The sequence below is a fragment of the Oncorhynchus mykiss genome, chromosome 13 (assembly GCF_013265735.2).
Source record: "Oncorhynchus mykiss isolate Arlee chromosome 13, USDA_OmykA_1.1, whole genome shotgun sequence".
NCBI classification, from domain to species: domain Eukaryota; kingdom Metazoa; phylum Chordata; class Actinopteri; order Salmoniformes; family Salmonidae; genus Oncorhynchus; species Oncorhynchus mykiss.
Window position 1 is genome coordinate 7,033,909 of NC_048577.1, and position 65,821 is coordinate 7,099,729.

The 65,821-nt window shown below is 43.3% G+C and overlaps 1 protein-coding gene and 1 pseudogene across 1 annotated transcript; both read left to right on the forward strand.

Moving 5' to 3' along the window:
• The first annotated feature begins 30,362 nt into the window (after positions 1-30,362).
• LOC110515840 lies at positions 30,363-49,274 on the forward strand (annotated as a pseudogene).
• Positions 46,907-49,396, forward strand: LOC118938519 (myosin-7-like). The gene is made up of 4 exons (XM_036942564.1): positions 46,907-47,068; positions 48,481-48,585; positions 48,679-48,774; positions 49,247-49,396. The coding sequence occupies exons 1-4, from the start codon at positions 46,907-46,909 to the stop codon at positions 49,394-49,396; spliced, it is 513 nt and encodes a 170-aa protein (XP_036798459.1).
• Positions 49,397-65,821: the final 16,425 nt, after the last annotated feature.

A 65,821-nucleotide genomic window follows, 5' to 3' on the forward strand; every position in this document is an offset into this window, starting at 1 on the left:
AGTTTATCCATTTGTTTCTTGCACAGAGATTGAGATGCTCTGTCCTACATTCAACTCTCAAACTCTCCTGTTAAATTTGTCTATAGTTATGCACATTTATTTAAGCAATAAGGCAATTGGTATACGACCAATATACTGTAATGAAACAGGCAGGGAGCAGGCCTCGAACCCTCGACCTTCTAGCCCGAGGTCCGGCGCGCTATCGACTGTGCCGCAAAAGAATGCTCGCTCCTTTCAAAGAGCGCGTCCTGGCGGCTCTACGTCTTACAGGAACGTGCTCACCGGCCAAGCACACGCACTATCGTGGATGCAAGGTCCGATCACTTCCGACACCAGTGTAATGAAACATCAGGGAGCAGGTCTCGACCTCCTAGCCCGAGGTCCGGCGCGCTATCGAGCAAGCAAACATGGGCTTGGATCACGACATCACGACACGTCGTCGGTAATGGAATAATTATACGGACAGACAAAGTAGACGTACTAAACCAGGGTTTTCCAAACTCGGTCCTGGTAGACAGGCCGAGAAAAACATACATAAACGCTCAGCAAAGTCAATCAGGAAATAACTAGATTTAACAACATCTAGCTATGGATTCTGATTCATACACGATGTTTGGAGAGACTTTATAACCGTGAATGAAACAGAGCCGAGCGTGTGACTGGGGAAGGAGAGCAGAGGGAGAGCGGCTTGTTCTAATCCAATCGTTGCAGCAGGCTCAACCGATGCCCCGCCCCATTTCTTTTCAAACAGAAGAACTAGCCAATAGTTGTTAAGAGCACACAGCCCTTCACACTATTTGAGTTAAAGAGAGATACGTGCTGCACATCCCATCCCCTAGGGGGCAGTGGAGGCGGGGCCAAGCATTGAAGCTCTGGTCTGCATTAGAGGTCTGTGGTGTGCACAACTGGGAGGGATTACTGAGCTAATCTGCTGAACATTATGAACAGGTTCTGAAAGAGGAAACATTAACTACTGGAAGAAGGAAGATTATCTCGAATGTCAGTCTGTGTGACACATTATTGTATTAGAGAAGCTATTAGGGTGATTCCTGAAGGAACTAGAACAACAAAAAAATAATCATTATTTTGTGGATCCATAGAAGGGTCTGTTGAAGGAAGGATTGTTGACATATATTTTACATTTGTTTAACTTTTTTTCCGAGGGGGGTTAAATATTTTGTTTCACAAATGTTTTGTTCCACCAGCAGGACTTTTATTTTGTATCTTTATTTTGACATCCCCTTTTAGAGTTTTCTGTGTTGTTATTGACTATTACAAAAGATACTCGTATCATAATGATATTTGGAAAATTCTCCATATCCTAATAGATAACGTTTTGTCCGAGTACTCGGTACACCCTTATTCTACAGTATTAATTGAAGAATGGTTTAATCCACATGGAACTGTTAGAGTTGAAAGTTATCCGAACACTTTGTTTAGAATATCCACATGAATTCAGCAATCGCATGTTTCTCATATTACTCTGTAGGCTACTCAGTCTGAGAAGTGTTCCATCCTCCTGCATCTCATATTACTCTGTAGGCTACTCAGTCTGAGAAGTGTTCCATCCTCCTGCATCTCATACTACTCTGTAGGCTACTCAGTCTGAGAAGTGTTCCATCCTCCTGCATTTATTGTACTCTGCTTGTAGTTATTGTACTCTGCATGTAGTTATTGTACTCTGCATGTAGTTATTGTACTCTGCATGTAGTTATTGTACTCTGCTTGTAGTTATTGTACTCTGCATGTAGTTATTGTACTCTGCATGTAGTTATTGTACTCTGCATGTAGTTATTGTACTCTGCTTGTAGTTATTGTACTCTGCATGTAGTTATTGTACTCTGCATGTAGTTATTGTACTCTACTTGTAGTTATTGTACTCTGCATGTAGTTATTGTACTCTGCATGTAGTTATTGTACTCTGCATGTAGTTATTGTACTCTACTTGTAGTTATTGTACTCTGCTTGCTGGACCCATGAAGCAAACTGTGTCACATCCCAGATGGAATGTCATGTTGTCCATGTTCTCCACCCCTCCTGCCACCTGACTACACATGAGAGCAGCTCCTACATCTCAGCAACGCACTCGACATTCAACTCCTTCTATTCAACTCCTTCTATTCAACTCCTTCTATTCAACACCTTCTGTTCAACTCCTTCTGTTCAACTCCTTCTGTTCAACTCCTTCTGTTCAACTCCTTCTATTCAACTCCTTCTATTCAACTCCTTCTATTCAACTCCTTCTATTCAACTCCTTCTATTCAACACCTGTTCAACTCCTTCTATTCAACTCCTTCTATTCAACTCCTTCTATTCAACTCCTTCTGTTCAACTCCTTCTGTTCAACTCCTTCTATTCAACTCCTTCTATTCAACTCCTTCTATTCAACTCCTTCTATTCAACTCCTTCTATTCAACTCCTTCTGTTCAACACCTTCTATTCAACTCCTTCTGTTCAACTCCTTCTGTTCAACTCCTTCTATTCAACTCCTTCTATTCAACTCCTTCTATTCAACTCCTTCTATTCAACTCCTTCTATTCAACACCTGTTCAACTCCTTCTATTCAACTCCTTCTGTTCAACACCTTCTATTCAACACCTTCTATTCAACACCTTCTATTCAACACCTTCTATTCAACACCTTCTATTCAACTAATTTACAGGCAGACAGGAACACTTTCCATTTTTCAAATCGGTCTTACAATAGAGCGACTGGATGTGAAGTGCTAAACATTGATAATTGGTGGGCTTGGCTAGGAAGAGTCCCCTGCTCCCCCAGAGACACTTGTGTTCCAACAGGCTTGGCTAGGAAGAGTCCCCTGCTCCCCCAGAGACACTTGTGTCCCAACAGGCTTGGCTAGGAAGAGTCCCCTGCTCCCCCAGAGACACTTGTGTCCCAACAGGCTTGGCTAGGAAGAGTCCCCTGCTCCCCCAGAGACACTTGTGTTCCAACAGCTGCAGCTGAAGGGAGGGTGTGGGATTCCCAGTTTTATTGATGATCTCTGTTATGGACTTTACTTATATTGTCATTGACTGTGTCTTTCTGCGATCTCTGTTGTTTTTACAAAAAATACACACAAAAACAATACTAAAAATAAAGCTGTCCAAAAGAAGCAGGTATTTGACTGGTCCGTTTAATGACCATATCAGTTATAAGTCTGTTTCATATATGGTCACATCCCCTGGTGTACAGCTCAAATTGCAGCAGATCTGCCAATAAACCAATGCCAAAATACCTGAGATATATTGCTGTGGAAGCTGGATGTATTTCTGACACACCCACTTCTGAACATGGCCATGTTGGGATTGGAAATGATCTGTTGCTTTGGCACACTTCTTGTAAATTTACCATGGTCTGTATGGGATCAGATTGGAGTTTCAAGAACAGCTCAGCAGGTTTGATACCATCTCTATGAGGCAGGGTCATACAGTAATCCTAAACTACTTCAGGCTGCATGTATTTCTGACATCCATGTTAGGAGAAGGTCAATGACGGAGTAATAATATGGACTACTTGTTTGTCTAAAGATCTGTACAGCTGGTTGAAAAACACAACAACTCACCATTTAATCCAAGTGTTTCTCCTCGTAAATGTATTAGATTAATATTACATTCATCCCTCCATAGACTGTTCACTCTGCATGCTGAAAGGTGAAGACATCATACCTATACTGTGGACCACCCTAGTCATAGACTGTTCACTCTGCATGTTGAAAGGTGAAGACATCATACCTATACTGTGGACCACCCTAGTCATAGACTGGTCACTCTGCATGCTGAAAGGTGAAGACATCATACCTATACTGTGGACCACCCTAGTCATAGACTGTTCACTCTGCATGCTGAAAGGTGAAGACATCATACCTATACTGTGGACCATCCTAGTCATAGACTGTTCACTCTGCATGTTGAAAGGTGAAGACATCATACCTATACTGTGGACCACCCTAGTCATAGACTGTTCACTCTACATGCTGAAAGGTGAAGACATCATACCTATACTGTGGACCACCCTAGTCATAGACTGTTCACTCTGCATGTTGAAAGGTGAAGACATCATACCTATACTGTGGACCACCCTAGTCATAGACTGTTCACTCTACATGCTGAAAGGTGAAGACATCATACCTATACTGTGGACCACCCTAGTCATAGACTGTTCACTCTACATGCTGAAAGGTGAAGACATCATACCTATACTGTGGACCACCCTAGTCATAGACTGTTCACTCTGCATGTTGAAAGGTGAAGACATCATACCTATACTGTGGACCACCCTAGTCATAGACTGTTCACTCTACATGCTGAAAGGTGAAGACATCATACCTATACTGTGGACCACCCTAGTCATAGACTGTTCACTCTGCATGTTGAAAGGTGAAGACATCATACCTATACTGTGGACCACCCTAGTCATAGACTGTTCACTCTGCATGTTGAAAGGTGAAGACATCATACCTATACTGTGGACCACCCTAGTCATAGACTGTTCACTCTGCATGCTGAAAGGTGAAGACATCATACCTATACTGTGGACCACCCTAGTCATAGACTGTTCACTCTGCATGCTGAAAGGTGAAGACATCATACCTATACTGTGGACCACCCTAGTCATAGACTGTTCACTCTGCATGCTGAAAGGTGAAGACATCATACCTATACTGTGGACCATCCTAGTCATAGACTGTTCTTTCTGCTGCCGCAAGGCAAGCGGTACCGGAGCACCAAGTCTAGGTCCAAAAGGCTTCTTAATAGCTTCTAACCCCAGGCCATAAGACTCCTGAACAGGTAATTCAAGGGCTACCCAGATATCTCTTTTACGCTGCTGCTACTCTCTGTTTATTATCTATGCATAGTCACTTTAACTCTACCTACATGTAAATAATACCTCAATTACTTCGACTAACCGGTGACCCCGCACATTGACTCTGTACCGTAATACCCTGTATATAGCCTCCACATTGACTCTGTACCGGTAGCCCCCTGTATATAGCCTCCACATTGACTCTGTACCGGTACCCCCTGTATATAGTCTCCACATTGTCTCTGTACCGGTACCCCCTGTATATAGCCTCCACATTGACTCTGTACCGGTACCCCTTGTATATAGCCTCCACATTGACTCTGTACCGGTACCCCCTGTATATAGCCTCCACATTGTCTCTGTACCGGTACCCCCTGTATATAGCCTCCACATTGTCTCCGTACCGGTACCCCCTGTATATAGCCTCCACATTGACTCTGTACCGGTACCCCCTGTATATAGCCTCCACATTGACTCTGTACCGGTACCCCCTGTATATAGCCTCCACATTGACTCTGTACCGGTACCCCCTGTATATAGCCTCCACATTGACTCTGTACCGGTACCCCCTGTATATAGCCTCCACATTGTCTCTGTACCGGTACCCCCTGTATATAGCCTCCACATTGTCTCTGTACCGGTACCCCCTGTATATAGCCTCCACATTGACTCTGTACCGGTACCCCCTGTATATAGCCTCCACATTGACTCTGTACCAGTACCCCCTGTATATAGTCTCCACATTGACTCTGTACCGGCACCCCCTGTATATAGCCTCCACATTGACTCTGTACCGGTACCCCCTGTATATAGCCTCCACATTGACTCTGTACTGGTACCCCCTGTATATAGCCTCCACATTGACTCTGTACTGGTACCCCCTGTATATAGCCTCCACATTGACTCTGTACCGGTACCCCCTGTATATAGCCTCCACATTGTCTCTGTACCGGTACCACCTGTATATAGTCTCCACATTGACTCTGTACCGGTACCCCCTGTATATAGCCTCCACATTGACTCTGTACCTGTACCCTCTGTATATAGCCTCCACATTGACTCTGTACCGGTACCACCTGTATATAGCCTCCACATTGACTCTGTACCGGTACCACCTGTATATAGCCTCCACATTGACTCTGTACCAGTACGCCCTGTATATAACCTCCACATTGACTCTGTACCGGTACCACCTGTATATAGCCTCCACATTGACTCTGTACCAGTACCCCCTGTATATAACCTCCACATTGACTCTGTACCAGTACCCCCTGTATATAGCCTCCACATTGACTCTGTACCAGTACCCCCTGTATATAGCCTCCACATTGACTCTGTACCGGTACCCCCTGTATATAGTCTCCACATTGACTCTGTACCGGTACCCCCTGTATATAGCCTCCACATTGACTCTGTACCGGTACCCCCTGTATATAGCCTCCACATTGACTCTGTACCGGTACCACCTGTATATAGCCTCCACATTGACTCTATACCGGTACCCCCTGTATATAGTCTCCACATTGACTCTGTACCGGTACCCCCTGTATATAGCCTCCACATTGACTCTGTACCGGTACCACCTGTATATAGCCTCCACATTGACTCTGTACCGGTACCCCCTGTATATAGTCTCCACATTGACTCTGTACCGGTACCCCCTGTATATAGTCTCCACATTGACTCTGTACCGGTACCACCTGTATATAGCCTCCACATTGACTCTGTACCGGTACCACCTGTATATAGCCTCCACATTGACTCTATACCGGTACCCCCTGTATATAGCCTCCACATTGACTCTGTACCGGTACCACCTGTATATAGTCTCCACATTGACTCTGTACCGGTACCCCCTGTATATAGCCTCCACATTGACTCTGTACCGGTACCACCTGTATATAGCCTCCACATTGACTCTGTACCGGTACCCCCTGTATATAGTCTCCACATTGACTCTGTACCGGTACCCCCTGTATATAGTCTCCACATTGACTCTGTACCGGTACCACCTGTATATAGCCTCCACATTGACTCTGTACCGGTACCACCTGTATATAGTCTCCACATTGACTCTGTACCGGTACCCCCTGTATATAGCCTCCACATTGACTCTGTACCGGTACCCCCTGTATATAGCCTCCACATTGACTCTGTACCGGTACCACCTGTATATAGCCTCCACATTGACTCTATACCGGTACCCCCTGTATATAGTCTCCACATTGACTCTGTACCGGTACCCCCTGTATATAGCCTCCACATTGACTCTGTACCGGTACCACCTGTATATAGCCTCCACATTGACTCTGTACCGGTACCCCCTGTATATAGTCTCCACATTGACTCTGTACCGGTACCCCCTGTATATAGTCTCCACATTGACTCTGTACCGGTACCACCTGTATATAGCCTCCACATTGACTCTGTACCGGTACCACCTGTATATAGCCTCCACATTGACTCTATACCGGTACCCCCTGTATATAGCCTCCACATTGACTCTGTACCGGTACCACCTGTATATAGTCTCCACATTGACTCTGTACCGGTACCCCCTGTATATAGCCTCCACATTGACTCTGTACCGGTACCACCTGTATATAGCCTCCACATTGACTCTGTACCGGTACCCCCTGTATATAGTCTCCACATTGACTCTGTACCGGTACCCCCTGTATATAGTCTCCACATTGACTCTGTACCGGTACCACCTGTATATAGCCTCCACATTGACTCTGTACCGGTACCACCTGTATATAGTCTCCACATTGACTCTGTACCGGTACCACCTGTATATAACCTCCACATTGACTCTGTACTGGTAGCCCCCTGCATATAACCTCCACATTGACTCTATACCGGTACCCCCTGTATATAGTCTCCACATTGACTCTGTACCGGTACCCCCTGTATATAGCCTCCACATTGACTCTGTACCGGTACCACCTGTATATAGCCTCCACATTGACTCTGTACCGGTACCCCCTGTATATAGTCTCCACATTGACTCTGTACCGGTACCCCCTGTATATAGTCTCCACATTGACTCTGTACCGGTACCACCTGTATATAGCCTCCACATTGACTCTGTACCGGTACCACCTGTATATAGCCTCCACATTGACTCTATACCGGTACCCCCTGTATATAGCCTCCACATTGACTCTGTACCGGTACCACCTGTATATAGTCTCCACATTGACTCTGTACCGGTACCCCCTGTATATAGCCTCCACATTGACTCTGTACCGGTACCACCTGTATATAGCCTCCACATTGACTCTGTACCGGTACCCCCTGTATATAGTCTCCACATTGACTCTGTACCGGTACCCCCTGTATATAGTCTCCACATTGACTCTGTACCGGTACCACCTGTATATAGCCTCCACATTGACTCTGTACCGGTACCACCTGTATATAGTCTCCACATTGACTCTGTACCGGTACCACCTGTATATAACCTCCACATTGACTCTGTACTGGTAGCCCCCTGCATATAACCTCCACATTGACTCTGTACCGGTACCCCCTGTATACAGTCTCCACATTGACTCTGTACCGGTACCCTCTGTATATAGTCTCCACATTGACTCTGTACCGGTACCCCCTGTATACAGTCTCCACATTGACTCTGTACCGGTACCCTCTGTATATAGTCTCCACATTGACTCTGTACCGGTACCCCCTGTATATAGTCTCCACATTGACTCTGTACCTGTACCCTCTGTATATAACCTCCACATTGACTCTGTACTGGTAGCCCCCTGCATATAACCTCCACATTGACTCTGTACCGGTACCACCTGTATATAATCTCTACTATTGTTATTTTACTGCTGCTGTTTATTTTTTGTTATCTATTTTTTAGTTAACACACTTTTTCTTCTTAACTTCTTAAAACATTGTTGGTTAACGGCTTGTAAGCATTTCACTGTAAGGTCTACTACACCTGCTGTATTCGACGCATGTGACAAATACAATTTGATTTGATTAGTCGACCATGAGTTCCTGACATTGCTGACACCGTGATATATTTACAGAGAGACATGTGACCTGGAAAATAAGATCTGAATTAACCGAGCCAAGATTGGTGGTTTTGTGGGATCCATGCAACAGCATTTGACATTTCATGTCCAGATTTAGATTTTTACTGGCTGTGACATTTTAATGGATGAAAAAAAATGCTGACGTGGGCCAAAGGCTCTGGGGCGTCTCAGGCAAGGCTCTGGGGTGTCTCAGGCCAAGGCTCTGGGGCGTCTCAGGCAAGGCTCTGGGGCGTCTCAGGCAAGGCTCTGGGGTGTCTCAGGCAAGGCTCTGGGGTGTCTCAGGCAAGGCTCTGGGGTGTCTCAGGCAAGGCTCTGGGGCTTCTCAGGCAAGGCTCTGGGGCGTCTCAGGCAAGGCTCTGGGGCGTCTCAGGCAAGGCTCTGGGGCGTCTCAGGCAAGGCTCTGGGGCGTCTCAGGCAAGGCTCTGGGGCGTCTCAGGCAAGGCTCTGGGGCGTCTCAGGCAAGGCTCTGGGGCGTCTCAGCCAAGGCTCTGGGGTGTCTCAGGCAAGGCTCTGGGGCGTCTCAGGCAAGGCTCTGGGGCGTCGCAGGCAAGGCTCTGGGGTGTCTCAGGCAAGGCTCTGGGGCGTCTCAAGCAAGGCTCTGAGGCGTCTCAGGCAAGGCTCTGGGGCGTCTCAAGCAAAACTACTTTGTGAGCACAGACTGAGTCATTCTTACGGGACAAAATATATTGAATGAAGAGTTACTATCTGATCCTCCCAAGGCCCTGCTAAAATACTTCAAATATGTACAATAACAGTTTTATAATGACAGTTTACTCAACTGCTTAATGACATCTGTCAGTTAATACCAGTATATCAGGGGGCTTCAACTCCTGTTCTGGACGGCCCATCCACATGGTGTGTCAGTTAATAACAGTATATCAGGGGGCTTCAACTCCTGTTCTGGACGGCCCATCCACATGGTGTGTCAGTTAATAACAGTATATCAGGGGGCTGTAACTCCTGTTCTGGACAGCCCATCCAAATGGTGTGTCAGTTAATAACAGTATATCAGGGGGCTTCAACTCCTGTTCTGGACAGCCCATCCAAATGGTGTGTCAGTTAATAACAGTATATCAGGGGGCTGTAACTCCTGTTCTGGACGGCCCATCCACATGGTGTGTCAGTTAATAACAGTATATCAGGGGGCTGTAACTCCTGTTCTGGACGGCCCATCCACATGGTGTGTCAGTTAATAACAGTATATCAGGGGCCTGTAACTCCTGTTCTGGACGGCCTATCCACATGGTGTGTCAGTTAATAACAGTATATCAGGGGCCTTCAACTCCTGTTCTGGACGGCCCATCCACATGGTGTGTCAGTTAATAACAGTATATCAGGGGTCTGTAACTCCTGTTCTGGACGGCCCATCCACATGGTGTGTCAGTTAATAACAGTATATCAGGGGGCTGTAACTCCTGTTCTGGACGACCCATCCACATGGTGTGTCAGTTAATAACAGTATATCAGGGGCCTGTAACTCCTGTTCTGGACGGCCCATCCACATGGTGTGTCAGTTAATAACAGTATATCAGGGGCCTGTAACTCCTGTTCTGGACAGCCCATCCACATGGTGTGTCAGTTAATAACAGTATATCAGGGGCCTGTAACTCCTGTTCTGGACGGCCCATCCACATGGTGTGTCAGTTAATAACAGTATATCAGGGGCCTGTAACTCCTGTTCTGGACGGCCCATCCACATGGTGTGTCAGTTAATAACAGTATATCAGGGGCCTGTAACTCCTGTTCTGGACGGCCCATCCACATGGTGTGTCAGTTAATAACAGTATATCAGGGGTCTGTAACTCCTGTTCTGGACGGCCCATCCACATGGTGTGTCAGTTAATAACAGTATATCAGGGGTCTCTAACTCCTGTTCTGGACGGCCCATCCACATGGTGTGTCAGTTTCAAGTTTTAATGTCACGTGCACAAGTACAGTGAAATGCCTTTCTTGCAGCTCTAAACACAACGATACAGTAATCAATATAAAAATAATAAATAAGAACACGGCCAAGGAAGACATCATAACATATACAGGGTCAGTTCCAGTACCATATTTACAATGTGCAGAGATACTGGAGTGAAAGAGGTTGATATGGATAATGGTAAGTTGACAAGGCATCAGGATTCAGTATATGATAAAAAACACAGGAGCAGCAACGTATATGAGGATTGTATGTGAGTGTGTGTGTGTGTGTGTGAGTGTGTGTGTGTGTGTGTGTGTGTGTGTGTGTGTGTGTAGAGTCAGTATAAATGTATGTGTATATTATGTGTGTGTAGAGTCAATATAAATGTATGTGTATATTATGTGTGTGAAGGCAAATTATGGAGTGAGTGTTTGTGTGTGGGGCCCTGTGCCTGTGCATAAGGACAGTGCAACAAAAAATAATGTCAAGGGTCAACTCAGGTAGCTACTTAGCAGTCTTATGGTTTGTGGATAGAAGCTGTTCAGGAGCCTGTTGGTGTCAGACTTGATGCACCGGTACTGGTGGTCGTGCGGAAACAGAGAGAAAAGTCTGAACAGAGAGTACAGGAGGGGACTAAGCACACACCCATGTGGAGCCACCATGTTGAGGGTCAGTGTGGCAGAAGTGACATTGCCTACCCTGATCACCTGGGGTTGGCCCGTCAGGAAGTACAGGATCCAGTTGCAGAGGTAGGTGTTCAGTCCCAGGGTCCTAAACTTGGTGACGAGCTTGGATGGGACAATTGGAGTTGAACGCTGAGTTACAGTCAATGAACAGCATTCTCACATAGATACAGCGCGTTCAGAAAGTATCCTTCCCTTTTTCCACATTTTGTTACGTTACAGCCTTAGAAAACATATTAAATTACATTTTTTGCTCATCAATCTACACACAATACCCCATAATGACATCACAATACCCCATAATGACATCACAATACCCCATAATGACAAGGCAAAAACAGGTTTTTAGAAATTGTTGCACATTTATTACAAATAAAAACAGAAATACCTTATTTACATAAGTATTCAGACCCTTTGCTATGAGACTTGAAATTGAGCTCAGGTGCATCCTGTTTCCATTGATCGTCCTTGAGATGTTTCTACAACTTGATTGGAGTCTACCTGTGGTAAATTCAATTCATTGGACATGATTTGGAAAGAGACACACCTATCTATATAAGGTCCCACAGTTGACAGTGCATGTCAGAGCAAAAACCAAGCAATGAGGTCAAAGGAATTGTCCGTAGAGCTCTGAGACAGGATTATGTCGAAGGACAGATCTGGAGAATGGTTAAAATAAATCTGCAGCATTGAAGGTCCAAAAGAACACAGCTGCCTCCATCATTCTAAAAATGAAAGAATTTTGGAACCACCAAGATTCTTCCTAGAGCTGGCTGCCTGGCCAAACTGAGCAAGTGGGGAAGAAGAACAAGAACCCGATGGTCACTCTGACAGAGCTCCAGAGTTCCTCTGTGGAGATGGGAGAACCTTTCAGAAGGACAACCATCTCTGCAGCACTCCACCAATCAGGCCTTTGTGGTAGAATGGCCAGAAAGAAGTGACTCCTCAGTAAAAGACACATGACAGCTCGCTAGGAAGAACACCAAAAAGACTCAGACCATGAGAAACAAGATCTGGAGGAATCGTGGCACCATCAAGCATTGTGGTGGCATTCAGGACCGAGGGAAAGATGAACGGAGCAAATTACAGAGAAATTCTTTATGAAAACCTGCTCCAGAGCACTCAGGACCTAAGACTGATACAAGTCTCTGAATGTCCTTGAGTGGCCCAGCCAGAGCCCGGACTTGAACCCCATCGAACATCTCTGGAGAGACCTGAAAATAGCTGTGCAGCAATGCCCCCATCCAACCTGACAGAGCTTGAGAGGATCTGCAGAGAAGAATGGGAGAAACTCCCCAAATACAGGTGTGCCAAGCTTGTAGCTTCATACCCAAGAAGACTCGAGGCTGTAATCGCTGCCAAAGGTGCTTCAACAAGGTACTGACGAAAGGGTCTGAATACTTACGTAAATGTGATGTTTATGTTTGACATTTTTTGTACATTTGCAGAAAAAAATGTAAACCTGTTTTTGCTTTGTCATTATTAGGTATTGTGTGTAGATTGACGACGGGGAAAAAACATTGAATCCATTTTAGAATAAGGCTGTAATGTAACAAAATGTGAAAAAAGTCTGAATGCTCTGTATATCTCTTATCTAGGTGGGTGAGGACAGTGTGGAGTGCAATTGATATTGTGCCATCTATGGATCTGTTGGGGTGGTATGTGAATTGGGGTGGGTTTAGGGTGTCTGGGATGTTGAAGTTGATGTGCGCTATAACCAACCTCTCAAAGCACTTCATGACTACAGATGTGAGCGCTATAGGATGGTAGTCATGTGGCATAAAGCCTTGGAGTTTTTGTGAACAGGAATGATGATGATCATCTTAAAACACGTGGGGATGAAAAGAGGTTGAAAATGACCATGAATATGCCTGCCAGCTGTTCTGCGCACGCTCTGAGAATGCACCCTGGAATACCGTAGGGCCCGGGGGCTTTGCTCTGAGAATGCACCCTGGAATACCGTAGGGCCCTGTGGCTTTGCTCTGAGAATGCACCCTGGAATACCGTAGGGCCCCGGGGCTTTGCTCTGAGAATGCACCCTGGAATACCGTAGGGCCCGGGGGCTTTGCTCTGAGAATGCACCCTGGAATACCGTAGGGCCCCGTGGCTTTGCTCTGAGAATGCACCCTGGAATACCGTAGGGCCCCGTGGCTTTGCTCTGAGAATGCACCCTGGAATACCGTAGGGCCCCGGGGCTTTGCTCTGAGAATGCACCCTGGAATACCGTAGGGCCCCGTGGCTTTGCTCTGAGAATGCACCCTGGAATACCGTAGGGCCCGGGGCTTTGCTCTGAGAATGCACCCTGGAATACCGTAGGGCCCCGGGGCTTTGCGGGTGTTGACCTGATTGAAGACCTTGTAGAGAGAGATCACCCTATCCTCTGGGACGGTGGCTGCCCCCACACCCGGCACCATGTTGTTTATGTCGAAGCGTGCATAAAATGCATTGAGTCTGTATGGTCACATCCTCTGGTGTCTAGTGGAGTCTGTATGGTCACATCCTCTGGTGTCTAGTGGAGTCTGTATGGTCATATCCTCTGGTGTCTAGTGGAGTCTGTATGGTCACATCCTCTGGTGTCTAGTGGAGTCTGTATGGTCATATCCTCTGGTGTCTAGTGGAGTCTGTATGGTCATATCCTCTGGTGTCTAGTGGAGTCTGTATGGTCACATCCTCTGGTGTCTAGTGGAGTCTGTATGGTCATATCCTCTGGTGTCTAGTGGAGTCTGTATGGTCACATCCTCTGGTGTCTAGTGGAGTCTGTATGGTCATATCCTCTGGTGTCTAGTGGAGTCTTTATGGTCACATCCTCTGGTGTCTAGTGGAGTCTGTATGGTCACATCCTCTGGTGTCTAGTGGAGTCTGTATGGTCATATCCTCTGGTGTCTAGTGGAATCTGTATGGTCACATCCTCTGGTGTCTAGTGGAGTCTGTATGGTCATATCCTCTGGTGTCTAGTGGAGTCTGTATGGTCACATCCTCTGGTGTCTAGTGGAGTCTGTATGGTCACATACTCTGGTGTCTAGTGGAGTCTGTATGGTCATATCCTCTGGTGTCTAGTGGAGTCTGTATGGTCACATCCTCTGGTGTCTAGTGGAGTCTGTATGGTCATATCCTCTGGTGTCTAGTGGAGTCTGTATGGTCATATCCTCTGGTGTCTAGTGAAGTCTGTATGGTCATATCCTCTGGTGTCTAGTGGAGTCTGTATGGTCATATCCTCTGGTGTCTAGTGGAGTCTGTATGGTCATATCCTCTGGTGTCTAGTGGAGTCTGTATGGTCATATCCTCTGGTGTCTAGTGGAGTCTGTAGGGTCATATCCTCTGGTGTCTAGTGGAGTCTGTATGGTCATATCCTCTGGTGTCTAGTGGAGTCTGTATGGTCATATCCTCTGGTGTCTAGTGGAGTCTGTAGGGTCACATCCTCTGGTGTCTAGTGGAGTCTGTATGGTCATATCCTCTGGTGTCTAGTGGAGTCTGTATGGTCACATCCTGTGGTGTCTAGTGGAGTCTGTATGGTCATATCCTCTGGTGTCTAGTGGAGTCTGTATGGTCATATCCTCTGGTGTCTAGTGGAGTCTGTATGGTCATATCCTCTGATGTCTAGTGGAGTCTGTATGGTCACATCCTCTGGTGTCTAGTGGAGTCTGTATGGTCATATCCTCTGGTGTCTAGTGGAGTCTGTATGGTCACATCCTCTGGTGTCTAGTGGAGTCTGTATGGTCACATACTCTGGTGTCTAGTGGAGTCTGTATGGTCATATCCTCTGGTGTCTAGTGGAGTCTGTATGGTCACATCCTCTGGTGTCTAGTGGAGTCTGTATGGTCATATCCTCTGATGTCTAGTGGAGTCTGTATGGTCACATCCTCTGGTGTCTAGTGGAGTCTGTATGGTCACATCCTCTGGTGTCTAGTGGAGTCTGTATGGTCATATCCTCTGGTGTCTAGTGGAATCTGTATGGTCACATCCTCTGGTGTCTAGTGGAGTCTGTATGGTCATATCCTCTGGTGTCTAGTGGAGTCTGTATGGTCACATCCTCTGGTGTCTAGTGGAGTCTGTATGGTCACATACTCTGGTGTCTAGTGGAGTCTGTATGGTCATATCCTCTGGTGTCTAGTGGAGTCTGTATGGTCACATCCTCTGGTGTCTAGTGGAGTCTGTATGGTCATATCCTCTGGTGTCTAGTGGAGTCTGTATGGTCATATCCTCTGGTGTCTAGTGGAGTCTGTATGGTCATATCCTCTGGTGTCTAGTGGAGTCTGTATGGTCATATCCTCTGGTGTCTAGTGGAGTCTGTATGGTCATATCCTCTGGTGTCTAGTGGAGTCTGTATGGTCATATCCTCTGGTGTCTAGTGGAGTCTGTAGGGTCATATCCTCTGGTGTCTAGTGGAGTCTGTATGGTCATATCCTCTGGTGTCTAGTGGAGTCTGTATGGTCATATCCTCTGGTGTCTAGTGGAGTCTGTAGGGTCACATCCTCTGGTGTCTAGTGGAGTCTGTATGGTCATATCCTCTGGTGTCTAGTGGAGTCTGTATGGTCACATCCTGTGGTGTCTAGTGGAGTCTGTATGGTCATATCCTCTGGTGTCTAGTGGAGTCTGTATGGTCATATCCTCTGGTGTCTAGTGGAGTCTGTATGGTCATATCCTCTGATGTCTAGTGGAGTCTGTATGGTCACATCCTCTGGTGTCTAGTGGAGTCTGTATGGTCACATCCTCTGGTGTCTAGTGGAGTCTGTATGGTCACATCCTCTGGTGTCTAGTGGAGTCTGTATGATCACATCCTGTGGTGTCTAGTGGAGTCTGTATGGTCACATCCTCTGGTGTCTAGTGGAGTCTGTATGGTCACATCCTCTGGTGTCTAGTGGAGTCTGTATGGCCACATCCTCTGGTGTCTAGTGGAGTCTGTATGGCCACATCCTCTGGTGTCTAGTGGAGTCTGTATGGTCATATCCTCTGATGTCTAGTGGAGTCTGTATGGTCATATCCTCTGGTGTCTAGTGGAGTCTGTATGGTCATATCCTCTGGTGTCTAGTGGAGTCTGTATGGTCACATCCTCTGGTGTCTAGTGGAGTCTGTATGGTCATATCCTCTGGTGTCTAGTGGAGTCTGTATGGTCACATCCTCTGGTGTCTAGTGGAGTCTGTATGGTCATATCCTCTGGTGTCTAGTGGAGTCTGTATGGTCATATCCTCTGATGTCTAGTGGAGTCTGTATGGTCACATCCTCTGGTGTCTAGTGGAGTCTGTATGGTCACATCCTCTGGTGTCTAGTGGAGTCTGTATGGTCACATCCTCTGGTGTCTAGTGGAGTCTGTATGGTCACATCCTCTGGTGTCTAGTGGAGTCTGTATGGTCACATCCTCTGGTGTCTAGTGGAGTCTGTATGGTCACATCCAATGGTGTCTAGTGGAGTTTGTATGGTCACATCCTCTGGTGTCTAGTGGAGTCTGTATGGTCATATCCTCTGGTGTCTAGTGGAGTCTGTATGGTCATATCCTCTGGTGTCTAGTGGAGTCTGTATGGTCATATCCTCTGGTGTCTAGTGGAGTCTGTATGGTCATATCCTCTGGTGTCTAGTGGAGTCTGTATGGTCACATCCTCTGGTGTCTAGTGGAGTCTGTATGGTCACATCTTCTGGTGTCTAGTGTAGTCTGTATGGTCACATCCTCTGGTGTCTAGTGGAGTCTGTATGGTCACATCCTCTGGTGTCTAGTGGAGTCTGTATGGTCACATCCTCTGGTCTCTAGTGGAGTCTGTATGGTCACATCCTCTGGTGTCTAGTGGAGTCTGTATGGTCACATCCTCTGGTGTCTAGTGGAGTCTGTATGGTCACAGACACACATCCTCTGGTGCAAATGGCAGCAGATCTTCCAATAAAGCAAAGCCAAATGACCTGAGATAAATTGCTGTGGAAACTGGATGTATTTCTGACACACCTGTTTCTGAACATGGTCATATTGGGCTTGTAAATTATATGTGGCTTGAGTTTGCTTGGACTGTTTTGGGATCAAATTGGAGTTTCAAGAACAGCTCAGCAGGTTTGATACCATCTCTATGAGGCAGGGTCATAAAGCATGAAGAAATTCCAAACTACTTTAGGCTGCCAGTTCTGGAACACGGTCATTGTTGGAGAAGGTCACTGACGAGGTAATAACTGAAAAACACAACAACTCCCCATTTGATCCAACTGTTTCTCCTTGTAAATGTATTAGATTAATATTACATTTATCCCTCCATTGACTTCACACTGCATGCTGAAAGGTGAAGACATCATACCTTTACTGTGGACCACAGAGAGATCCAATACAGGCCAGCACATTATTTTGACCTTGTTAATCGACCACGAGGTCATCACATTGCTGACACCATAATAGATTTACAGCAAGACATGTGATCTGGAAAATAAAATCTGAATTAACCGAGCCAAGATTGGATGTTTTGTGGGTCCATGCCACAGCATGTGACATACCACATCCAGATTTAGATTTGTTGTGGCTTTGACATTTTAATGGATTGAATCATGTAAAAAAATGCTGACGTGAGCCAAGGCTCTGGAGTGTCTCAGGCCAACTACTTTGCAGGTCATTTTACAGAGCAAAATGTATTGGATCAGCAGTTACTATCCGATCCCCCCAAGGCCCTGCTAAAATACAAATGTACAATAACCATTTTACAATGACAGTTTACTCAACTGCTTAATGACATCTGTCAGTTAATATCAGTATATCAGGGGCCTGCAAAAAAAATGGGAAAGCCCATCCACATGGTGTGCAGGCTTTTATTCCATCCCAGCACTAACACAGTGGGTTCAGCTAAATCAAATGATCAAAACCTTCAATTTAGCCCTTAATTACTAGAAATCAGGTTGGGATTCCTATGAGTTGGGAGCCATCAGCCAATGAAGAAGAATATAATTGACTGCTCTAAAATGGAGATAGCCTCAATGGCACTGCCCATGCGGTCAGAGACACTATAATGGCATAGATACAAATATGAGTCTTCTATGTATCTGTTGTTAACACACAGTATCTGCCCTCTCATTGGCTAAAATGGTCCCACCTAATCTTGCCTCCTCCCACCTGCCTTCCATCTTTGAAGACATGTATTTCCATTGTTAGAGTGGTCACTCACATATCTTGTCAATATAATAACAATCTTTGGCTAAATCAACTTTGGCAAAATCAACTTTGGCTAAAGGACTCCCAATTGCTCCTTATTATGCCCCTATCCTCCAAACCTGTTACCACTTCCCTATCCTCCAAACCTGTTACCACTCCCCTAACCTCCAAACCTGTTACCACTCCCCTATCCTCCAAACCTGTTACCACTCCCCTATCCTCCAAACCTGTTACCACTCCCCTATCCTCCAAACCTGTTACCACTCCCCTATCCTCCAAACCTGTTACCACTCCCCTAACCTCCAAACCTGTTCCCACTCCCCTATCCTCCAAACATGTTACCACTCCCCTATCCTCCAAACCTGTTACCACTCCCCTAACCTCCATACCTGTTACCACTCCCCTATCCTCCAAACCTGTTACCACTCCCCTAACCTCCAAACCTGTTACCACTCCCCTATCCTCCAAACCTGTTACCACTCCCCTATCCTCCAAACCTGTTACCACTCCCCTATCCTCCAAACCTGTTACCACTCCCCTATCCTCCATACCTGTTACCACTCCCCTATCCTCCATACCTGTTACCACTCCCCTATCCTCCAAACCTGTTCCCACTCCCCTATCCTCCAAACCTGTTACCACTCCCCTATCCTCCAAACCTGTTACCACTCCCCTATCCTCCAAACCTGTTACCACTCCCCTATCCTCCAAACCTGTTCCCACTCCCCAATCACCTCTCCTCTGCCTTTTTACACCCCTTTCATTTCCATATAGAAGTGGTTCACTGCACTCAGTTAGGATAAATGTCACACTTCATTTCACTCTACATCTAATAAAGTCCCAACATCATTTGTACACGTGATACGTTTCCTTGATAAGTCACACTGCAAAAGGGTAGACTATTGGCCTAACCCACTAAATGACAAGCTAATGTCTCATGGGAAGTGGTTTGTCTAACGTTTTAAAATACAACGACGCAGTGGTCACTGCATTGTGAGAAGACCATGGCTGTAAAGTCAGATGAGGTCTTTGTGGCCAAATGCACAGTTGTCTAGTTGGGTATGACAGCTGTACATATCCCAGAGGGTAACTTCTGCCCAGAGCGAGTTTGGAGCTTAGAGAAACATCTCCCTCAAATACAAAAACACAGGTCATAGATCATGCAAGATCTTTGCACATTAAAATAACTTAATGTCATAAACATTTAGTCTGCATGGTGTGAATGTTCTCTCCACCCACAAACACGGCAAGTAAATATATTGTCTCATAACAGTGGCATCAGTGCCAGAATAAGGCTGCGTTGGCAGATATACCAAACAATAAACCCTGGCTGCAATGAAGACGAGAGCACAGTCCAAGAAAGGCCTTGATGGGGTCCTTCCAGATGGTCACCCTGCTCAACTAGTGAATCCAGCAGCTCCCCCCTATGAGGTTTCTTTAAGGTTATCCAAGCAATAACAATAACCCTAGAGAGGTAACAAATAAATACAGTGCATTCGGAAAGTATTCAAGTAACCCCTTGACTTTTTCCACATTTTGTTACGTCACAGCCTTATCCTGAAATGGATTAAATCACTTTTTTGCCTCATCAATCTACACACATTACCCCATAATGACATCACAATACCCCATAATGACATCACAATACCCCACAATGACAAAGTCAAAACAGGTTTTTAGAATTTGTTCCACATTTATTAAAAATACAAAAACAGAAATACCGTATTTACATAAGTATTCAGACCCTCTGCTATGAGACTCGATATTGAGCTCAGGTGCATCCTGTTTCCATTGATCATCCTTGAGCTGTTTCTACAACTTAATTGGAGTCCACCTGTGGTAAATTCAATTGATTGGACATGATTTGGAAAGGCACACACCTGTCTATTTAAGGTCCCACAGTTGACTGTGCATGTCAGAGCAAATACCAAGCCATGAGGTCGAAGGAATTGTCTGTAGATCTCTGAGATAGGATTGTATTGAGGCACAGATCTGGGGAAGGGTACCAAAAAGATACCCAAGAACACAGTGGCCTCCATCATTCTTAAATTGAAGAATTTTGGAACCACCAAGACTCTACCTAGAGCTGGTCGTCGGGCCAAACTGAGTAATCGGGGGAGAAGGTCCTTGGTCAGGGAGGTGACCAAGAACCCAATGGTCACTGACAGATCTCCAGAGTTCCTCTGTGGAGATTGGAGAACCTTCCAGAAATACAACAATCTCTGCAGCACTCCACCAATCAGGCCTTTATGGTTGAGTGGCCAGACAGAAGCCTCTTCTCAGTAAAAGGCACATGACAGCCCGCTTGGAGTTTGCCAAAAGGCACCAGAAGGACTCTCAGATCATGAGAAACAAGATTCTCTGGTCTGATGAAACCAATAATGAATTATTTTCCCTGAATGCCAAGCTTCACATCTGCAGGAAACCTGGCACCACCCCTAAGGTGAAGCACGGTGGTGGCAGCATCATGCTGCGGGGATGTTTTTCAGCGGCAGGGACTGGGAGACTAGTCAGGATCGAGGGGAAAGGTCAACAGAACAATGTACAGAGAGATCCTTGATGAATACCTGCTCCAGAGCGCTCAGGACCTCAGACTGGGAAGGTTCACCTTCCAACAGGACAACAACCCTAAGCACACAGCCAAGACAATACAGGCGTGGCTTCGCGGCAAGTGTCTAAATGTCCTTGAGTGGCCCAGCCAGAGCCCGGACCCAATCTAACATCTCTGGAGAGACCTGAAAATAGCTGTGCAGCGATGCTCCCCATCCAACCTGACAGAGCTTGAGAGGATCTGCAGAGAAAAATGGGAGAAACTCCACAAATACAGCTGTCCCACGCTTGTAGTGTCATACCCAAGAAGACCCGAGTCTTTAATCGCTGCCAAAGGTGCTTCAACCAAGTACTGAGTTTGTGTGTAGATTAATGAGGGGGAAAAAAACTGTGTAATCAATTTTAGAATAAGGCTGTAACGTAACAAAATGTGGAAAAAGTCAAGGTGTCTGAACACTTTCTAAATGCACTGTAAATACATACAAGAATACAAATAAAGGAAACGGATGGCGTTTAAACCCATTCTGACACAAAGAGAAGAGTCAGGTGTGAGAGACAGAGACCTACACAATCTATACACACATGCACTTTGCTGTATGTTTGCTATAGGCTCAAACTTGGGAAACACCTAAAAACCATTTCCTTCTCTGTTACGGACATGTTCATTTTTTTATACCTTTTTTAATAATTTTTCCAGAACAGGACACACGTCTGATGCTGTTTGGAATACCTGACAAAACCAATATCTATCAGTGTTTTTGTTTTTCCTGTAACCCCCCCCCCAAAAAAAATGCCCTTCAATCTGGGATTTAAAATCATCAACCATCAATCAGAATAAAATGATCCAGAGATTATCAGAGTTCAACCTCCCCCTGCCCTTCATTAAGTACCTGTGTGTTATCAGAGTTCAACCTCCCCCTGCCCTTCATTAAGTACCTGTGTGTTATCAGAGTTCAACCTCCCCCTGCCCTTCATTAAGTACCTGTGTGTTATCAGAGTTCAACCTCCCCCTGCTCTTCATTAAGTACCTGTGTGTTATCAGAGTTCAACCTCCCCCTGCCCTTCATTAAGTACCTGTGTGTTATCAGAGTTCAACCTCCCCCTGCCCTTCATTAAGTACCTGTGTGTTATCAGAGTTCAACCCCCCCCTGCTCTTCATTAAGTACCTGTGTGTTATCAGAGTTCAACCTCCCCCTGCTCTTCATTAAGTACCTGTGTGTTATCAGAGTTCAACCTCCCCCTGCCCTTCATTAAGTACCTGTGTGTTATCAGAGTTCAACCCCCCCCTGCTCTTCATTAAGTACCTGTGTGTTATCAGAGTTCAACCTCCCCCTGCTCTTCATCAAGTACCTGTGTGTTATCAGAGTTCAACCTCCCCCTGCTCTTCCTTAAGTACCTGTGTGTTATCAGAGTTCAGCCTCCCCCTGCCCTTCATTAAGTACCTGTGTGTTATCAGAGTTCAACCTCCCCCTGCTCTTCATTAAGTACCTGTGTGTTATCAGAGTTCAACCCCCCATTCTCTTCATTATTAAGTACCTGTGTGTTATCAGAGTTCAACCTCTCCCCTGCTCTTCATTAAGTACCTGTGTGTTATCAGAGTTCAACCTCCCCCTGCTCTTCCTGGACTTCCAATGGAATTTGTTGTGTTGTTTTGTGGACCTAGTTTTGTCTCATGGAACAAATGTTGTGGATCTTAATGCTTTTCCTCATAATCCTGGATTATCGGACCACCATTTGATTATGTTTGCAATTGCAACAAATAATCTGCTAAGACCCCAACCAAGGAGCATCAAAAGTCGTGCTATAAATTCACAGACAACACAAAGATTCCTTGATGTCCTTCCAGACTCCCTCTGTCTACCCAAGGATGTTAGAGGACAAAAATCAGTTAACCACCTAACTGAGGAACTCAATTTAACCTTGCGCAATACCCTAGTTGCAGTTGCACCCCTAAAAATGAAAAAAAATTATCCTAAGAAACTAGCTCCCTGGTATACAGACAATACCCGAGCTCTGAAGCAAGCTTCCAGAAAATTGGAACGGAAATGGCGCCACACCAAACTGGAAGTCTTCCGACTAGCTTGGAAAGACAGTAACGTGCAGTATCCAAGAGCCCTTACTGCTGCTCGATCATCCTATTTTTCCAACTTAATTGAGGAAAATAAGAACAATCCGAAATTGATTTTTGATACTGTCGCAAAGCTAACTAAAAAGCAGCATTCCCCAAGAGAGGATGGCTTTCACTTCAGCAGTAATAAATTAATGAACTTCTTTGAGGAAAAGATCATGATTATTAGAAAGCAAATTACGGACTCCTCTTTAAATCTGCGTATTCCTTCAAAGCTCAGTTGTCCTGAGTCTGCACAACTCTGCCAGGACCTAGGATCAAGAGAGACACTAAAGTGTTTTAGTACTATATCTCTTGACACAATGATGAAAATAATCATGGTCTCTAAACCTTCAAGCTGCATACTGGGCCCTATTCCAACTAAACTACTGAAAGAGCTGATTCCTGTGCTTGGCCCTCCTATGTTGAACATAATAAACGTCTCTCTATCCACCGGATGTGTTCCAAACTCACTAAAAGTGGCAGTAATAAAGCCTCTCTTGAAAAAGCCAAACCTTGACCCAGAAAATATAAAAAACTATCGGCCTATATCGAATCTTCCATTCCTCTCAACATTTTTAGAAAAGTCACTGCCTTCCTGAAGACAAACAATGCATACAAAATGCTTCAGTCTGGTTTTAGACCCCATCATAGCACTGAGACTGCATTTGTGAAGGTGGTAAATCACCTTTTAATAGCATCAGACCAAGGCTTTGCATCTGTCCTCGTGCTCCTAGACCTTAGTGCTGCTTTTGATACCATCGATCACCACATTCTTTTGGAGAGATTGGAAACCCAAATTGGTCTACATGGACAAGTTCTGGCCTGGTTTAGATCTTATCTGTCGGAAAGATATCATTTTGTCTCTGTGAATGGTTTATCCTCTGACAAATCAACTGTAAATTTTGGTGTTCCTCAAGGTTCCGTTTTAGGACCACTATTGTTTTCACTATATATTTTACCTCTTGGGGATGTCATTCGAAAACACAATGTTAACTTTCACTGCTATGCGGATGACACACAGCTGTACATTTCAATGAAACATGGTGAAGCCCCAAAATTGCCCCCGCTAGAAGCCTGTGTTTCAGATATAAGGAAATGGATGGCTGCAAACGTTCTACATTTAAACTCGGACAAAACAGAGATGCTTGTTCTAGGTCCCAAGAAACAAAGAGATATTCTGTTGAATCTGACAATTAATCTTAATGGTTGAACAGTCGTCTCAAATAAAACTGTGAAGGACCTCGGCGTTACTCTGGACCCTGATCTCTCTTTTGACGAACATATCAAGACTGTTTCAAGGACAGCTTTTTTCCATCTACGTAACATTGCAAAAATCAGAAACTTTCTGTCCAAAAATGATGCAGAAAAGTGTATTACTCCAGTGCTAGCCTCCCTACACAGGCTTCCTGTCAAGGCAAGGGCTGATTTCAAGGTTTTACTGCTAACCTACAAAGCATTAAATGGGCTTGCTCCTACCTATCTCTCTGATTTGGTCCTGCCATACATACCTACACGTACACTACGGTCACAAGACGCAGGCCTCCTAATTGTCCCTAGAATTTCTAAGCAAACAGCTGAAGGCAGGGCTTTCTCCTATAGAGCTCCATTTTTATGGAATGGTCTGCCTACCCATGTGAGAGACGCAAACTCGGTCTCAACCTTTAAGTCTTTACTGAAGACTCATCTCTTCAGTGGGTCATATGATTGAGTGTAGTCTGGCCCAGGAGTGTGAAGGTGAACGGAAAGGCTTTGGAGCAACGAACCGCCCTTGCAGTCTCTGCCTGGCCGGTTCCCCTCTTTCCACTGGGATTCTCTGCCTCTAACCCTATTACGGGGCTGAGTCACTGGCTTACTGGTGCTCTTTCATGCCGTCCCTAGGAGGGGTGCGTCACTTGAGTGGGTTGAGTCACTGATGTGATCTTCCTGTCTGGGTTGGCGCCCCCCTTGGGTTGTGCCGTGGCGGAGATCTTTGTGGGCTATACTCGGCCTTGTCTCAGGATGGTAAGTTGATGGTTGAAGATATCCCTCTAGTGGTGTGGGGGCTGTGCTTTGGCAAAGTGGGTGGGGTTATATCCTTCCTGTTTGTCCCTGTCCGGGGGTATCATCGGATGGGGCCACAGTGTCTCCTGACCCCTCCTGTCTCAGCCTCCAGTATTTATGCTGCAGTAGTTTATGTGTCGGGTCAGTTTGTTTTGTCTGGAGTACTTCTCCTGTCTTGTCCGGTGTCCTGTGTGAATTTAAGTATGCTCTCTCTAAATCTCTCTTTCTCTCTTTCTTTCTCTCTCTCGGAGGACCTAAGCCCTAGGACCATGCCTCAGGACTACCTGGCATGATGACTCCTTGCTGTCCCCAGTCCACCTGGCCGTGCTGCTGCTCCAGTTTCAACTGTTCTGCCTGACCAGAGCCCTAGGACCATTCTTCAGGACTACCTGGCGCGATGACTCCTTGCTGTCCCCAGTCCACCTGGCCGTGCTGCTGCTCCAGTTTCAACTGTTCTGCTTGCGGCTATGGAACCCTGACCTGTTCACCGGACGTGCTACTCTTAATGATCGGCTATGAAAAGCCAACTGACATTTACTCCTGAGGTGCTGACCTGTTGCACCCTCGACAACTACTGTGATTATTATTATTTGACCATGCTGGTCATTTATGAACATTTGAACATCTTGGCCATGTTCTGTTATAATCTCCACCCGGCACAGCCAGAAGAGGACTGGCCACCCCTCATAGCCTGGTTCCTCTCTAGGTTTCTTCCTATGTTTTGGCATTTCTAGGGAGTTTTTCCTAGCCCCCGTGCTTCTACACCTGCATTGCTTGTTGTTTGGGGTTTTAGGCTGGGTTTCTGTACAGCACTTTGAGATATCAGCTGTGTACAAAGGGCTATATAAATAAATGTGATTTGATTTGATTTTGTTCCTAACTTATTACGTTCTAGAACTGTAGAGTGTTTCATATCTGTATCTACTCACGGTTTAATAACTGCCCTCTCTGAAATGTGTGTTAGAATAGGCAGTCTTCTATAAAACACATGCTTTCTAAGATGGCCTCTTGTATTCCTATCTTTACACTGTATAAATAAGTGCTCCGCTCTGCACAGTACAGACCACAGGTCCCTTAACTCATCATTCCAATACGGCTTGTTGTTCAGCTTGTAAACCTTCCTGACTTGGGGGTGTATTCTCTATTCAGATAATTTTTGACCATTTCAGAATATAGGATATAACAAAATGTTTCATACCCCACGTCTAAATCAAGTTGTGTTTCTCCACACTGTCTTCTGATGAGTTCTCTCAGTGTTCTGCCATTTCAGGACAGAGGAAATCATTAGGCACATTTATTTTCTTACATTTAGGCCCTTTGCAGGATATGTATATTTTGCCCTGAGTGATGCTCTGTGGTCGCTCAGAAACTTCATGGCAAACAGAAAAGGTCATAAATAAAGGTCATCATTGAAGCCAGCTCAGCTGCTAAGCGGTTAACTTCAGAGTGTAATAAACATTTGAGGCAGTTATATCGCTGTCAGCAATATGAGTGGAAAAGATTGTTGAAATACTGTACTGGTGATATGTGTCATAAGAATCCTACTGGACCGTTTTAGCCAACTGAAATGTGAGACAAATAAAAGTGCCTCCAGCATCTTCAATAGAACATGGGTCCCAATAGAACATTGAGCCCCTTATGGGTTGTGAAACTTGGAATGAAAACGTTTTATTTCACCTCATTTTAACATTCCGTCATAGAGCGAACATGTTCAACTTAATAAAACACATGTTTCCCATCTCAAGAGGTTCAACTTAATAAAACACATGTTTCCCATCTCAAGAGGTTCAACTTAATAAAACACATGTTTAACCATCTCAAGAGGTTCAACTTAATAAAACACATGTTTCCCATCTCAAGAGGTTCAACTTAATAAAACACATGTTTAACCATCTCAAGAGGTTCAACTAAATAAATACTATAGTCAGAGACTCTTAAATAAGGTAACAGGGTGGATCCTAACAAGGTGGAGGTTTTCATCTGAAATCAGACATGAATCCCCTCGTGAAGCTTGCTGTGTGCAACAGGGAAGAGCAATTGAATGCAAGCTTCACAAAAAAAATGTGTTTATTGTTGAAACATTTCTAGCCTGTCTATCTAAGGGTAACGGGGTTGACGTGTTTAAGCCTGTCTATCTAAGGGTAACGGGGTTGACGTGTTTAAGCCTGTCTATCTAAGGGTAACGGGGTTGACGTGTTTAAGCCTGTCTATCTAAGGGTAACGGGGTTGACGTGTTTAAGCCTGTCTATCTAAGGCTAACGGGGTTGACGTGTTTAAGCCTGTCTATCTAAGGGTAACGGGGTTGACGTGTTTAAGCCTGTCTATCTAAGGCTAACGGGGTTGACGTGTTTAAGCCTGTCTATCTAAGGCTAACGGGGTTGACGTGTTTAAGCCTGTCTATCTAAGGCTAACGGGGTTGACGTGTTTAAGCCTGTCTATCTAAGGCTAACGGGGTTGACGTGTTTAAGCCTGTCTATCTAAGGCTAACGGGGTTGACGTGTTTAAGCCTGTCTATCTAAGGCTAACGGGGTTGACGTGTTTAAGCCTGTCTATCTAAGGGTAACGGGGTTGACGTGTTTAAGCCTGTCTATCTAAGGCTAACGGGGTTGACGTGTTTAAGCCTGTCTATCTAAGGCTAACGGGGTTGACGTGTTTAAGCCTGTCTAGCTAAGGCTAACGGGGTTGACGTGTTTATGCTCGATGCATTCCGTTTTCCACCACAAAACACCAGAACATGGCCAAAAAAGAGGAGAACCGGCTCACCTGCTTTTACACACAGATGTCACTATTAGATGTTCAATGTTTGTTTTGAAAAATAATAACAGATTCATCATATTAAAATATTCAATTCAAATGTTCTTCCAAAATGTATTTGTCAAAGCAACAAAGCAACTAGCAATGATACAATTATGTTGAAAACTTGGGAGACATTTTGGGGTTAAGGAGGTTAAATTATTCCTAGAAGTCACAGAGGGTCCACACAGGGACATTCCTAAATGCATTTTGCAAGTCTTTATTTATATTAGAAATCAGAGCATTTCATTTAATATAACAGGCTTTTATAAAGCAATATTGGTGTTCAATTTCTTCTTAAAATGTCAAAGGGATGCTAAAGTGATTCATATCGACTATCAAACTCTAGATAAATGCACTACATAACCAAAAGTATGTGGACACCTGCTCGTCGACCATCTCATTCCAAAACCATCGGCATTAAAATGGAGTTGGTCTCCCCTTTGCTGCTATAACAGCCTCCACTCTTCTGAGAAGGAGTTCCACTAGATGTTGGAACATTGCTGCGGGGACTTGAAGTTGGGAGATTAGCCCTGGTTTACAGTCGGTGTACCAATTCATCCCTAATGTGTTCGATGGGGTTGACGTCAGGGCTCTGTGCAGGCCAGTCAAGTTCTTCCACACCCATCTCAACAATCAACTTCTGTATGGACCTTGCTTTGTGCACGAGGTCATTGTCATACTGAAACAGGAAAGGGCATTCCCCAAACTGTTGCCACAGCCCGAACCATGAAAAGACCCCAAGACCATTATTCCTCCTCCACCAAACTTTACAGTTGGCACTATGCATTCAGGCAGGTAGCGTTCTCCTGGACTCCTCCAAATCCAGATTTGTCCATCAGACTGACAGATGGTGACGTGTGATTCAACACTCCAGAAAAAGCTTTTCCTCCAATGGCGACAATCTTTCCACCACTCCAGCTGATGCTTGGCATTGTGCATGGTGATCTTAGGCTTGTGTACCATGGAAACCCATTTCATGACCTCCTGAAAAACAGTTATTGTGCTGACGTTGCTTCCAGATGCAGATTGGAACTCGGTAGTGAGTGTTGCAACCGAGGACAGACTATTTTTACGCGGTTCAGCACTCAGCCGTCTCGTTCTGTGAGCTTGTGTGGCCTACCACTTTGCGGCTGAGCCGTTGTTGCTCCTAGACGTTTCCAATTCACAATAACTGCACTTGTTGACCCGGGGCAGCTCTAGCAGGGGACAAACTTTATGAACAGACTTGTTGGAAAAGTGGCATCCTATGATGGCTCTTCAGTAAGGCCATTCTACTGCCAATGTTTGTCTATGGAGATTGCATGGCTGTGTTCTCCTGTCAGCATTGGATGTGGCTGAAACAGCCGAATGCATTTGTTTGAAAGGATGTCCACATACTTGTATGTATATACAAGGTATAACTTAACTACAAATTAGATTTAACGGTTGTATATGTATATACAAGGTATAACTTAACTACAAATTAGATTTAACAGTTGTATATGTATATACAAGGTATAACTTAACTACAAATTAGATTTAACAGTTGTATATGTATATACAAGGTATAACTTAACTACAAATTAGATTTAACAGTTGTATATGTATATACAAGGTATAACTTAACTACAAATTAGATTTAACAGTTGTATATGTATATACAAGGTATAACTTAACTACACATTAGATTTAACAGTTGTATATGTATATACAAGGTATAATTTAACTACACATTAGATTTAACCGTTTTATGAGCTTTAATTGACAGCCTAAATGTTTCTGTTCTAGATTTAAATATTTGTTTAATATGGTTCCACCAGGGTGATAAATCAAAGTGAGCAAAGCACGAGGTAACGACCATCTACATCACAAGCATGAGGTGAGGAGACAGTTCAGATGTGTTAACAAGCTAAACAATATAAATAACAGGTAAACATATATATAAAGTTGTTGATGAGGATTAATGCCACTAAAATGGAACTAAATAAGGTCAGATTAGACTTAATGAAAACTATTTTAGTTGTAGTGGGGCAACATGGACTCAGTCCATTACACTATATGAGGTTCAGTAGAAGTAACATTGGGATGAATCAAACTTTTGATATTGTCATTATTATTAGTCATGACATCTCTCATTTATGTAAATTCAGTGAAATTCAATTCAGAGACAAATATGATATTAAAAAGTAATGTAATGGGAGTGTGGTGCTCCTGGAAGTGGGAGGTGCTAGTGAGACACAGAAATAAACACCTCTCTCATCCAATTCATGTCCTTTCCCAGAGTGGTCCATAATTAACTTTTGCCTGGTTGGCACTTCCAACCAGATATAAGGAGTCTGAGGCCCCAGCATCCATGAGTCATATACCTTCTTCCTCTGTGGTAAGACCTCTCCACCTTCTTAGATGTTTACATGTATCTCATTTTTGTACTCAGCATCTGACAGGTGGCTAACTGCACTGTTTCAATTGACTTCAATTGAATATGCAAACAATTAGAATTTATTACAAAAAATATGTATTTCTTTATTTTGTGTTTTACTTCAAATCTGTGACTTTCATTTACAGTCAGAAGTGGTGCTCCTGCACATGAAAGGGTGTTCTAGAATGTAACTGGGTTTTCAGGGGAATTTATTTGAATTCCTGACAGAATGTGTAGTAAATTGAGTTGGTGTTCTAGAATGTAACTGGGTTTTCAGGGGAATTTATTTGAATTCCTGACAGAATGTGTAGTAAATTGAGTTGGTGTTCTAGAACGTAACTGAGTTTCAGGGGAATTTATTTGAATTCCTGACAGAATGTGTAGTAAAGTGAGTTGTCACTTGGAAAATGAATAATTAAATTGTAATTAAATTGGACATGGCTGTAATGCCCCTTCGGGGCTAAATGACTTGTGTGTTTTCACAACACTCTAATGTGTCACAGGGTCCTCCAAGAAGTACACATTCATCTGTAGGAGGGGAAAAAGAAGGTGAGACATGGTTTGACTCTTCACATAAAAAGTGAGAGAATATTCTGTTAGAGATACTACTCACCTAACTCTGTTGACTGGGAGGAAGCACCACAGAGTCAATCATGTTTCTTGTTTTATCTCTTTCCTAGTTATCCGTCACCATGAGTACGGACGCTGAGATGCAAATCTACGGCAAGGCTGCCATATACCTCCGTAAGCCTGAGAGGGAAAGGATTGAGGCACAAGCCGCACCCTTTGATTCAAAGAACGCCTGCTATGTGACAGACAAGGTGGAGCTGTACCTTAAGGGTCTGATCACTGCCAGGGCTGAAGGGAAGTGTACTGTAACAGTTACCAAACCTGACGGTAGTAAGGAGGTAAGCCTGATCTGAAAACTATTCAAAGTCAAGTTTGTGCAATTACTCTAATTCTCCAATTAAGTAAATATACACATTGGCATTTGCATTTTTGCAAGCAGAATATAACCTTCAAACACATCATTTTTATCGCTGCTATTAAAAAATGACATGGATTGTTTTTCGTTGACTAGTCAACAATCACCAGATATGTGTCAGTGGGTGATAACAAATGAGTTGGATTATATGTGTATATGCATTTCTTTACGATTAAACTTGTATTTAATGAACAAAAAACATTCAGTCATGTCCACTTTGATCTGCGGTGTAATCTAGATTTCTGACTGTTACAGGAAGGAAAAGAGTTCAAAGATGCAGACATCTATGAGATGAACCCCCCTAAGTACGACAAGATTGAGGACATGGCCATGATGACCTACCTGAATGAAGCCTCTGTGTTGTATAACCTCAAAGAGCGTTATGCAGCATGGATGATCTATGTAAGAAACCTGCACATACAAATACAAACACACACACACACATGCATGAACATAATAAATACACACATACATGAATGGTATAAACCAAAACATATCAATACAGTAGACCCACATCCTCACATAAATCCAGGTAAAAGTCCATATGACTTTGTTAATCCTCTAATTTAATTTAATCACTTTCATCCAGACCTACTCTGGGCTCTTCTGTGCCACGGTGAACCCCTACAAGTGGCTCCCTGTGTACGATGAAGAGGTTGTCAACGCCTACAGAGGGAAGAAGAGAGTAGAGGCTCCACCCCATATCTTCTCCGTCTCTGACAACGCCTTTCAGTTCATGATGATTGGTACGAGCTCTCATGAATGGATGGATGGATGGATGGATGGATGGATGGATGGTTGTGATGGATGGATGGATGGTTGTGATGGATGGATGGATGGTTGTGATGGATGGATGGATGGTTGTGATGGATGGATGGATGGTTGGGATGGATGGATAGATGGTTGTGATGGATGGATGGATGGTTGTGATGGATGGATGGATGGTTGTGATGGATGGATGGATGGTTGTGATGGATGGATGGATGGTTGTGATGGATGGATGGATAGATGGTTGTGATGGATGGATAGATGGTTGTGATGGATGGATGGATGGTTGGGATGGATGGATATATGGTTGTGATGGATGGATGGATGGTTGGGATGGATGGATAGATGGTTGTGATGGATGGATGGATGGTTGTGATGGATGGATGGATGGATGGTTGTGATGGATGGATGGATGGTTGTGATGGATGGATAGATGGTTGTGATGGATGGATGGATGGTTGTGATGGATGGATGGATGGTTGTGATGGATGGATAGATGGTTGTGATGGATGGATGGATGGATGGTTGTGATGGATGGATGGTTGTGATGGATGGATAGATGGTTGTGATGGATGGATGGATGGTTGTGATGGATGGATAGATGGTTGTGATGGATGGATGGATGGTTGTGATGGATGGATGGATGGTTGTGATGGATGGATAGATGGTTGTGATGGATGGATGGATGGTTGTGATGGATGGATGGATGGTTGTGATGGATGGATAGATGGTTGTGATGGATGGATGGATGGTTGTGATGGATGGATGGATGGTTGTGATGGATGGATGGATGGTTGTGATGGATGGATAGATAGTTGTGATAAGTGTATATGGATCTTAAAGTCCATAAGTGCTGATGGATGGATGCATCAATGGAAGTTAAAATATACTTCAGACTTCAACAGTTTTCTAACAGTTTGCTGGAATATCTGATTTTCACAACGCTTTCACTACAATGTCTGATTCACTTGAATGGAACGTTTTCCTGAAATTTTTTTTTGACGATGCTATGAATTAAATCATGCCCCCATAATGTGTTTTGAGTATGATAAGCAATGTGTTTTTTGGTTCCAGATAAGGAGAACCAGTCCATCCTGATTACGTAAGTTGTTTACTAAAATGTCACTTGCGAAAGTGTTTCCATTGTAATAAGTTGGGTCACTTGGTGTGATGAAATACATGACATTATGGAGAGATTAGAGCATCAGGTTATGTGTAATAACGAGTCAATGAGTGGAAATATTTGTAACTACGTTGTAATGTTAATGCTATTTCTTAGTGAAAGCACATTTTTATCTCAAACATGTAACTAAAACTTCCTCTTTCTCTGTCATATAAACCAGTGGAGAATCCGGTGCAGGAAAGACTGTCAACACCAAGCGTGTCATCCAGTACTTTGCCACCATTGCAGTGTCTGGTGGCAAGAAGGAAGCAGACCCCAACAAAATGCAGGTAAGTTGGTATTATGTTTGCCTTTTAATCACATTTCAGTTTGGTTGGTTGTGTAAAAAAATCCAGTGGTGAATCATGTTTCAAGAAATTTGTTCAAGCAATCGAGCGAAAACAAACTTGAACACTTTTCCAGTTTCTGAGAACTTGTGTTTGTCTCAATCAGGGGTCTCTTGAGGATCAGATCATTGCAGCTAACCCTCTGCTGGAGTCTTACGGTAATGCCAAGACAGTGAGGAACGACAACTCGTCTCGCTTTGTAAGTATGAAGGGCATACTGTGGAAGTTACCTTATATTGGAAAAATTTATTTCAGTAGTTCCCTTTTGTTAAATCAATAGATGTCCAACAAACTGTAACATTTAAAGAGGTCTATCAAAGTAAAAGTTTAGATTCATTTGTTGACCTATTTCTAACCCCCATGCTCTACTGTAGGGTAAATTCATCAGGATTCACTTCCAAGCTGGTAAACTGGCTAAAGCTGATATTGAGACCTGTGAGTTGGTTTGATTGTTTCTCAATGCTTTCCTAAATTCAAATACTTATTGGGGGAGATTATATCATGAAATGTTCTCATGTCAAATCTCATGTTCTCTCTCCCTTTCTCACTCTCCTTGTGTCACTAAAACTCTCTCTCTCAGACCTGCTGGAGAAGTCCAGAGTGTCCTTCCAGCTGCCCGATGAGAGAGGCTACCACATCTTCTTCCAGATGATGACAGGCCACAAACCTGAGATAGTTGGTACGACAAAGTAGAGTTTCAGGAGAAATTATTCCCACCCCCATCTGTGGAACTTGTTAAAAATATTCATAGTCCACATTAATAATACTATTACAATGATTACATCCAAGGTAACAAGACATCTAGACATGGGACAGGTCTCTGGGAAATATCTATCAAGTAATGCACTGTGATGCACTAGTCCACAAGTCTCAGTCTCCTCTTGATGCTATTCATTATATACTACATGTATCATTGAGTCCATCTATTGAGTAAAGGAGGGAGAGATACTGTAAAGTAGGACAGAGATTTAACTGACAAGCTGTTCTCCGTTGTCCACAGAAATGACGCTCATCACCACCAACCCCTACGACTTCCCCATGTGTAGCCAGGGTCAGATCACTGTGGCCAGCATTAATGACAATGAAGAGCTGGATGCCACAGATGTGAGTCAAACAAAGGGTTAACCAATCTCTAGATATGGAATGGATAGGACCACCATACACACTGAATGCTCTGTGCAATTAAAAGTTGGTAGCAGCTGAGAATTTATGATTTTTTATTTACAATGTAGTCATTTAGGAGACTCCATTAATCCAGAGCGACTTACTGTAAGTGAGTGCATACATATTCATACTGGTCCCTCATGGGATTTGAACCCACAACCCTGGGGTAGCAAGTGTCCTGCTCTACCAAACGAGATACACGGGACAATTTACTTGTGTTAGTTAGGCATGTGCCTAAAGCAACTCTTCATTACTTCACTTTTGTGTTTCCAGTGTGTTGGCCAAGAGTCAAATCTATTCATCCCATTCGTTCTGGAGTGAGCCCAGAACTGTAGTGTAACTGAGCAAACAACTGTTCAGTTAATCTCTGTTGTACTTCCTCTTTAATGCCAGGATGCCATTACCATCCTGGGCTTCACTAATGAAGAGAAGATTGGCATCTACAAGCTGACAGGAGCTGTAGTGCACCATGGAAACTTGAAATTCAAGCAGAAGCAGCGTGAGGAGCAGGCCGAGCCAGACGGCACAGAGGGTGAGTCCCACTCATAGATATACAATATGTAGAGCATTAGTCCCATTCCCCAACATAGAAATAGAACACCTAAGACAGACAGTGCCACATGAAAGTCAGGCAGGAGATCATTTTTGGAGACCAAAATACTACATTCGGATATGATTGTGCCAAACTATTTTTGTCAGTATGACATCATAAACAATTGATCTTGTGTCCCTGAGTCTGTTGTTGTTGGTTCTCTCTCCAGTGGCTGATAAAATTGCCTACCTGCTGGGCCTGAACTCAGCTGAGATGTTGAAGGCTCTGTGCTACCCCAGAGTGAAGGTCGGCAACGAGTATGTGACCAAGGGACAGACTGTGGCTCAGGTAAGGCGGCCAAACAAATCTACCATTTTCTGAGCACAGGGATTTTCGTGGGGATGAGTGCTATACTTTTTTGGAATAGTGATGTTTTTCCCAAGCTTGTATCACCTGATCACTACACATGGTCAACATCTCATGTATTCATTTGAGGTATTATCATTGCAGGTTAATAACTCAGTCAGTGCTCTGGCCAAGTCCATCTATGAGAGGATGTTCTTGTGGATGGTCATCCGTATCAATGAGATGTTGGACACCAAGAATCCAAGGCAGTTCTATATCGGTGTGCTTGACATTGCCGGGTTTGAGATCTTTGATGTGAGTATGAGACCAAAACAAGACAATTAGTTGTGATTGAGATGGATTACAGTCTTGTATGATGAAATGATCCCTTTTAAAATTCCATCAACAGTACAACAGCATGGAGCAGCTGTGCATCAACTTCACCAATGAGAAACTGCAACAGTTTTTCAACCACACCATGTTCGTCCTGGAGCAAGAGGAGTACAAGAAGGAGGGAATCGTCTGGGCCTTCATTGACTTCGGCATGGACTTGGCTGCCTGCATTGAGCTTATTGAGAAGGTAAGATGTCTGTGAGGATTATAATGGACCGTAACAGCAAAGCTCATATGGAGCGCTGTGTGAGACATTATCAGCATCTGACTGTTGAGATCTCAATATGTTTCCTATTATGTGCCTCTAAATGAATATAATCCTATAACAGCATGTTTACTAATGTGATCCTAAATGGAAATATCACTAATTTGATATACATCTCTTTCGTAAAGCCATTGGGCATCTTCTCCATCCTTGAAGAGGAGTGCATGTTCCCCAAGTCTTCAGATACTACCTTCAAGGACAAGCTGTACTCCCAGCATCTTGGCAAAACAAAGTCGTTTGAGAAGCCCAAGCCTGCCAAAGGCAAGCAAGAGGCCCACTTCTCCCTGGTGCACTACGCCGGCACTGTGGACTACAACATCACTGGGTGGCTGGAGAAGAACAAGGACCCCCTGAACGACTCAGTTTGTCAACTGTACGGGAAGTCAGGAGTCAAAATTTTGGCTGCCCTGTATCCCCCTCCCCCTCCTGAGGGTAAGACCTGCATCATGTCACAATATTTAACTAAATACTAGTTATAACTCAGACCCAAATGTTCTTTAAAGTCTTTGAATGTATCACAATTTCTCAGGGTTTATCACCTGGTTGATTTACTCATACACTCGGTTAATTTAACCAAAGAATAGGTGTTATTTTAAACAATCTCACTGGAAGCATTTGCCTCTAGATAAGTGTGAAGTTAACCAGAGATTCTCTGGTTTATAATTAGTGTGTTTGCTGAAGACAAGACTCTAGATTTCTTACATACTCTTTTTATTATTCTATTTATTCCACCCGCTCTAGGAAATGTACTTTTCTAGTTATCTTTAACTTTCCCCCATTTTAACAGATAAAGCCAAGAAAGGAGGCAAGAAGAAGGGTGGTTCCATGCAGACTGTGTCCTCCCAGTTCAGGGTGAGCTTTTGAAATGTGTAGATTCAGTCCTTCAAAAGGTGCATTGATTATCATAAATGATGTCTGAGAAAATAGTTTGTAACCCTCTTACAGGAGAACTTACATAAGCTGATGACCAACTTGAGGAGCACTCATCCTCACTTTGTGCGCTGCCTGATCCCCAACGAGTCAAAGACTCCAGGTACAAGAAATATTGAGTTAAATATGTCATCTTATCAGTACAGTATCAGTAACCTTAACGATCCCAATCTATAACCTGTTTATGAGTGTTAAAAGAGACTTGTTTTGTTTTACCAGGTCTGATGGAGAACTTCCTGGTTATCCACCAGCTCAGGTGTAATGGTGTACTGGAGGGTATCAGGATCTGCAGAAAGGGCTTCCCCAGCAGAATCCTCTATGCTGACTTCAAACAGAGGTACACGTACACAAACACACACACACACACACACACACACACACACACACACACACACACACACACACACACACACACACACACACACACACACACACACACACACACACACACACACACACACACACACACACACACACACACACACACAGAGAGAGAGAGAGAGAGAGAGAGAGAGAGAGAGAGAGAGAGAGAAATTATTGGCACTCTTGATAAAGATGAGCAGAACAGACTGAATCAAATAACACTGATGCTGAGCTATATTGTACGGTCAAACATTTGTGACAATTTTATTATTTCATACTCAGAGAAAGACATTTTGTTTAACAATTCTTAGTTTAATTCAACATAGGGTTCATCATGATTGGCACCTCTGTTTTCAATATGAGTATAATGGCACTGAGTCTTTTTCTAGAATGTTGTATGAATTTGTAGATCACATTGGGAGGGATCTTGGACCCTCCTTCCAGAATCCTTCCAGATCCTTGATACACAGGCAGTTTGAAAAGCCAAGGCTAGCTTTTTCAAGCAGAAATTTGCTTCCTGCAACACTAACTCAAAAAAGTTCTGGGACACTGTAAAGTCCATGGAAAATAAGAACCCCTCCTCCCAGCTGCCCACTGCACTGAAGATAGGAAACACTGTCACCACTGATAAATCCACGATAATTGAGAATTCCAATAAGCATTTTTCTACAGCTGGCCATGCTTTCCACCTGGCTACACCGATCAACATCACTGCACCCCCCACAGCAACTCACCCAAGCCTTCCCCATTTCTCCTTCTCCCAAATCCAGTCAGCTGATGTTCTGAAAGAGCTGAAACATCTGGACCCCTACAAATCAGCCGGGCTAGACAATCTGGACCCTTTCTTTCTAAAATGATCTGCCAAAATTGTTGCCACCCCTATTACTAGCCTGTTCAACCTCTCTTTCGGGTCGTCTGAGATTCCCAAAGATTGGAAAGCAGGTGCGGTCATCCCCCTCTTCAATGGGGGGGACACTCTTGACCCAAACTGCTACAGACGTCTATCTATCATTTTCTGCCTTTCTAAGGTCTTTGAAAGCCAAGTCAACAAACAGATTACTGACCATTTAGAATCTCACCATACCCTCTCTGCTATGCAATCTGGTTTCAGAGCTGGTCATGGGTGCACCTCAGCCACGCTCAAGGTCCTAAACTATATCTTAACCGCCATCGATAAGAAACATTACTGTGTAGCCGCATTCATTGATCTGGCCAAGGCTTTCGACTCTGTCAATCACCACATTCTCATCCGCAGAATCGACAGCCTTGGTTTCTCAAATGATTGCCTCACCTGGTTCACCAACTACTTCTCTGATAGAGTTCAGTGTGTCAAATCGGAGGGTCTGCTGTCTGGACCTCTGGCAGTCTCTATGGGGGTGCCACAGGGTTCAATTCTTGGACCGACTCTCTTCTCTGTATACATCAATGATGTCGCTCTTGGTGCTGGTGAGTCTCTGATCCACCTCTACGCAGACGACACCATTCTGTATACTTCTGGCCCTTCTTTGGACACTGTGTTAACAACCCCCCAGGCAAGCTTCAATGCCATACAACTCTCCTTCCGTGGCCTCCAATTGCTCTTAAATACAAGTAAAACTAAATGCATGCTCTTCAACCGATCGCTGCCTGCACCTGCCCGCCTGTCCAACATCACTGCTCTGGACGGCACTGACTTAGAATACGTGGACAACTACAAATACCTAGGTGTCTGGTTAGTCTGAAAACTCTCCTTCCAGACCCACATCAAACATCGCCAATCCAAAGTTAAATCTAGAATTGGCTTCCTATTTCGCAACAAAGCATCCTTCACTCATGCTGCCAAACATACCCTTGTAAAACTGACCATCCTTCCAATCCTCGACTTTGGCGATGTCATTTACAAAATAGCCTCCAATACCCTACTCAACAAATTGGATGCAGTCTATCACAGTGCCATCCATTTTGTCACCAAAGCCCCATATACTACCCACCATTGCGACCTGTACGCTCTCGTTGGCTGGCCCTCGCTTCATACTCGTCGCCAAACCCACTGGCTCCATGAGCCAACATAAAAACTCCACCACCATATTTTACAGTAGGTATTATTTCCTTCATACACATATTTCTTTCGAAGCCAAAAAGCACTTTTACAATATAGCTCAGTATTTGAATTATTGTATTATTATACAGTCTATTTTGCTCATCTTTATCAATCATTATGAACCTCACTGTATAACCAACCAACTAATTACAACTTGGCATATTTTAAAACTGTCCTCTCATTCAGGTACAAAGTACTGAATGCCAGCGTCATCCCTGAGGGCCAGTTCATGGACAACAAGAAGGCTTCTGAGAAGCTGCTTGGGTCCATTGATGTGAATCACGAGGATTACAAGTTTGGACACACCAAGGTCAGTCAAAACCCCCAGCAAAATCTGACAACAAAACACAGCTTGAATGATAATTTAAACCCGTACCATATAAAATCTCTCCAGGTGATCTATCCATCCTTTTGTTCTTTCTTCTTCATTTAACTAATGGAAAAGGTGGAAAAACATTGTAGTGTTAATTCATCACAAGTATAGAAGAGAAACTAGTCATTATCATGTGCATTGTGTTAGAGTGGTATGGCTGCAGTTATCTGTATCTGTGTACATTATTAATCTACAACTGTACAATAACTAACAACTTAGAAACAACCTGTCACATGGTTTGTTTGTAACCATTGCAAAGTTAATGTTGTTTAAATCAATCTAGTGGTGTTGTTCCCCTCTTTTGATTCAACCCTTTCTATCTGTGGTTCCATTGACCATGTTAACCTGTGTCTCAGGTGTTCTTCAAAGCCGGTCTGCTGGGTGTCCTGGAGGAGATGAGAGATGAGAAGCTGGCTGCTCTGGTCGGCATGGTCCAGGCTCTCAGCCGTGGATTCCTCATGAGGAGAGAGTTCACCAAGATGATGGAGAGGAGGTGAGGAATAGTAGACATCTTGGCAAAGCTTTCTGTCAACCACTTGTATCAAATGCATTATGATTACATACTGTATATGCTGTGAGTTGTTCAGAATGAGAAAGTACATCTTATAATGGTCTACTAAAACTTTTGGGTTAATTCATTTAGTCCAGAAATGGATGTAGCAACTAAGGATTCTTGCTTTATAGTTGCAGTTTGGGATTGGGCTGTTCAATTGTCATTGATATGTGTGGTATTTACCCAATTCATTCTTGAAGAATATAAATATCTCATGAGCTTTGCATTACTGTCAGTCCTTGCCCCCTCCTTCAGCTGACAGACAGTGTTATTCTTCAACTCCCGTAATGTAGCTTTATGAAACATCCCACTGGTCATTTCAACCCCAAATTAAATGTGATGACGTTGAAACAACCTGGATTTAAAAAAGTTATCAATATAAGGGAATTTTGTATTTTTTTTCCACTCAACTGTGAACCTAAATCCAATAACATGGTGACATTTCTGTGGTTTTTCACGTTGAATTCACGTTAGACCAAATATAAATCGAAAATAGACATTGAACTGGGATGTCACTCACCATCTGTGCTTTCTGTTGAACAGAGAGTCTGTCTTCGCCATCCAGTACAACATCCGCTCATTCATGAATGTCAAAACCTGGCCATGGATGAAGTTGTACTTCAAGATCAAGCCCCTGCTGCAGAGCGCTGAGACTGAGAAGGAGCTGGCCAACATGAAGGAGAACTATGAGAAGATGAAGACAGATCTGGCCAAGGCTCTGGCCACGAAGAAGCAAATGGAGGAGAAGTTGGTGTCCCTGATGCAGGAGAAGAATGACCTGGCACTCCAAGTAGCATCTGTGAGTCAGCAACAACCTTCAGAAGGGCACATTTACATGCACATGAATACACACACACATATAAACACACTGTAAAGGATGTGGCTAACACAGTTTTATTACCCATGTAATGTATTTCATGAATGTCTATTGATTTGCTCTGACCTCTTTGACTAAAATTTATATTTTGATACACAAAGTGAGGCCTCTGATTTTGTTTACTCCTGTTCTGAACCAGGAAGGAGAGAGTCTGAACGATGCTGAGGAAAGGTGTGAGGGACTCATCAAGAGCAAGATCCAGCAGGAGGCCAAACTCAAAGAGACGACCGAGAGGCTGGAGGATGAGGAGGAGATCAATGCTGAGTTGACTGCCAAGAAGAGGAAGCTGGAGGATGAGTGTTCTGAGCTGAAGAAGGACATTGATGACCTGGAGCTCACCCTGGCCAAGTGGAGAAGGAGAAGCACGCCACTGAAAACAAGGTCTTGTGTCTTACTATAGACAGTCTAACCAACAATAATCAAAACAATTATTCAACTCAAAACATAGCTCAACAGAAATGGAATTCAAGTTGTATTATGGGTGCAGGAAATATTATGACACAATAGTGGAATTTCAGTTGCGTGGTACTCCCAACATTCATTGCATGTTCTGCTCCCCCTCATTTATGTCTTCCATTCATTACACTGGCATGGTGATCACTGACATCTAGTGTTGAATCTAAAGTGCAGAAATGGTTTCACACATTTCTAATCTAAATGAAATGAATGCAACATATATTAAACTAAATCTCCCCTTTATGGTGAAGTATAATTATGTTGTGGCAATTTACAGGTTAAAAACCTGACAGAGGAGATGGCGTCTATGGATGAGAGTGTTGCCAAGCTGACCAAGGAGAAGAAAGCCCTCCAAGAGGCCCACCAGCAGACACTGGATGACCTGCAGGCAGAGGAGGACAAAGTCAACACTCTGACCAAGGCCAAGACCAAGCTGGAACAGCAAGTGGACGACGTGAGTGGACTTGGACATTTTGGCCATGATAGTATGTAAGATTATATTATCTTCAGTTGTTTAGATTTTAATAATATATGTGTTTTATCTTCCAGCTTGAGGGTTCTCTGGAGCAAGAGAAGAAGCTCCGTATGGACCTTGAGAGATCCAAGAGAAAGCTGGAGGGAGATCTGAAACTGGCCCAGGAGTCCATAATGGACCTGGAGAATGACAAGCAGCAAGCTGATGAGAAAATCAAGAAGTAAACACAAACAAATGAATACAGTATTACCTGCTATAATGGTTGTTCTTGACTAACTATTGTAATTATGAATTATTATTTGCATGTGATTCTTAAAAACAAAGTGAATGGTGTGATCCTCTGCCTTTACACTATAGAAACAAAACCAACTCTGCAATTTACCTGTTTGTGTTTCTTAGGAAGGAGTTTGAGACCACCCAGCTCCTCAGCAAGGTTGAGGATGAGCAGTCTCTGGGAGCTCAGCTGCAGAAGAAGATCAAGGAACTCCAGGTACAGTACAGGATATAAGCTCCAGTACAGAAAAGCACAGACTTGAATCATTTCCTGAACAACATTATTCTGGTAGCACACATTTTTTTCCTTGTGGCTTCTGATGGCTGAGAATGTTGGAAGATGGTGTTTATTTATAATTTTGTGAGTTTCAATTGTTTCAACTGTATTGTAGTGTTCATCCCCCTGCTCCTACCCCCTGTTCTAGGCCCGTATTGAGGAGCTGGAGGAGAAATTGAGGCTGAGCGTGCTGCCAGGGCTAAGGTTTGAGAAGCAGAGGGCCGATCTCTCCAGGGAACTTGAGGAGATCAGCGAGAGGCTGGAGGAGGCCGGAGGCGCCACTTGCTGCTCAGATTGAGATGAACAAGAAGCGTGAGGCTGAGTTCCAGAAGCTGCGTCGTGATCTTGAAGAGTCCACCCTGCAGCATGAGGCCACAGCCGCGCTCTGCGCAAGAAGCAGGCCGACAGTGTGGCTGAGCTCGGGGAGCAGATCGACAACCTGCAGCGCGTCAAGCAGAAGCTGGAGAAGGAGAAGAGCGAGTACAAGATGGAGATTGATGACCTCTCCAGCAACATGGAGGCTGTTGCCAAGGCTAAGGTGAGTAGTGATGTTTGATCAAGCAGTATTGAGGGGGGTCAACTACATTACCATTCAACTCAACTGATGTTGACAGGAGTCACATATATAAAGTAATGATGGAACATGTTTCACTAACAGGGCAATCTGGAGAAGATGTGCCGTACTCTTGAGGACCAGCTGAGTGAGCTGAAGACTAAGAATGATGAGAATGTTCGCCAGGTCAACGACATCAGCGGACAGAGAGCCAGACTCCTGACAGAAAATGGTACCTTAAACAATGAACAACAAGCCAATGCTTTCCTTCAGTAGAACACAACATGTATTAGGGGCTGTATCCACATAGTTGCTACTGTACTATTCACCACCTAACATTGCCCTATGATACCTCAGCATCCATATCAATCTTAGAGAACAGAGACCCTATTAACAAGATGTTACTCTGTCCCTGCAGGTGAGTTTGGTCGCCAGCTGGAGGAGAAGGAAGCACTGTGTCTCAGCTGACCAGAGGAAAACAGGCCTTCACCCAGCAGGTGGAGGAGCTGAAGAGGGCGGTTGAGGAGGAGGTCAAGGTAAGGGACCCAAAATGGACTCCACCGTCCACAGAGTTTAGAGCCATATCTTTACATAGACGGTGACTACACCACCCTCAGACTCCTAGTGTCTCTCCACCCTCAGAGACTCCTACTGTCTCTCCACCCTCAGAGACTCCTATTGTCTCACCACCCTCAGAGACTCCTACTGTCTCACCACCCTCAGAGACTCTACTGTCTCTCCACCCTCAGAGACTTCTACAATGATTTGTTTTATTATCTCTCACATCTCTCTTTGTCTTTCTTTCTTTCTTTCTCACAGGCTAAAAACGCACTGGCCCACGGTCGTCCAGTCTGCCCGCCATGACTGTGACCTCCTGAGGGAGCAGTTTGAGGAGGAGCAGGAGGCCAAGGCAGAGCTGCAACGCGGCATGTCCAAGGCCAACAGTGAGGTGGCTCAGTGGAGGACTAAGTATGAAACTGATGCCATCCAGCGCACAGAGGAGCTGGAGGAGGCCAAGTGAGTCGCACGCAACAGAAAAACTCAGATATGGTGTGGATGGTGAGGGTGGTAGGGGGCTCTGAGAAAATGTTACATCAATATGTATTGTTTGTCAAAAATTTAAAAATTACACCACAAAACCACCATCTGTTGTCCTATAGGAAGAAGCTGGCCCAGCGTCTGCAGGATGCTGAGGAGACCATTGAGGCGACCAACTCCAAGTGCGCCTCCTGGAGAAGACCAAGCAGAGGCTGCAGGGAGAGGTGGAGGACCTCATGATTGATGTTGAGAGAGCCAACGCATTGGCCGCCAACCTCGACAAGAAGCAGAGGAACTTTGACAAGGTGAAAATGAATAAACCTATATTTTTTATCAAATTGTTGCATATATCTAATTTAAAAACTCTTCATCTTCGACTTCTAATGAAAATTCCATGGATTTTCCTAGGTTCTGGCAGAGTGGAAGCAGAAGTATGAGGAGGGCCAGGCTGAGCTGGAAGGAGCTCAGAAGGAGGCTCGCTCTATGAGCACTGAACTCTTCAAGATGAAGAACTCCTACGAGGAGGCTCTGGATCATCTGGAGACTCTGAAGAGAGAGAACAAGAACCTGCAGCGTGAGCATTTGTCAGCAGTTCTATTTGGCTCATGTTTGACTAGTGTTTTGAAAATGGAGGGAACTGCAATCATCAAAACTACTATTACACCATTTCAGAAATGTCATATATTGTTTTACTTGTAGACAGTGTTCCTTTGAATATTCCAAATGGTTGGCAATTATTTTTGCAAGATACTATGAGGTAATGTTAATTAATGAACTATTAATATGATTCAATGTCAAATTCAGATCACTGGCATATCTACTGAAAATCTCCCAAGTCTAATCTTCTTGTGTGTGTGTGTGCAGAGGAGATCTCTGACCTGACTGAGCAGATCGGAGAGACTGGCAAGAGCATCCATGAACTGGAGAAGGCCAAGAAGACCGTGGAGACAGAGAAGTCTGAGATCCAGACCGCTCTGGAGGAGGCAGAGGTACAAACTACAGCTGTTGATGGGGAAAGCAGTGTTAACTAACGAATGCCAGCTACAGTCCAAAGATCCCTGTATTGGAGTTTATTGTAGTCATATATATTTAATTCCTACATCCAAATGTATTGAACACAATTGGCCTGACTGCTTCTGTTTGTCCAGGGAACACTGGAGCACGAGGAATCCAAGATTCTGCGTGTGCAGCTGGAGCTGAACCAGATCAAAGGTGAGGTGGACAGGAAGATCGCTGAGAAGGACGAGGAGATGGAGCAGATCAAGAGGAACAGCCAGAGGGTGGTTGACTCCATGCAGAGCACCCTGGACTCTGAGGTCAGGAGCAGGAATGATGCCCTGAGGGTGAAGAAGAAGATGGAGGGAGACCTGAACGAGATGGAGATCCAGCTGAGCCACTCCAACAGGCAGGCCGCTGAGGCCCAGAAACAGCTGAGGAACGTCCAGGGACAGCTCAAGGTAAAGGGACATCAGGCTCAAAAATCTGAACATGGAGACGGATTTTGTTTGTGAATCTGTAGAAAATACTGGGGAAATTCTTCCCAGTGAACATTTCTATCACCCATCCTATCACCCTTACTTCCACAAGTCCTAATGAACGTATGTCATTGTGAACCCCAGGATGCCCAATTGCACCTTGATGATGCTGTCCGTGTCGCAGAAGACATGAAGGAGCAGGCAGCCATGGTGGAGCGCAGAAACGGCCTGATGGTGGCTGAAATCGAGGAGCTGAGAGTTGCTCTGGAGCAGACAGAGAGAGGCCGCAAAGTGGCTGAGACTGAGCTGGTAGACGCCAGCGAGCGTGTTGGACTGCTGCACTCCCAGGTATGGGTCAAAGTCATTTCTAATGAAAATCAACCAAGCACACCATTTAAACGCACCTTGAATTGGACAATGCTTGCATTGAGAGTTTAATAATTTCAATCTTGTAACTCTCTTTAGAGCTAAACAAATAGTATTGTTTCCTCCTTCAGAACACCAGCCTTCTGAACACCAAGAAGAAGCTGGAGACTGACCTGGTGCAGGTGCAGGGGAGAGGTGGACGACATCGTCCAGGAGGCCAGGAATGCAGAGGAGAAGGCCAAGAAGGCCATCACTGATGTGAGTCCTTGAATTACATCATCTTGATTTGTCTCTAAGGCCAATGATAGCTGGGCTGGTTAAGAACAACAAAGATCTCAGAGGAATGTTATGATTTTTGCCAATTGGTCCTTAAATTAAACAAACTACTTTTCCAGGCGGCCATGATGGCTGAGGAGCTGAAGAAGGAGCAGGACACCAGTTCTCACCTGGAGAGGATGAAGAAGAACCTGGAGATCACAGTCAAGGACCTGCAGCACCGCCTGGATGAGGCTGAGAATCTGGCCATGAAGGGAGGCAAGAAGCAGCTCCAGAAACTGGAGTCCAGGGTGAGTTACCTGCAGGGTGGATTAGGGTGGTTTGAAAGACTGATTGCTGGAAATGTATTTGATCATGTAAAATACACTGGAGCATTTTGTAATTACTTTCTCTCTCATTACCCCACCTTAATCAGGAGTTCCCAAATGTCTTTGCATCAGGGACCCCTTCATAATATCAGAACCCAACTCTTACTTTAGAGTGAGATATAAATATTATCCACACGGTTTTACTATGACTTCAGCAGTGCATGGTTGGACTAATCAGGTCTTGGCTGCTGGGAAAGAACATTTGACAGTCCCCTCTCTTGTCATCAGAGGGAATATTTTCCCGTTTTTTAAAGCATAAATTACAGTGCAATTATGTTCAAAACAAAAACGTTGTAAATATGTCACACTTATGTTGTGGACTTGAGAAGAATTGGAGCCAAGACCTTCAAATTAAGTCAAGATATAAAAATGTATTTATCTAGTTGTTTCATTTAGGCTTGTAACGTTCTTCTAAACTGCCATTTCATTCATTGATTCAATAATAATAATAATGATAATAATAATAATACACATTTCTGATACATAAACACGCATTGATCCAATTAATCTCGTAGTAATATTTTATTTACATCTAGTTACAGTTGTTTAATTTCTCTCTCTCTCTCTAGATCGCTCTCAACTTCATGTCTCATTCACTCTGCTGCAAAAGGGCCGTTACTAGGGAAGCATAGCGTTGCTATGCGGGGCTTCCAGCTAGAAGGCTAACGACTAAATTAGCTTGTAGGCTACAGGATTTTCTTAAGTTCAATAAAACATGAAAACATAACATCTTAACAAACATTACTCTCTAGAATATGGTACTTTCACACTCGCTTACCTTAAAAATAAAGACATAAAGATGTATTTATGTCGGTGCTTCTGTCTTGCGGTGGCAAACTCATTACATTCAAACAGACGAGTGGCGGCCTCTATTGGCCATACTGGTACTGCAACATGCACTGCTAAATGCACGACAAAATCGGTCAAATAAAAAAAGAGTCCTATATATTATAACTTCAAGAAGAATTGAGTTTAATTTTTAAAATAATTGTTGGAATAGTGAGCCGACCAGTATCACTGTGAGCCTCCCATACCCTTGTTGTACATCTAAGGGTTAAGAACATGAATAGTGGATTAATAATATTACATTGTATTGTATTGGACCTTCTAATCTTGTTCCACAGATCCTTGGTAGTTTAAATCTGTTGTTGCTAGCAACATTCATGAACAAATTTAAGTGTAAATTCCACTTTGGGAACCACTTCCACTTTGGAAAAGTACATAATGAAAGACAACAATTGTGCCTCCTTGACTGGGTAGAAGACTCATCCTCTTTTACAAAGATTTGATTTCACCACCTCAAATAAATGCCTAAATGTATTTGTTCCACAAAGGTGCGTGAGCTCGAGACTGAGGTGGAGGCTGAGCAGAGAAGAGGTGTAGACGCTGTCAAGGGCGTCCGCAAGTATGAGCGCAGAGTCAAGGAGCTCACTTACCAGGTAAGAGAAAGTGCATTCTTCACACACTTGATACTTACATAGACAGGTTTGTGTATAAAACTATACTGACAGTGATTTGATCTTCTCCCACAGACTGAGGAGGATAAGAAGAACGTTGGCAGACTTCAGGACCTGGTAGATAAGCTGCAGATGAAAGTGAAGGCCTACAAGAGGCATTCTGAGGAAGCGGTGAGAACATACTGAGTCAAATACTCTGAATGCAGAAATTCAAAAAATAAAATGTTTATCCCTAGTAAACATTACAATACTTAATGTCCATACAATTTAGTTTGAAGTAAGTGTTGCTCCAGCACATCAGTCAACAACGACAATTGATAGTGCAAGTAATTGCTGAGGAAATTATGCACATTTCTGAGTGCCTCCTATGCATTACAAACTTAAAGGAGATGGGGTTGAATATGAATTTGCTGCACCAGGGGCTGGTCTAGTGATCGTGCTGGAGGCAGTGGTTTGATCCCCTGTTCTGCCACTCACTTCCTCTGCTGTATCATCCAGCTCCCTGTATACATTATTATCCTAAATCTGTCTTTTTTGTATTTGTTTTTTTTAAATACCTTTAAAAACAGAATATTAATTTGCTACCTGAAGCTTCAAACTTTAAATACTGATCTTCTGCTCTTCCTCTCTTTTCCTCACCCAGGAGGAAGCAGCAAACCAGCACATGTCTAAGTTCAGGAAGGTTCAGCATGAGCTGGAGGAGGCTGAGGAGCGTGCTGACATCGCTGAGACTCAGGTCAACAAGCTCAGAGCCAAGACCCGTGACTCTGGAAAGGTACAGAACTGCTGCTAAACCTGTACCTGACTCATGTTCAGATATGACCACATCAATACCACCTATGATTCAGTCTTCACAGAGGTCAATACTGACCTTTTACACTGGTTCGGCTGTATTTAAGATCACCAAGCAGCACATTTCAGGAAGGGCAAAACATTGAAAAATTGGTACTTCAAAATTGAAAATCCAAGCTGAGCACTGAGCACTAAATGCTTGATATATTATATTCTATCCAAGTCTATCCATATATTTATCATGTTCATTGTTATTACTGATCCATTATATTCTATCCATATATTTATCATGTTCATTATTATTACTGATCCATTATATTCTATCCATATATTTATCATGTTGATTGTTATTACTGATCCATTATATTCTATCCATATATTTATCATGTTCATTATTATTACTGATCCATTATATCTATCCATATATTTATCATGTTCATTGTTATTACTGATCCATTATATTCTATCCATATATTTATCATGTTCATTATTATTACTGATCCATTATATTCTATCCATATATTTATCATGTTGATTATTATTACTGATCCATTATATTCTATCCATATATTTATCATGTTGATTGTTATTACTGATCCATTATATTCTATCCATATATTTATCATGTTCATTATTATTACTGATCCATTATATTCTATCCATATATTTATCATGTTGATTGTTATTACTGATCCATTATATTCTATCCATATATTTATCATGTTCATTATTATTACTGATCCATTATATTCTATCCATATATTTATCATGTTCATTGTTATTACTGATCCATTATATTCTATCCATATATTTATCATGTTCATTATTATTACTGATCCATTATATTATTTATTTCTTCTTACAGGGAAAAGAAGTTGCTGAATAAACAAGACCAAAGTATTGAAGATCAAAGTCTTAGTATTTTCCTGTGATGCATAAAATATGATTTTCATGGTGAAATGTTGAGCATTGATTAAAAACATGTGGATCTACATACACTTCCTTTGTGACTGTGGACTTATTACTCAGCAAACAGATGTTTCATACAATAAAATATATTGTTCTTTAATTAAAGTAGCGAGCAAAGAGGTAACTTTTCTTGAGGGATGAGGGATGAGGGATGAAGGATGAGGGATGAGGGATGAAGGATGAGGGATGAGTGATGAAGGATGAGTGATGAAGGATGAGGGAGAGAGGATGAGGGATGAGGGATGAAGGATAAGGGATGAAGGATGAGGGATGAAAGATGAGGGATGAGGGATGAAGGATGAGGGATGAGGGATGAAGGATGAAGGATGAGGGATGAAGGATGAGGAATGAGGGATGAGGGATGAAGGATGAGGGATGAAGGATGAGGGATGAGGGATGAAGGATGAGGGATGAGACTAGGGAAATGTAACCTCTATCAAATTCTTAGACTGAGCTATGGATGTAAGGACTGACCATCCATAACATAAAAATTATAGTTTTAACTCTTTACACTCTTTACACTGGAATTGTAGGGATATTCCCATAACTATGTTCTCAGAAAACAACAACATTTTTTTTGAATGCAATTTTATTTCACCTTTATTTAACCAGGTAGGCTAGTTGAGAACAAGTTCTCATTTACAACTGCGACCTGGTCAAGATAAAGCAAAGCAGTTCGACACGTACAACAACACAGAGTTACACATGGAGTAAACAAAACATGCAGTCAATAATACCTTTTTGGCGACGAGTTGTAAATGGCTCGTCTGGAGGTTAGTTAATACAGTGTCCAAAGAAGGGCCAGAAGTATACAGAATGGTGTCGTCTGCGTAGAGGTGGATCAGAGAATCACCATCAGCAAGAGCGACATCATTGATGTATACAGAGAAGAGAGTCGACCTGAGAATTGAACCCTGTGGCACTCCCATAGAGACTGCCAGAGGTCCGGACAACAGGCCCTCCGATTTGACACACTGAACTCTATCAGAGAAGTACTTGGTGAACCAGGTGAGGCAGTCATTGGAGAAACCAAGGCCGTTGAGTCTGCCGATAAGAATGTGGTGATTGACAGAGTCGAAAGCCTTGGTTAGATCGATGAATACGGCTGCACAGTATTGTCTCTTATCGATGGAGGTTATGATATCGTTTAGGACCTTGAGCGTGGCTGAGGTGCACCCATGACCAGCTCTGAAACCAGATTGTATAGCGGAGAAGGTGCTGTGGGATTCAAAATGGTCGGTGAACTGTTTGTTAACTTGGCTTTCGAAGACCTTAGAAAGGCAGGGTTGGATAGATATAGGTCTGTGGCAGTTTGGGTCTAGAGTGTCTCCCCCTTTGAAGAGGGAATGATCGCAGCAGCTTTCCAATCTTGGGGATCTCAGATAATATGAAAGAGAGGTTGAACAGGCTAGTAGTAGGGGTTGCAACAATTTCGGCAGATCATTTTAGAAAGAGAGGGTCCAGATTGTCTAGCTCGGCTGATTTGTAGGGGTCCAAATTTTGCAGCTCTTTCAGAACATCAGCCATCTGGATTTGGGTGACGGAGAAATGGGGAGGCTTGGGCGAGTTGCTGTGGGGGTAGAGGGCAGTTGACCGGGATAGGGGTAGCCAGGTGGAATGCATGGCCAGCCGTAGAAAAAAGCTTATTGAAATTCTCAATTATCGTGGATTTATCGGTGGTGACAGTGTTTCCTCGCCTCGTGTAGTGGGCAGCTGGGAGGAGGTGCTCTTATTCTCCATGGACTAGGACTAGGCTAGTGATACATTTATTACATCAATTTTCCCATTATTAATGTGGCTAGAGTTGAGTCAGTATGTTGGCAGCAGCCACTCTGTCACGCTCACTATCCTCAAACTCCCAGGCATGAATCAACCAAGGCGCAGTGTGCATGTCGTTCCACAGCTTTTAATAGGAGTGAAACCTTTAACAAACAAAAACAAACAGGTAAACAGCAATCAACGTGACGCAACCGAGGAGTACACAAACACACACGGAAAATAATAATTACCCACACATTAGGTGGGAAAAAAGGCAGCCTAAGTATGATTCTCAATCAGAGACAACGATAGACAGCTGTCCCTGATTGAGAACCATACCTGGCCAAAACATAGAAATACAGAAACCTAGAAAACAAAACATAGAATATCCACCCCACATCCCACCCTGACCTAACCAAATAGAGAAATAAAATGGCTCTCTAAGGTCAGGGCGTGACACACTCAATGTTAATGATGGCTGTTTACAGTCTGATGGCCTTGAGATAGAAGCTGTTTTTCAGTCTCTCGGTCCCCGCTTTGATGCTCCTGTACTATGACCTCATGACTTGTGTGACAGATGAGTGAAGGCAGTGGCGGGTGGTTGTTGTCCTTGATGAGTGTTGTGCCATCACTGTGACGGAGGTGTCGGAGTGTAGTGTCCTGGAGGCAGGTAGTTTGCCCCAGTGATGCAATGCGCAGACCTCACTACCCTCTGGAGAGCCTTACGGTTGTGGGCGGAGCAATTGCCGTACCAGGTGGTGATACAGCCCAAAAGGACGCTCTCGATTGTGCATCTGTAAAAGTTTGTGAGTGTTTTTGGTGACAAACCACATTTCTTCAGCCTCCTGAGGTTGAAGAGGCGCTGCTGCGCCTTCTTCACCACGCTGTCTGTGTGGTTGGAGCAATTCAGTTTGTCTGTGATGTGTACACCGAGGATCTTAAAACTTTCCACCCTCTCCACTACTGTCCCGTCGATGTGGATAAGGGGCTGCTCTATCTGCTATTTCCTGAAGTCCACGATCATCTCCTTTGTTTGGTTGACATTGAGTGTGAGGTTATTTTCCTGACACCAAACTCCAAGGGCCCTCACCTCCTCCCTGTAGGCCGTCTCGTCGTTGTTGGTAATCAAGACTACCACTGTAATGTCGTCTGCAAACTTGATGATTGAGATGGCGGCGTGCATGGCCATGCAGTCATGGGTGAACAGGGAGTACAGGAGAGGGCTGAGAACGCACCCTCTCAGCGGGGTGAAGATTTTGTTACCAATACTCACCACCTGGGGGCGGCCCGGCAGGAAGTCCAGGACCCTGTTGAACAGGGCGGGGTCGAGACCCAGGGTCTCAAGCTTAATGATGAGTTTGGAGGGTACTATGGTGTAAATTCTGAGCTGTAGTCGATGAACAGCATTCTTACATAGGTATTCCTCTTGTCCAGATGGGTTAGGGCAGTGTGCAGTGTGATTGCGATTGCGTCATCTGTGGACCTATTGGGGCGGTAAGCAAATTGGAGTGGGTCTAGGGTGTCAGGTAGGATGGAGGTGATATGGTCCTTGATTCGTCTCTCAAAGCACTTCATGATGACGGAAAAGAGTGCTACGGGGCAGTAGTCATTTAGCTCAGTTACCTTAGCTTTCTTGGGAACAGGAACAATGGTGGCCCTCTTGAAGCATGTGGGAACAGCAGACTGGGATAAGGATTGATTGAATATGTCCGTAAACACACCAGCCAGCTGGTCTGCCCATGCTCTGAGGACGAGGCTGGGGATGCTGTCTGGGCCTGCAGCCTAGCGAGTGTTAACACGTTTAACATGTTTTACTCACGTTAGCTGCAATGAAGGAGAGCCCGCAGGTTTTGGTAGTGGGCCGTGTCAGTGGCACTGTATTGTCCACAAAGCGAGCAAAGAAGTTGTTTAGCTTGTCTGGGAGCAAGACATCGTGGTCCGCGACGGGCTGGTTTTTCTTTTGTAGTCCGTGATTGACTGTAGACCCTGCCACATACCTCTCGTGTCTGAGCCGTTGAATTGCGACTCCACTTTGTCTCTATACTGACGCTTAGCTTGTTCGATTGCCTTGAGGAGGGAATATCTACACTGTTTGTATTCGGTTATGTTTCCGGTCACCTTGCCCTGATTAAAACCTCTCTGGATATGTGGGACACTAGCGTCCCACCTGGCCAAAAGACAGGGAAAATGCAGAGCGCAAAATTCAAATAAATTACTTTAAAAATCAAACTTTCATTAAATCACACATGCAAGATTGCAAATTAAAGCTACACTTGTTGTGAATCCAGCGAAAGCAAAAGATGCTACTTTCTGAGGATAACACCGTAGTAAACAAAGAAAGAAAAGCATTTTCAACCTGCAGGCTCGACACAAAACGCAGAAATTAAAATATAATTCATGCCTTACCTTTGATGAGCTTCTTCTGTTAGCACTCCAATATGTCCAATAAACATCACAAATGGTCCTTTTGTTCGATTAATTCCGTCGAAATATATCCAAAATTTCCATTTATTTGGGGCATTCGATCCAGAAAAACACCGGTTCCAACTTGAGCAACGTGACTAAATATCTCAAGTTACCTGTTTTATTTTTTGTATTTTTTATTTCACCTTTATTTAACCAGGTAGGCTAGTTGAGAACAAGTTCTCATTTACAACTGCGACCTGGCCAAGATAAAGCATAGCAGTGTGAACAGACAACACAGAGTTACACATGGAGTAAACAATAAAAAGTCAATAACACAGTAGAAAAAAAAGAAAAAAGAGTCTATATACATTGTGTGCAAAAGGCATGAGGAGGTAGGCGAATAATTACAATTTAGCAGATTAACACTGGAGTGATAAATGATCAGATGGTCATGTGCAGGTAGAGATACTGGTGTGCAAAAGAGCAGAAAAGTAAATAAATAAAAACAGTATGGAGATGAGGTAGGTAAATTGGGTGGGCTATTTACTGACGGACAATGTACAGCTGCAGCGATCGGTTAGCTGCTCAGATAGCAGATGTTTAAAGTTGGTGAGGGAGATAAAAGTCTCCAACTTCAGCGATTTTTGCAATTCGTTCCAGTCACAGGCAGCAGAGAACTGGAAGGAAAGACGGCCAAATGAGGTGTTGGCTTTAAGGATGATCAGCGAGATACACCTGCTGGAGCGCGTGCTACGGGTGAGTGTTGCCATCGTGACCAGTGAACTGAGATAAGGCGGAGCTTTACCTAGCATGGACTTGTAGATGACCTGGAGCCAGTGGGTCTGGCGACAAATATGTAGCGAGGGCCAGCCGACTAGAGCATACAGGTCGCAGTGGTGGGTGGTATAAAGTGCTTTAGTAACTAAACGGATGGCACTGTGATAAACTGCATCCAGTTTGCTGAGTAGAGTTTTGGAAGCTATTTTGTAGATGACATCGCCGAAGTCGAGTATCGGTAGGATAGTCAGTTTTACTAGGGTAAGTTTGGCGGAGTGAGTGAAGGAGGCTTTGTTGCGGAATAGAAAGCCGACTCTAGATTTGATTTTAGATTGGAGATGTTTGATATGAGTCTGGAAGGAGAGTTTACAGTCTAGCCAGACACCTAGGTACTTATAGATGTCCACATATTCTAGGTCGGAACCATCCAGCCATCTGTAAACTTTGCCAAAACATTTCAAACGACTTTTGTAATAACTTTAGGTATTTTTTTACGTAAATAATCACTAAAATTGAAGATGAGATGATCTGTGTTCAATACCGGAGGAAAACAAACTGTAGCTAGCTTTCTGATCACGCGCATGTATCTAACAGTACACTTCAAGTGACCCCTCGTTCTGAACAGGGCTACTTCTTCCTTACACAAAGGAAAAACCTCAACCAATTTCTAAAGACTGATGACATCCAGTGGAAGCGGTAGGAACTGCAAGAAGGTCATTAAGAAATCTGGATTCCCAATGAAAATCCATTGAAAAGAGAGTGACCTCAAAAAACAAAAATCTGAATGGTTTGTCCTTGGGGTTTCGCCTGCTAAATAAGTTCTGATATACTCACAGACATGATTCAAACAGTTTTAGAAACATCAGTGATTTCTATCCCAATCTACTAATAATATGCATATCTTATCTTCTGGGGATAAGTAGCAGGCAGTTGAATTTGGGCATGCATTTAATCGGACGTGAAAATACTGCCCCCTGTCACCACAAGTTAAAATCAGTGGTTTGAGCTTTCAGTTTTGCGCGAATGCTGCCATCAATCCATGGTTTCTGGTTGGGAAATGTTTTAATAGACGCTGTGGGTGCAACATCACCGATGCACTTGGTAATAAACTCGCTCACCGAATCAGCATATTCATCAATGTTGTTGTTCGACGCTATGCGGAACATATCCCAGACCACGTGATCGAAGCATTCTTGAAGCGTGGAATCCGATTGGTCGGACCAGCGTTGACCAGACCTGAGCACGGGTGCTTCCTGTTTTAGTTTCTGTCTATAGGCTGGGAGCAACAAAATGGTGTCGTGGTCAGCTTTTCCGAAAGGAGGGCAGGGGATGGCCTTATATGCGTCGCGGAAGATAGAATAACAATGATCCAGGGTTTTGCCAGTCCGGGTGGCGCAATCGATATGCTGATCAAATTTAGGGAGCCTTGTTTTCAGATTAGCCTCGTTAAAATATAAATATTATTGATACCATTTGAAATAAAACACTTTGAAGTCTGTGGAATTGTGAAATAAATGTAGGCGAATATAACACATTAGATCTGGTAAAAGATGTTCCATCATTTTTGAAATGCAAGAGAAAAGCCATTGTTACACTTTGGAGTCTAGGCGCAATTTAGATTTGGGCCACGAGATGGCAGCAGTGTATGTGCAAAGTTTTAGATTGACACTGCATGGGGCTGAAACTGTAGAACCCAGTTCCTACATTTGAATATAAAAATGGACTTTATCGAACAAAACCATGCTACATTTTAACTCTGGGAACCTCAGGATGACATATCAGCACAAGATTACAGAATGTAAGACTATTATAAACCTTCAGAGGTGAATGTATCAAACCAGTTGCCATGATAAAAGTGTTTTGTTGTTGTGCGTTCTCCTCCAACAATAGCCTGGTATTATTTTCACTGAAATAGCTACTGTAAATTGGACAGTGTAGTTAGGTTAACAATAATTTAAGCGTTCTGGTCATATAAGACATGTCTATGTTTTGGGAAATGTTCTTGTTACTTACAACATCATGCTAATCACATTAGTGCACGTTAGCTCAACCGTCCCGTGGGGGGACACAGATCCCATAGAGGATTAACGCCTTTTTTTAAATGTCGCCTAAAATGACATACCCAAATCTAACTGACTGTAGCTCAGGCCCTGAAGCAAGGATATGCATATTCTTTGGTACCATTTGAAAGGAAACACTTTGACGCTTGTGGAAATATGAAATGAATGTAGTAGAATATAACACAAGAGATATGGTAAAAGATAATACAAAGAGAAAACAACCGTTATTTTGTATTTTTTATGTACCATCATCTTTGAAATGCAAGAGAAACGTCATAATGTATTATTCCAGCCCAGGTGCAATTTAGATTTTGTCCACTGGATGGCATCAGTGTATGTGCAATGTGCAAAGTTTTAGACTGATCCAATGAAGCATTGTATTTTGTTTTATGACTTCCCAAATCTGCCTAATTTGTTTATTAATAACTTTCATTGTTCAAAATTGTGAACTCTCCTCAAACAATATCATGGTATTATTTAATTGTAATAGCTACTGTTAATGTGACAGTGCAGTTAGATGAACAAGAATTTAAACTTTCTGCCAATACCAGACATGTCTATGTCCTGGGAAATGTTCTTGTTACTTACAACCACATGCTAATTGCATTAGCCTTCGTTAGCTCAACCATCCCGTGGAAGGGCAACCGATCCTGTATCAAAAAAATATAAAGGAAAATTATTGGATGAAACATTGAATTTGGTATTACTGCTATTATTCAATTGAAACAATAACAGATTCACTACATGGAACAACAAATAATCCCGCCCAATAATCTAAAATTAGTTTGTTTCTGAAGTGTCTGTCCTATATATGAGAGATATAAGAAAGATCAGGAAATTCACTTTAAGACCACAAGATGTCACCATAAAAAAAATCCCAACACTTTCCCTGGCTTCCACTGCTCTTACTCAACAAAAATGTCCTTTGTCTCATCACAACTTTTGGAGATATTTCATTAAAATGATTTTGTGGTAAATTGATCAAATCTTTTCACATTTTGAAAAAGTTGTAGATATATTCCAATGTTAGATCTATAGCTGTTTCTTAAATATGCAAGTAAGAAAGCCTTAAGATAATGAATCCACTTGTTTAGAGAGGGGCAGTTACCCTGGTACATTAAAAAACACCCCTTTCCTAAAAACAACATTTCATTAAAATAACTAAAAAAAGAGTTAACTGTAGCCATGTATTTCCCTTTATAGTTTGTCTAAGCAGGACATTCATCTACATATATATTTTTTCTACAAACGTTGCTTTTTTGTGTCAGCAAATAGACATTGCTAGTTTCCCTCTAGTACCCTATTTATTCCCTTAGTTCAGTTTAGTGCCTATCTCCATAACACATTATTATTTTCTTACTGGTACCGGGGACCTTCAGACGAGTCTTGTGAGGCTTGTGGGCGTCATAGAGCAAACCAGAGAACACATCTGTCCACAGAGGGGTCATATAAGTGAAGCCCAAACCGTTCTCACGCTACAGACAGAAGTTGGAAAAAGAGGCTGCACCGACTTCAGACGAGTCTTGTGAGGTTTGTTGACGGAAAACGCCATTGTGTTCGGGAAGTCTCATGGTCTGACAAACATCGCTTGAGATCTAACAGTTTTCACAGCAGATGCGGAATGGCGATATCGGCAGATGCGTTGGATTGAGACATGCAGCCCATGCAACAAAAAAACAGATACAATATCTCTAGCTTAAATTGACAGATTTTGATTATTTGTTTTATGTTAGATTTCTGGGGAAATTGTAGGCGAAGGGTTAATGTTTTGTTTTCCAGTGCTAAATGTTTAATATGTTTTTGTTGCCTTAATGAACATGACCCGCCTCATGGGCCTTGCTAATTATTGCAAATCTCCAAACAACATTTAGTATAACTCTTCTCCAATAGAGGGCGCTAAACGCCCAGACTAGAAAACGCTACACAAGGGGCCTTTCTTTTGCCTGCCACTGCAAAGGTTAGTGGAGGTGCCTGAAAGAGATCCTGGCGGGGAATCAGAGGAGTCTAAAGTATTGAGGAATCGGAGGAGTCTAAAGCATTTGGGGAATCGGAGGAGCCTAAATCATTGAGGAATCGGAGGATCCTAAAGCATTGGGGAATCGGAGGAGTCTAAAGCATTGAGGAATCGGAGGATCCTAGAGCATTGGGGAATCGGAGGAGCCAAAGCACTGGGGAATCGCAGGAGCCTAAAGCATTTGGGGAATCGGAGGAGCCTAAAGCATGGAGGAATGGGAGGAGCCTAAAGCATTACCTAAACAAACAGTTAATAATGACCACAGTTAACCTCTCCACCCTGACTGTTGTTAAGTTGGCATGTAGTGAGGGCTTTCCCTGACAGCTGGTTGGCTAGCATATTTATAGATGACGTGTGTGAGTGTTTTAGGAAATTGGGGATCAACGGCTGTACTCAGCAAGGGCTTCCCCTGGGCTGTCTGGCAGGAAGTATTTATGTACTAACGTGGTGTGTGTGTGTGCTCTGTAGAGGGATCACTGCAGTAGATATGAGTGTTTAGAAGGAAACACAATGGAACATCTTTCAAAATGTTTATCTTAAGTGTATGATTATTGCCTTTTAACTGTGTCCCATGTCTGCCAGAAATGATTGCCTTTCAGGGCTGAATTACCTTTATTACATTACATGGAATTGATTGTTTGTAATTTATGTTACTTAAAACCTCTTAAGGATACGCCCCCTTTTTCAACATTCGCCTAAATGACATCCCCAAATCTAACTGCCTGTAGCTCAGGCCCTGAAGCAAGGATATGCATATTCTTGGTACCATTTGAAAGGAAACACTTTGAAGTTTGTGGAAATGTGAATGTTGTATGTGCAACGTTTTAGACTGATCCAAGGAACCATTGCATTTCTGTTAAAAATGTTGTATCAAGACTGCCTAAATGTGCCTATTTTGTTTATTAATAACTTTTCATATTCAAAATTGTGCACTCTCCTCAAACAATAGCATGGTATTCTTTCACTGTAATAGCTACTGTAAATTGGACAGTGCAGTTAGATTAATGCAGTTATACTTTACAATGCCAGGATGTCATACTCATTCAGGCTTTTCATCTACTATGAATTCCCTGCACACTATTGAGGAAGAGAATAGTCTTTTCAGACTCAGAATATTGGCACATTGAACCATGTCACAGACTGTAGAATAAAACTCTGTGGATGGAGCTGAAACAATGATGTGACATCTGTTCTGCCATCTTGATGCACGTTCCCCATAGCCTTCATTAGATCATGCCTTCTCAGTATGGACGAGCCTAGTATGTTGATATTTGCCACTTAATGCATGTTGTAAATAGAATATACTGGTAGTACATAACATATACATTGAGTATACAAAACAGGAACACGTGCTCTTTCCACAACAGACTGACCAGGTGAAAGCTATAATCCCTTATTGATGTCACTTGTTAAATCCACTTCAATCGGTGTAGATGAAGGGGAGGAGACAGGTTAAAGAAGAATGTTAAGCCTTGTGACATGGACAGTGTACGTGTGCCATTCAGAGAGGGAATGGGCAAGACAAAATATTGAAGTTTCTTTCAACAGGGTATGGTAGTACTACCACATTGAACAGTAGATATGAGGTTCTGTTCTGCATCTTTCTTTCAACACCAGACCCACTACTGGTGGGCGTGGCCAAACAGCATTTCATTTTTCCTGGCAACCCTTCCAAAGAGCCTATCGGCATGGACGTGGCGTCTCATTGTAGATTTGGAGACTTGGTGACCCGAAGACGCGACCAAGTTCTGTTATTCTCCAACTTTCGGGCCTGGATATTTCTTTGTTTCCACAACCGTCTTCCTCACTGTGTGTGGGGATAAGATTCACTTGTGCAACAGAATATTTGTATTAAATTGTGCTGTCAATGTTCACTTGAACCAGGTGTAAAGGACGTCATGCTGCTTGCTTAGCGATCACCACTTCCTCCTTATTCGGAACATACCGAGGCTCAAACTCTGGACCTCCTTCTCACAACACATGACCTCTATCTCACAAACACATGACCTCTATCTCACAAACTCAGGACCTCTATCTCACAAACACATTACCTCTATCTCACAAACACATGACCTCTATCTCACAAACACATGACCTCTATCTCACAAACTCAGGACCTTTATCTCACAAACACATGACCTCTATCTCACAAACACATGACCTCTATCTCACAAACACAGGACCTCTATCTCACAAACACATGACCTCTATCTCACAAACACATGACCTCTATCTCACAAACACATGACCTCTATCTCACAAACACATGACCTCTATCTCACAAACACATGACCTCTATCTCACAAACACAGGACCTCTATCTCACAAACACATGATCTCTATCTCACAAATACATGACCTCTATCTCACAAACACATGACCTCTACCTCACAAACACATGACCTCTATCTCACAAACACATGACCTCTATCTCACAAACACATGACCTCTATCTCACAAACACATGACCTCTATCTCACAAACAAATGACCTCTATCTCACAAATACATGACCTCCTGAAGAGTCTTGACCAGTCGCACCACCAAAAAGCTAACAGTTCAGCAGCACAAGTGGAGACACTGCAGGCTGAGGACTGAGTTTCAGCTCCCCATCTGCTACACAAGCAATAACAAGTCTATACCCGATTAGGAAAAAAGTATTTTAATGTATTCGGTAATGTTACACTTATCCAGGTTTACCAGAGGGTTCAAATTGCAATGATTTAGAGGCTAGATGGCTTCGTCAGCAGAGCGGAGGCGTCACAGTTTTATGAGATGGATATAAATATAATCCACAGTGACGGGAGAGGTTGGAATGAAGGCCCAACAGTCAGCCAACACAGACTAGATACATGGTGTCAGAAGGCAGTCATGGAGCAGTGAGCAGTTACCTACTCTGTCAGATTACTTTAGTTGCAGGTTTTGTGAAATCTGTGTTTCTGAAACCCAATGGCCACCCTCCATGCTGACAACATTGAAGATGCATGCTAGATCTCAGATTTGATGTTTATTAACATATCGGCTGACTACATCATATAGTATAGCAATCTGACGTGGCTCACAACTACTGCTTGATGCACTGCAAGCAAAAAGAGACTCTAGAATCATGATCCTATCTGACCTAAAGAGAAATGTCCTGCCTCGGGCCATGGAGTGTGAGGGCAAGTGTCAGACACATTGTCCCACACTGATGTCACTTCCATGTTGTGATTTTGAACATAATTAGTGTTGAATAAGTTCTGAAAGAAGAGGAAGCATTAACTAGTTCTGAAAGAAGAGGAAGCATTAACTAGTTCTGAAAGAAGAGGAAGCATTAACTAGTTCAGAAAGAAGAGGAAGCATTAACTAGTTCTGAAAGAAGAGGAAGCATTAACTAGTTCAGAAAGAAGAGGAAGCATTAACTAGTTCAGAAAGAAGAGGAAGCATTAACTAGTTCAGAAAGAAGAGGAAGCATTAACTAGTTTCAGAAAGAAGAGGAAGCATTAACTAGTTCAGAAAGAAGAGGAAGCATTAACTAGTTCAGAAAGAAGAGGAAGCATTAACTAGTTCAGAAAGAAGAGGAAGCATTAACTAGTTCAGAAAGAAGAGGAAGCATTAACTAGTTCAGAAAGAAGAGGAAGCATTAACTAGTTCAGAAAGAAGAGGAAGCATTAACTAGTTCAGAAAGAAGGTTGCTTAGAAAGTCACTGTCTGTATGCCGGGTAGTAGGTATTAGGGGTGATTCCTCAAGAAACTAGAACAAAAACAAGACCACGATGTTGGAGATGATCACATTTAATCCATAGAGGGTCCTTTGGAGGAAGGATTGTTGACATATATTTGACATTAGTTAGTTTTTTTGGGGGGTTAATATTTTATTTTTCACAAACAACACAAAAACAGAACACCAACTACACAAAACATTCTCTAAGATGGTCAACATACAATTTCTAAATTCGGATTTTAAAGCATAATTGAGAAATAATTAAATGAAGTTGGATCATATGTGACATTTAACGACCCTGTTAAAAATCAGGTATGTGGTTCTGGGTAATGGCTGATGGAACATTACGAGAGTGTGTTGTGTTGTGTGTCTCTATACAAGTTGATTTTCTAAGTTGCATCTACAGTAAATTGTTGTCATATTGGCTTAGATGTGATGTTAGAAAGATTTTAAATGAACATTGAGCATTGATCAATGCCTTCTTAAGAAGTTGGTGGCCACTAGCTTCTTAATGTTTTGCTGCGCTGTTATGAACCGGTGGCCACTAGCTTCTTAATGTTTTGCAGCGCTGTTATGAACCGGTGGCCACTAGCTTCTTAATGTTTTGCTGCACTGTTATGAACCGGGGCCACTAGCTTCTTAATGTTTTGCTGCGCTGTTATGAACCGGTGGCCACTAGCTTCTTAATGTTTTGCTGCGCTGTTATGAACCGGTGGCCACTAGCTTCTTAATGTTTTGCAGCGCTGTTATGAACGGTGGCCACTAGCTTCTTAATGTTTTGCTGCGCTGTTATGAACCGGTGGCCACTAGCTTCTTAATGTTTTGCAGCGCTGTTATGAACCGGTGGCCACTAGCTTCTTAATGTTTTGCAGCGCTGTTATGAACCGGTGGCCACTAGCTTCTTAATGTTTTGCAGCGCTGTTATGAACCGGTGGCCACTAGCTTCTTAATGTTTTGCAGCGCTGTTATGAACCGGTGGCCACTAGCTTCTTAATGTTTTGCTGCGCTGTTATGAACCGGTGGCCACTAGCTTCTTAATGTTTTGCTGCGCTGTTATGAACCGGTGGCCACTAGCTTCTTATGTTTTGCTGCGCTGTTATGAACCGGTGGCCACTAGCTTCTTAATGTTTTGTTACGTTGTACCTAATGAACACAACCCTGATTCTGATCCAACAAGTTGAGTACAACATTATTTATGAAGTTGCAATATTAAAGTTGACTTTATTATGACTGTTTGATATATTATGACTTTTTGGTACATGGCCCTGTTCGTGGGATAAATTGCAGGACTATGAAGCAGAGGCTCCTATCATCAGGTCTTCAGTCATCCCAGATATAACAGCTGCTATAGAGGTCAAGGATATTACCAAAGCAGCAGTTAATAGTCGGTCGACTGCCCTTGAAAACCCAACTTCTCCTTTGGGCAACGGCCTATGATCATGATATGAGTCAGGAACATTTACTAGTGTCAAAATTGACTACAAAGTGTAAACTAGGATAATTAGATAAATACAGGATAAATAATCATTCTGGTGTTGTGAAGGACAGCACTGTGACAGGGATCAACATCCTGGTTGGACTGGAGGATGGTACGGTACTGGTGGATAAGATATGGCTGGCAACAACACCTGACTCTGTACTTCAGGCCGCTGCCACAGTTCAAGCAGTACCAGCACTTCAGGTGAATATCATTTTCCTTGCATTGTATGAGGTTCTTCTTCTTATCTAAACTTGGGAGGTGAATTGATGTTGTGGAAGGTTGTAATGTCTTCTACATTATTTTTGTTATTTCCTGTTTTACAGCTTTGATGCTCTGGAGCCTGGTGTTATTGTCACCAAGGAGCGTTCGGACCTAGTCAGGACCAGCTTTCATTTGCTGCGCAACGCTAACATCCTCCCATAGATGGTTTGCCTGTACGAGCACCACTTGGACTGGACACAGCTAGTCAAATGTATGTTTTTGAGAAGATCAGGGAGTTTAGTCAAATATAGATTCCTTGTTCATGCGTGGTTCGACGGACCAGTCATCAGCACTATCTGCAGTGCCTCTATTCAAATGACTCTCCTAACACTCTCCTGCTGCTCGCCACTTTAACCACTGATTGTATGCATATAACTACCTCATCTATCACTGATATGGTTATTGATATTGTTCTTGTACATACTGTAGATTGTTTTATTTATATTGACACTATCGATTTCTGATATTGCTACTATGCAAGTAACCATTTGGCTGTACCATTTACACCTTCTGTAGAGACCCGTTCCACCTTGCAAGATGTTGCTGAGGGGTTATAGCATTTCTTTCACATGACCCGTCCACCTGGCAAGATGTTGCTGAGGGGTTATAGCATTTCTTTCACATGACCCGTCCACTTGGCAAGATGTTGCTGAGGGGTTATAGCATTTTCTTTCACATGACCCGTCCACCTGGCAAGATGTTGCTGAGGGGTATAGCATTTCTTCACATGACCGTCCACTGGCAAGATGTTGCTGAGGGGTATAGCATTTCTTTCAAAGACCATCAATTTAGACAAGTGTGTTTGGGTAAGCTTCATCTAATATTTATAAAATGTTTTTATCTGGACACTTTCTGTTTACGGGAATTTTTCCTTATTGTAGGCTACACTTTTACTACTTTATTCTTAATCTTTACTACACTACTCACTGTTTAGCAGAAGACCTCACATGTGCATTCTTAAACAAGTGGGTGGGGCTAGCATTAAGAGGGTGTGAACAA

Bases quoted from the DNA above. Each gene is read 5' to 3' on its own strand.
- LOC118938519 (XM_036942564.1), top strand. From the start codon at position 46,907: ATGGCTGAGGAGCTGAAGAAGGAGCAGGACACCAGTTCTCACCTGGAG. The intron at 47,069-48,480 runs GTGAGTTACCTG...TGTTCCACAAAG, and splicing joins TCCAGAAACTGGAGTCCAGG to GTGCGTGAGCTCGAGACTGA. The intron at 48,775-49,246 runs GTGAGAACATAC...TTCCTCACCCAG, and splicing joins AGAGGCATTCTGAGGAAGCG to GAGGAAGCAGCAAACCAGCA.